The following is a 72,089-nucleotide window of genomic DNA, read 5'->3' on the forward strand; positions in this document are numbered from 1 at the left end:
AGTGGGCATCTCGGAAGTGGTCTGGGAGGGAGTGCAGGCGCGGGGTCTGGATAACAGGCTCAAGGACCTGAATTGGTTGAGCCTTCATATGTTTGCCGGTACGTTCCATCTTGTACCGGTATAATTTGGTGCAATCCCCACCTGTCTAAGATCCTCTTGTGGCAGGGAGGAGACTGTGCGCCATGTCTTTTGGGACTGTGCCTTTGCCGGAGTAGTATGGGCTAGGGCACGGGTGTTGTTAGGTTTGGTAAAGGGGGATTTTGTATTGACGTGGGCCAGGTTAGAGAGGGGTGTAGGGAGAGCGAGAGGGACGGATAGGGACAGGTTTCTGCTCTGGCTTCTCATGAGTCTCTTTAAACGGGGCTGTGGGAAGCAAGGCAGAACATGGTGAAGACAGGGAAAGATTGGGGGTGGAAGGGATAGTGAGGAGGGTGGAAGGAGATTTGAGGGGAGGATGAAGAGGGAGGAGAGGAAGTGGGGCAGCATGCTGCTCGGGAGAGGTGGAAGGGGGGTTTAGGGCTGGGTGTCATTTAGATTTGTAAGAGGATAGATTAGGGACGGGGAGATAGGGAGAGGTATTTTGTAGGGTAACGGGGAGGGAAGATGCTCCCCTGAGGTTTTGTTTGTGGTTTATGTTTTAGTTTAATTAGTTTATTTAAAATACCATTATTTGTGTATGTATGTAAATTATGAGTTGTAAAGAATGAATGGTATTGAAGATAATAAACTATTTTTATTTAAAAAAAAAAAAAGATAGGCTGTATTTAGGTTTCACGTTCTGTTTGTTGTTTTCATAGTATGAGTTATTTCATGTACCACGTTTTCTTTCATTAAAGTAACATGAGTAACCAACACGCTGCATTTCGGTCTGACTCTCTTTCCACAAACGAAGAACGCCGTTACAGAAACACCCACCACTCACGGACCGAGCAGCGTGTAAACTGGCAACGACGTAGACAGCTTCAGGAGCGAAAGGAGGACGTTATGGACGGTAGAGGCATGGAGTATACGACGTGGGAAGAAATCGACAGGTGGGCGGCCGACCCAGAGAGAGTGCAGGAGCCCGCCTGGGATTCGCTTCAGCAGTGCGAAGGGGGCTACAGGCTAATGGAGTCAAAGAGGAAAACACGGCGACGCAGAGCGAAAACCGAAAGTAACGGGGGAAAGCGCAGAGAGAGAATAGCTGAGTCAGGAGTCAGACCTGAGCATACTCTCCCTGTTAATCGTGAAGAACAGTTGCAGTGGGAGAGGCTGCACCACTTGGAGATTTGGACATGGGAGGAGGAATTAGACGGTAAAGGACCCTGGGCTCAACCTGGAGAATATCGCCGTCCCAAGGAAGAAATAGAAGCAGCTAAAGCGGAGAGGCGCAGGTATGAGGAGGCAAAGCACCCAAAAAGAAGAAGAAGGGAGTATGTTTATGCCAGGTAGGAGACCTGCGCAAACTCCCTGTGCTCACCGTTGGGCTAGAGAGACCGGGCAGGCACCGTGTTATGCTATGGAGCGCACAGTGTTTCCAGTGCGGGTGCAGAGCCAGGTGCAGCACATACCAGCCCTTCCTATTGGCCGGGCTAGAGTGGGCATCGAGCCAGGTAAGCTTGGGCAGGCTCGGTGCTCAAGAGCTCCAGTGCGCCTGCACGGTCCGGTCTATCCAGAGCCACCTCCACACACCAGTCCTCCGGTAGCAGCTCCCCGCACCAGGCTTCCTGTGCGTGTCCTCGATCCAATACCACCAGTTCCAGCACCACGCACCAGGCCTTCAGTGCGCCTCGCCTGTTCTACACAGCCAGAGCCTTCCTTCCCTTCTACGCTGTCGGAGTCTCCCACCTGTTCAGCGTAGCCAGAGCCTGTATCCTCTCCTGCGCTGCCGGAGCCTCCTGCCTGTTCGGAGCAGCCTGAGCTGTCAGTCTGCAGAGAGCTGTCAGTCTGCCAAGTGCTGTCAGTCTGCATGAAGCAGCCAGAGCTGTCAGTCTGCCCAGCGCCGCCAGTGCTCCCCGTCTGCCCAGCGCCGCCAGTGCTCCCCGTCTGCCCAGCGCCGCCAGTGCTCCCCGTCTGCCCAGCGCCGCCAGTGCTCCCAGTCTGCCCAGCGCCGCCAGTGCTCCCAGTCTGCCCAGCGTCGCCAGTCTGCCCAGCGTCGCCAGTCTGCCCAGCGTCGCCAGTCTGCCAGGATCCGCCAGACAACCAGTCTCTTCCAGATCTGCCAGACAACCAGTCTCTTCCAGATCTGCCAGACAACCAGTCTCTTCCAGATCTGCCAGACAACCAGTCTCTTCCAGATCTGCCAGACAACCAGTCTCTTCCAGATCTGCCAGACAACCAGTCTCTTCCAGATCTGCCAGACAACCAGAATCTTCCAGTTCCGCCAGCCAGCCAGGATTTACCGGAGCCTACTACCTGTCTGAGCTTCATCTCAGTACTGAGCTTCCTCTCAGTACTGGGATTCCTCTCAGTCCCGGGCTTCCCCTCAGTCCCGGGCTTCCCCGGTCCCGGGCTTCCCCTCGGTCCCGGGCATCCCCTCGGTCCCGGGCTTCCCCTCGGTCCCGGGCTTCCCCTCGGTCCCGGGCTTCCCCTCAGTTCCGAGCTGCCCCTCTGTCCCGAGATGCCCCTCTGTCCCGAGATGCCCCTCTGTCCCGAGATGCCCCTCTGTCCCGAGATGCCCCTCTGTCCCGAGATGCCCCTCTGTCCCGAGATGCCCCTCTGTCCCGAGATGCCCCTCTGTCCCGAGATGCCCCTCAGTCACGAGCTGCTCCTCAGTTATGTGGGGATCTGGGTGAGGACTATTAGGCCATGGTCGGCGGAGAGGGTGGATTATCCCAGGACGCGAAGGGGAGGGACAAGGACATTAATGGAGTGGGGTCCACGTCCCGATCCGGAGCCGCCACCATGGACAGACACCCACCCGGACCCTCCCTATGCTCTTGAGGTGCGTCCGGGAGTCCGCACCTTAGGGGGGAGGTTCTGTCACGCCTTGGTCATTGTATTTTGTGTTTTTTTCATATGTTTGGGTAGGCCAGGGTGTGACATGGGTTTATATGTTATGTTTCGTATTGGGGTTTGTATTATTTGGGATTGCGGCTGATTAGGGGTGTGGTATAGGCTTGGCTGCCTGAGGCGATTCTCAATTAGAGTCAGGTGCTTTCGTTGTCTCTGATTGGGAACCGTATTTAGGCAGCCTGAGTTTCGCTTGGTATTTCGTGGGTGTTTGTTCCTGTCTCTGTGTAGTTCACCAGATAGGCTGTATTTAGGTTTCACGTTCTGTTTGTTGTTTTCATAGTATGAGTTATTTCATGTACCACGTTTTCTTTCATTAAAGTAACATGAGTAACCAACACGCTGTATTTCGGTCCGACTCTCTTTCCACAAACGAAGAACGCCGTTACAGTCAACATACACTTAAAGAGATTGAACAAGATCTTAACCACAACAAATGTGTAACACGTTGTACGAATTGGTTTAGTAACAAACCATTTGATTGTGAAAAAAATAAACAACCTGTTTTGGCTCAAAACCCAAGACTTTATGACACATCTTTTACATTGCCATTGTGAGTTGGATTGAATTCCAGCCTTGCAGCAATGGCGTAGAACTAAATCATGAGTGTTGAGCACACTATATCCTGTAGATGGAGATGTTACTCTTTCAACAAGTGCTACAATATCAGAGTTGGGGTAAAAAAAAACATTCACTCATATTGTAATGAATTATTCATAGAAATCTGGAAACACTGGACAGCTACTTTAAAATCATCTGCTTCATACGGTGATTCATTATATTATTATACATAAGATAATAGGCTTTTATTACAGGCATTTCACACTATGATAATAGCCCTGCTTTTGATTAGTCATCATAAAACATGTGTTCTTTATATTTGATATTGTCGGTAAGCTAGTGTAAATAAAGACCTCTCTCACGGTGTGATCTCACTAGGGAGGTGTGAAAAAGGTATGTAAATAAGCATGTATATTAACAGTATAACATGTTCTGACATGGTGCTAACATTGGAACCACTTCTGGGTTCACTTATACTGTGCGAACATAGACAGGAGTAGCACTAAATTTAAGTCAATTCAATTGAATACTTTTCTTAAGTTGGACTTTATGTGTAAAAAAAAACATGCCTTGTATTTCATTTGAATCTGTTCATCGGGTATAGCTACTGTTATAGGTCATATTGTAGACACGGAACATCAAACAGTTTGTGTAGTTTTCATTTTTACTAAAAATTATTTGCAGCTTATGAAAATAGCGGAACAAAATATGATACATCCAGTCATATCTAATGTGTCTGAATAATACATACAGTAAGTACAAATACATGTCATAATATACTGTGATATTAAATTAGCATAGTGGTACAACATTCTTCAAGAGGATAGAAAGGAACAGCAGCTTAAGGGAGATAGAAAAGAGAGAATTTGGATTGAGGCCCTGACACAACCTGTCTTAGTGGGTTAAAGACAACCACAAGCTAATGCCCGGGATCTCCAACCCTGTTCCTGGAGAGCTACCATCCTGTATGTTTTCCTTCCAACCCCAAGCACACCTGATTCTAATAATTAGCTGGTTGATAAGCTGAATTGGGTTAACTGGGGTTAGAGAGCCATTCTCTACACTGGAAAAACTAGTGTTAGATCTATATAGAAGGGGATGGGCTGTCCATTGAGGGGTAGAGCTAGGAGGATAGAAGGGGATGGGCTGTCCATTGAGGGGTAGAGCTAGGAGGATAGAAGGGGATGGGCTGTCCATTGAGGGGTAGGGCTAGGGGGATAGAAGGGGATGGGCTGTCCATTGAGGGGTAGGGCTAGGGGGATAGAAGGCGATGGGCTGTCCATTGAGGGGTAGAGCTAGGAGGATAGAAGGGGATGGGCTGTCCATTGAGGGGTAGGGCTAGGGGATAGAAGGGGATGGGCTGTCCATTGAGGGGTAGGGCTAGGGGATAGAAGGCGATGGGCTGTCCATTGAGGGGTAGAGCTAGGAGGATAGAAGGGGATGGGCTGTCCATTGAGGGGTAGGGCTAGGGGGATAGAAGGGGATGGGCTGTCCATTGAGGGGTAGGGCTAGGGGATAGAAGGCGATGGGCTGTCCATTGAGGGGTAGAGCTAGGAGGATAGAAGGGGATGGGCTGTCCATTGAGGGGTAGAGCTAGGGGGATAGGGGATGGGCTGTCCATTGAGGGGTAGAGCTAGGGGGATAGAAGGGGATGGACTGTCCATTGAGGGGTAGGGCTGTCCATTGAGGGATAGAGCTAGGGGGATAGAAGGGGATGGGCTGTCCATTGAGGGGTAGAGCTAGGGGGATAGAAGGGGATGGGCTGTCCATTGGGGGGGTGGGACAGGGGTGGAAGTAGGGTAAGGCTGGGGGCCAGTCTGTTAGAGTGAGTTGGTCGTGATGAAGACATAGATCCGGGCCAGAAACGTAGTGAAGGTGCCCTGTCTCCACAGCTTCATCTCCACGTCAATCAGGAAGTCCCGTGGCTCATGCACCTGCCTGTGCATGTACACCGCGCCAGTGTAGGCGTTCAGCTTCCGCGTGCTAAAGTAGTTCTCCAAGTTGCCCTGGGTGATGCTGATGATGACGTTGTCCCCGGAGTAGGCGGGGGAAGGGCCGATGCGGAAGATCTGGGCAGGGATGACGATGTTGGTCTGGAAGCTCAAGTGGTAGTAGGTGATCCTGAGAGGAGAGTTCTGACAGTCCAGCAAGTTGGGGCAGCTCTGTCGTTCACAGCGCCTAGAGGACCAGCCAATGAGAGAGCCAGAATTTCAAAACTATATTAATCAGAGTGAAAAGAATGAAAAAGACAGACTCACAGAATGAGAACAGTCAAAACATGAGCCAGATAGTCAGTCAGTCAGTCAGTCATGGAATCAACACATCATAAATAATAACAGTCAAATGGGCAGAATCATATAGGCAAAACTTGACTGTTTTTCCAGGTCATTTCAGAATAAGATAGAGGAGAAATAAAGCCAATCCCAGACAGCTCTTCTGAATCCTAGCTGATCTATCATGGCCTCTGTGTCCACTGTGGCCTTTCTGTTTCACAGCTTTGATTACCCAGACTGACACATTCCCCTCAAGGGAAACATTGTTCCTTCCCGCGTACACTCCACTAGTTGGAGAAAAACCTCTAAAGAACTTTGAACTTTGAGAAAATCAAGAGAGCACAGTTTTCCAGCCCCAGAGGACAACATGAAAATACCTCTGAAAATGTCCATTCATTGTTGTTTGAACTTTTCCAACAACACAAAAGATTACAAGTCTTCAATTCAACTGTAGTTCCTCTCTTTTCCAAGGAGTCCTGGGATATCGGATTAGTAGAGATACAGTCACTTACATGTCAGAGGATTTGCGGTAGTTCTGTGGACAATTGAAGGACAGACAACGAAAGCCTCCCTGGATGTTGTAGCAGGTCTCAGCCAAGGAACAGTTATGGGCCCCGATGGTACACTCGTCTATGTCTGTAACCCAAACCATAGTCAGCTCAGAGTTAATGTGTGTGTGTGTGTGTGTGTGTGTGTGTGTGTGTGTGTGTGTGTGTGTGTGTGTGTGTGTGTGTATGTAATGTGTGTATCAGTGTCTCCTCACCTCTGCAGGAGCGTCCGTTGGGAGACATGGTGTAACCGTACTCGGGACAGGCACACTGGTAGCTCCCTGGGACGTTGACACACTTAAAGGAACACAGGTGGCCAATGCTCTGGGCACACTCATCAATGTCTTCACAGGTGTGTCCATCCTCCCGTAGGTAGGAGCCCTGTCTGCAGTAACACTGGTAGGAGCCATAGATGTTGGCACACTCCTGACTGCAGGGGTTGGTTAGACACTCATTCACATCTGTAAGACATTCAAAGATGGAAAAAGACTCCTAAAACAATGCCATGACGTCCATGACACCACAGAATGCAACATATGTCTGTGTCTCTGTCTCTCCACCAACATCCACTACTGTCCTATCAGTCAAATCTTACAGTCCTCTAGAGGTGTGACGGGGGAACAAAAGCCTTCTCTGTCCTGCTGGGGGTGTTGCAGGACACACACACAGACACACACACACACACACACACAGACACACACACAGACAGACACACACACACAGACACACACACACACACACACACACACACACACACACACACACACACACACACAGACACACACACAGACAGACACACACAGACACACACACAGACAGACACACACACACACACACACACACACACACACACACACACAGACACACACACAGACACACACACAGACACACACACAGACACACACACAGACAGACACACAGACACACAGACACACACACAGACACACACACAGACAGACACACAGACACACAGACAGACAGACAGACAGACAGACAGACAGACAGACAGACAGACAGACAGACAGACAGACAGACAGACAGACAGACAGACAGACAGACAGACAGACAGACAGACAGACCTTCACAGTTCTTGCCATCCCTGGATAAGCTGAACCCAGCGGTGCAGGAACACTGATAGGATCCCGGGGTGTTCTCACAGGTCTGGGCACAAAGGCGGCCAGGGTAGCGCCAACACTCATTCACATCTAAAGAGAGTGGGGGGAGAGAGTGTGTGTGTGTGTGTGTGTGTGTGTGTGTGTGTGTGTGTGTGTGTGTGTGTGTGTGTGTGTGAGAGAGAGAGAGAGAGAGAGAGAGATAATATGTGTGTGTGTGTGTGTGAGAGAGAGAGAGAGAGAGAGAGAGAGAGAGAGAGAGAGAGAGAGAGAGAGAGAGAATGTGTGTATACAAAACATATGCATGTATGTGTGTGCACATCCTTAGTGTATGTGTGTGAATAGGGGTTGGAAGTGGAAGGGCCAGCTGCCTGCTGATAAGTCAAAACACTCCACTGGAGTTCATTATTATTAAAGTCACATACCAGTGAATCAGCACACAGTCCTCTGAAGTGGCTGGCTGGCTGGCTGACTGACTGACTGACTGACTGCAACCCAGAGGAGCAGAGCAGCAGGAGTTAAGACTGCAGCAGGAGAGAGCTGCCTGGGAGACTAACTGCAGCAGGAGAGAGCTGCATGGGAGACTAACTGCAGCAGGAGAGAGCTGCATGGGAGACTAACTGCAGCAGGAGAGAGCTGCATGGGAGACTAATTGCAGCAGGAAAGAGCTGCCTGGGAGACTAACTGCAGCTGGAGAGAGCTGCCTGGGAGACTAACTGCAGCAGGAGAGAGCTGCATGGGAGACTAACTGCAGCAGGAGAGAGCTGCATGGGAGACTAACTGCAGCAGGAGAGAACTGCCTGGGAGACTAACTGCAGCAGGAGAGAGCTACCTGGGAGACTAACTGCAGCAGGAGAGAGCTACCTGGGAGACTAACTGCAGCAGGAGAGAGATGCATGGGAGACTAACTGCAGCAGGAGAGAGCTACCTGGGAGACTAACTGCAGCAGGAGAGAGCTGCATGGGAGACTAACTGCAGCAGGAGAGAGCTACCTGGGAGACTAACTGCAGCAGGAGAGAGCTGCATGGGAGACTAACTGCAGCAGGAGAGAACTGCAGCAGGAGACTTACTGTAGCAGGAGAGAGCTGCCTAAGAGACTTACTGCAGCAGGAGAGAGCTGCAGCAGGAGAGAGCTGCCGCAGGAGACTTACTGCAGCAGGAGACTTACTACTAGCCTACCAAAACCACCCAGAACTACTCTGACAGAGATTTGTATTTAAATAAAAAAGTTAAAGGGAGAGCTTCTTCTCTTGAGGTCAGTAGACCACACAGTACCTACCCACACAAGTCTTCCTGAACATGTCGTACTGGTAGCCCGTCTGGCAGTCACAGCGGTAGGAGCCGGGCAGGTTGTGGCAGATCTGTCCCTCCCCACAGCGGTGAAGAGCGCTCTGACACTCATCCACATCTGGACACAGGAAGGTAGAGAGGAAAGATACAGAGTGGGTACTGTGGCTCAATGTCAACCATCTCTATTAAAGACTTGTTGATGGTATTAACCATGGAAATGAAAACTCCACAGATCTGTATACCTCTCCTCCTCTTACCTATGCATCTGGCTCCGTCTGGGCTGGCATGGTAACCCCGGCTACACATTATGATCTTCCTCTGGCAGCTGTAGGATCCCACAGTGTTGATACAGTTAAAGCCTGGACTGCAGGGCTGGCCCACGACACCACATTCATCTATGTCTGATGGATGGAGAGGGCGATGGAGGGAGGAGAGAGGGCGGATAGACACAAGGTTGGAGACAGCAGGAGGGAGGTAGGGAGGTAGGAGAGAGGAAGGATGTACACCGAGGGAAGAGAGAGGGTTGGAGACAAGAGGGAGGGAGGGACAGTTTGAGAAGGGAAGATAGAAAAGGAAGAACAGAGGACCACAGGAGGACAGAGTCCGAGAGAGATGTCAGCCAGTTAGTCACACTGTGTTACTCAGAGGCAGACATACATCATACACTCCCATTCCCTGGGATCATTTTGGTGTGTGTTTCCCTCTATTTTCTCATCTTCTAACCCTGCCTTTGACTGTTTTTCAGTGGTTCAGAACTGCCTCGACATGCCCCAGTTCCTGTCCCCCAGGCTCATTCCTCAGTATCAGAATGTACTGACTGGAGGAAGGTTGGCTTTCATCCACCCCACTGCTGCCCACTCTGCTCCCCTCTGACCCCCCTCCTGTGTGGCATTCAACCCCTCTATACCGGGTCTGGGTATACCTTTACATTTATATTGACACACTGTTATAGTTATATTCATAATGTTACATTCATACTATTACTCTTGTTAACAGTGGCCCAGGTCTGCCCAGCCCAGTTAGTCCCGACAGCCCCTCTTACCAATGCAGTTTCCATGTGTGTCCTGTGTGAAGCCCATGGAGCAGCGAGGTTTGGCATTACACCTGAACGAGCCCTCACTGTTCACACACTCAAAGCCTGGCCCACAGTTATGAGTCCCCTGAAAACACTCATCAACATCTGCAAACAGAGACAGGAATAAGCAGGATGCATATTAGAAATTAAATCTAATGTATGACAAATTATGTAAAAACATGTTTGGTTGGTGATCTATTGTCAGTTTGTAATCAATCTATTGTAATCCCATTAAGTTGCTTAGAGAAGTAACACTCATATGTTGCAAGCCTGTTAGAGTGTAATGTCTACTGTAACCACTGGGTGTCACTGTGTTACTGTGGCTTTGAGACAGCAGCTAGAGCACCCCTAAATTAGCAGATAAATCATTTCACATAGATCTATTTATACACTCTCCTTCCCCTTTAAAGAAAACAATCAACAGTAAAAAGGTTAATTCTCCAACTTCAGAGAGGATCCTAGGAATGTTTCCCCCACCAATCCTCCTCATTACATTAGCACAACAACAGATACAGCTTCTTATTTCTCCATGATGAATCACCTCCAATGAGCCAGCCTGTCAGACCATAGTTATGTGCATTAGTCTTCCTATTCTCTGGTGCTTGTATCTGTGACAGTAGAGAGCAGTGAGTTCACCCAGAGCAGAGCTCCTTACAGCTCTTTCACCTGTCTACACTGGGATTCCCCTGATGTCAATCATCCTGACACATCTGCTGTTGTACACAGCCTTGTCACTGCAGAGAAATCACATCTGTCATAAACAGGGCTTAGAGAGTGAACTTCTCTGTGTGTGTGTGTGTGTGTGTGTGTGTGTGTGTGTGCATGCAGAAAACAAGTGTGTGTGTGTGTCTTCCTCTGTGCATGAAGCCACATGTACTGTACGTCTGTGAGGCTCTATGATCCCTGTAGGGACATCATACGCTATGTACCATGTTAAAGCCTCAGCTTGGCCCCTGGGAAGGGCAGGGCTTCAACTAGCACATTAAGACAATCCTGGTCTTGGCACGGCTGGCACAGGACTGAGTGAAGCTCTGACAGACCCAGACATACTGAGACAGAGAGAGACCGCGGTCAGGGACAGGAATAAACGTGTGAGAGATTGGCAGGGTGCTCAGTCGCAGTCAAAGCAATACTATAGGAAGGTAATTGGCTCATGACAAATCAAGGAGGGAGCTGGCTCGACAACCTCACAGAGGCGAGGGAGTTCACTCTACCCAAGCAAGGACAGCAATTATTGGATAAGAAATTGGGGAAGACAATCAACTCATGGAGTAAGCAGTGAGGAGAGAATTTGCTTTGTAAGATGTAGGAGGGGAGGGGACTTCAGTCGATGAGAGGGGAGTTTAATTGATGTGAAGTAATTGGGCAGGGAATTGAAAGAGGAGTAGAAACATAACAACACAGTCTCCATCCCACACTCCAACCAGCCGACAGAAGTGGCAGCAGTTATGAGCACCGTGTTTAAATACTCATTTGGTTGACTCACTGCTGTGCGAGTTTCATTTCCGTTGAAGCCCAGAGCAGCTGTAGTCCCTACTCTAACACCCTCTAACAGAGCAGCTGTAGTCCCTACTCTAACACCTTCTACCAGAGCAGCTGTAGTCCCTACTCTAACACCTTCTACCAGAGCAGCTGTAGTCCCTACTCTAACACCCTCTAACAGAGCAGCTGTAGTCCCTACTCTAACACCCTCTACCAGAGCAGCTGTAGTCCCTACTCTAACATCCTCTACCAGAGCAGCTGTAGTCCCTACTCTAACACCCTCTACCAGAGCAGCTGTAGTCCCTACTCTAACACCCTCTACCAGAGCAGCTGTAGTCCCTACTCTAACACCCTCTACCAGAGCAGCTGTAGTCCCTACTCTAACACCCTCTACCAGAGCAGCTGTAGTCCCTACTCTAACACCCTCTAACAGAGCAGCTGTAGTCCCTACTCTAACACCCTCTACCAGAGCAGCTGTAGTCCCTACTCTAACACCCTCTACCAGAGCAGCTGTAGTCCCTACTCTAACACCCTCTACCAGAGCAGCTGTAGTCCCTACTCTAACACCCTCTACCAGAGCAGCTGTAGTCCCTACTCTAACACCCTCTATCAGAGCAGCTGTAGTCCCTACTCTAACACCCTCTAACAGAGCAGCTGTAGTCCCTACTCTAACATCCTCTACCAGAGCAGCTGTAGTCCCTACTCTAACACCCTCTACCAGAGTAGCTGTAGTCCCTACTCTAACACCCTCTACCAGAGCAGCTGTAGTCCCTACTCTAACACCCTCTACCAGAGCAGCTGTAGTCCCTACTCTAACACCCTCTACCAGAGCAGCTGTAGTCCCTACTCTAACACCCTCTACCAGAGCAGCTGTAGTCCCTACTCTAACACCCTCTACCAGAGCAGCTGTAGTCCCTACTCTAACACCCTCTACCAGAGCAGCTGTAGTCCCTACTCTAACACCCTCTACCAGAGCAGCTGTAGTCCCTACTCTAACACCCTCTACCAGAGCAGCTGTAGTCCCTACTCTAACACCCTCTACCAGAGCAGCTGTAGTCCCTTCTCTAACACCCTCTACCAGAGCAGCTGTAGTCCCTACTCTAACACCCTCTACCAGAGCAGCTGTAGTCCCTACTCTAACACCCTCTACCAGAGCAGCTGTAGTCCCTACTCTAACACCCTCTACCAGAGCAGCTGTAGTCCCTACTCTAACACCCTCTACCAGAGCAGCTGTAGTCCCTACTCTAACACCCTCTACCAGAGCAGCTGTAGTCCCTACTCTAACACCCTCTACCAGAGCAGCTGTAGTCCCTACTCTAACACCCTCTACCAGAGCAGCTGTAGTCCCTACTCTAACACCCTCTACCAGAGCAGCTGTAGTCCCTACTCTAACACCCTCTACCAGAGCAGCTGTAGTCCCTACTCTAACACCCTCTACCAGAGCAGCTGTAGTCCCTACTCTAACACCCTCTACCAGAGCAGCTGTAGTCCCTACTCTAACACCCTCTACCAGAGCAGCCGTAGTCCCTACTCTAACACCCTCTACCAGAGCAGCTGTAGTCCCTACTCTAACACCCTCTACCAGAGCAGCTGTAGTCCCTACTCTAACACCCTCTACCAGAGCAGCTGAGACCCATCTCTCTCTCGATTTCCTTCCAGTAGTCAACAACAGGACTTTAACAACTTGCTCATCTCATAGCTCTATCTCAGAGCACACTGGCTGTGGATAAGAGCCCACAGTTAGCGTATTCTGCCAAGTGTGGGCAATGGAAATAATGATGAAGGCTGTGAGGTTTCTTTTTGGGTTGGAGCATTGTACATTCTCCACCGACATAAACACAAGTCAAGTGAGATTTTCATAGCAGGCAAAACCTAATGCTAATATCTTGTTTATAATCATATTCAGCATCAAATAGACTTGTTCGTGTGGCCAGTTAAAAAATGGTGTCATTACTGTACTGTAGCTTACATGAAGCATGGTTCAAGATCTAATCGGCAGCTCCCAATCTCTGACTCGTAGTCACTCCCATGGGTGGCAACTGTGATTGTTTAGTTTTACAATGTGCTTTCCTCACATTGTGAAAGGTCAAATTAATACACACCAGTTGTTGTGTTGCTACTAGTTACAACTATACATGGGTCTACTGGAGAGTGAATGATTTGGGTGTTGTACAGTTTGCAGCTACTGTTCTGTCTCCATACCTTCACAGACGTCGTTGTTGATCTGGTAACCCAGAGAACAGGTGATCTGACACAGAAAACTACCAGCCGTGTTCACACATCTCTCATTCATCTGACAGGTATGAGTGGACATCAAACACTCATTGATATCTGTGTGAAAGGAGAGAGAGGTGGAGAGAAACCAAGAGAGACAACGAGAGAGACACCAAGAGAGACACCGAGAGAGAAACCAAGAGTGAAACCAAGGGTGAAACCGAGAGACACCGAGAGAGACACAGAGAGAGAAACCAAGACAGACACCGAGAGAGAAACCAAGAAACCAAGACAGACACCGAGAGAGAAACCAAGGGTGAAACCGAGAGAGACACAGAGAGAGACACAGAGAGAGACACCGAGAGAGACACCAAGAGACACCGAGAAAGACACCAAGGGTGAAACCGAGAGAGACACCAAGAGACACCGAGAAAGACACCAAGGGTGAAACCGAGAGAGACACCAAGAGTGAAACCAAGGGTGAAACCGAGAGAGACACCGAGAGAGACACCAAGACAGACACCGAGAGAGAAACCAAGACAGACACCGAGAGAGACACCAAGAGAGACACCAAGGGTGAAAACAAGGGTGAAACCGAGAGAGACACAGAGAGAGATACCAAGGGAGACACCGAGAAAGAAACCAATACAGACACCGAGAGAGACACCGATATAGATACCAAGGGAGACACCAAGACAGACATCGAGAGAGAAACCAAGAGTGTAGGAGGGGAGATACAAAAGCAAAAAGGGAGAATGAAAGCATGAGACAAGATGGAGAGAGAGGGGAATGGGATGGAAAGGGTACATCAGAGTAAGTGAGAAATAGAGGGGAACGTAAACACATTGGAATACCCTAGTCGCCCCTAGTCCTGTTAAATTCATGGTGTAACACAGGGGCAGTCCCAAATAGATTAAGCAGCCTGGCCTCCACAGAGGGAAGGGATTGGGGGCACAGCCACAGGGTGTAAGTCTCACACAATGAGAGATCTGTCAAAACACTGCACCACCATGTCACAACAGAACAATCCACTGCCACCAAGCAGGAAGTCTCAGTCTGCTAGAAGCGATGGCTTATCCCTTCAATATGGAATCCGAGCAATCTCTAACAAGGGTGGCGTAACATATGCTTTCTACGAGATGACTTAAACAGATACAGTAGCTCACTAATCAGCTTCATGGTAACAACCATGCAATCCCATATTGTGTCAACTAGTAGACGTGTGTGGCGTGTAGTACTGTAGGGACAGTGTGAGATCACAAAGATAGAAACACATTTAATCACATAGTGGAGCCTGCCTCCAAGTATAAGGCTCTGTTAGTCTGCAGCCTGGTGTCTTCGCCTCCAATGTCACTGTGAGAAAGGGAATTAGTCCTCTGGTCAGCAATGTGCATGAATGCTCTGCCCACCTGAGGACCTTTCCATGTCCTGTGTTTGAGGAGTGTAAAATCCACTTGTCACTTAAATCTGGATTGATTGCTTTCATTTTACTCTGGTGACTCTTTCCAACTCTTGCTTGTTTCATTAGTGTGTTCCCGTTAATGTAATGACCTGTTAGTGTGTTCCCGTTAATGTAATGACCTGTTAGTATGTTCCCGTTAATATAATGACCTGTTAGTGTGTTTCCGTTAATATAATGACCTGTTAGTGTGTTCCCGTTAATATAATGACCTGTTAGTGTGTTCCCGTTAATGTAATGACCTGTTAGTGTGTTCCCGTTAATGTAATGACCTGTTAGTGTGTTCCCGTTAATGTAATGACCTGTTAGTGTGTTCCCGTTAATGTAATGACCTGTTAGTGTGTTCCCGTTAATGTAATGACCAGGGAAACCTTTGTAATGACCTGCCAAACACGCTCTGGTAATGGCTGAAATGGGCTCAATGGAATACATAGGCATTCTGTTGCCTCTATAAAAACACAAACGTTTCGTCTGGGATTTAACGCATCGTCTCAGCAGTTACCTCACAAGAAAGAGAAGAAAGATAACTTTATTTTTCTGGGTGTTGATGTTTGTGCAATTGAAAAAAAGGTATGTTTTAATAAAGTTTAAATGTTTACAAATTAGATGCGCTGAAATAAAAGCATCTTTCCAAACAGGAAAACTGGGATGATAGTGATATTATGTCTGATCTCACATCACAGTTTACTGGTCACATACACATGGTTAGCAGATGTTATTGGTCACATACACATGGTTAGCAGATGTTATTGGTCACACACATGGTTAACAGATGTTATTGGTCACATACACATGGTTAGCAGATGTTATTGGTCACATACACATGGTTAGCAGATGTTATTGGTCACATACACATGGTTAGCAGATGTTATTGGTCACATACACATGGTTAGCAGATGTTATTGGTCACATACACATGGTTAGCAGATGTTATTGGTCACATACACATGGTTAGCAGATGTTATTGGTCACATACACATGGTTAGCAGATGTTATTGGTCACATACACATGGTTAGCAGATGTTATTGGTCACATACACATGGTTAGCAGATGTTATTGGTCACATACACATGGTTAGCAGATGTTATTGGTCACATACACATGGTTAGCAGATGTTATTGGTCACATACACATGGTTAGCAGATGTTATTGGTCACATACACATGGTTAGCAGATTTTATTGGTCACATACACATGGTTAGCAGATGTTATTGGTCACATACACATGGTTAGCAGATGTTATTGGTCACACACATGGTTAACAGATGTTATTGGTCACATACACATGGTTAGCAGATGTTATTGGTCACATACACATGGTTAGCAGATGTTATTGGTCACATACACATGGTTAGCAGATGTTATTGGTCACATACACATGGTTAGCATATGTTATTGGTCACATACACATGGTTAGCAGATGTTATTGGTCACATACACATGGTTAGCAGATGTTATTGGTCACATACACATGGTTAGCAGATGTTATTGGTCACATACACATGGTTAGCATATGTTATTGGTCACATACACATGGTTAGCAGATGTTATTGGTCACATACACATGGTTAGCAGATGTTATTGGTCACACACATGATTAACAGATGTTATTGGTCACATACACATGGTTAGCAGATGTTATTGGTCACATACACATGGTTAGCAGATGTTATTGGTCACATACACATGGTTAGCAGATGTTATTGGTCACATACACATGGTTAGCAGATGTTATTGGTCACATACACATGGTTAGCAGATGTTATTGGTCACATACACATGGTTAGCAGATTTTATTGGTCACATACACATGGTTAGCAGATGTTATTGGTCACATACACATGGTTAGCATATGTTATTGGTCACATACACATGGTTAGCAGATGTTATTGGTCACACACATGGTTAGCAGATGTTATTGGTCACATTCACATGATTAGCACATGTTATTGGTCACATACACATGGTTAGCAGATGTTATTGGTCACACACATGATTAACAGATGTTATTGGTCACATTCACATCGTTAGCAGATGTTATTGGTCACATACACATGGTTAGCAGATGTTATTGGTCACATACACATGGTTAGCAGATGTTATTGGTCACACACATGGTTAGCATATGTTATTGGTCACATTCACATGGTTAGCAGATTTTATTGGTCACATACACATGGTTAGCAGACGTTATTGCGAGTGTCACGAAATGCTTGTGCTTCTAGTTCCGACAGTGTAGTAATATCTAACATGTAATCTAACAATTCCACAAAAACGACCTAATATACACAAATCTAAGTAAAGGGATGAAATAAGAATGTATACATATAAATATATGGATGAGTAATGACCGAGCAGCATAGGCAAGATGCAATAGATGGTATATATAAGATACAGTATATACATATGTGATGAGAAAGGCAATATATGTAAATATTATTAAAGTGACTAGTGATCCATTTATTAAAGTGGCCAATGATTTCAAGTCAGTATGTAGGCAGCAGCCTCTCTGTGTTAGTAATGGCTCTATAGCAGTCTGATTGCCTTGAGATAGAAGCTGTTTTTCAGTCTCTCGGTACCAGCTTTAATGCATCTTCTGGATGATAGCAGGGTGAACAGGCAGTGGCTGTTGTCCTTGATGATATTTTTGGCCTTCCTGTGACATCTGGTGCTGTAGGTGTCCTGGAAGACAGGTAGTTTGCCCCCGGTGATGTGTTAGGCAGACCTCACTACCCTCTGGAGAGCCTTACGGTTATGGGCGGTGCAGTTGCCATACCAGGCGGTGATACTGCCCGACAGGATGCTCTCGATAATGCATCTGTAAAAGTTTGTGAGGTTTTAGGTGACAAAACAAATTTCCTCAGCCTCCTGAGGTTGAAGAGGCGCTGTTGCGCCTTCTTCACCACGCTGTCTCTGTGGGTGGACCATTTCAGTTTCTCTGTGATGTGTATGCCGAGGAACTTAAAACTTTCCACCTTCTCCACTACTGTCCCGTCGATGTGGATAGGGGGGTGCTCCCTCTGCTGTTTCCTGAAGTCCACGATCATCTCCTTTGTTTTGTTGACGTTGAGTGAGAGGTTGTTTTCCTGACACCACACTCCAAGGGCCCTCACCTCCTCCCTGTAGGCCGTCTCGTCGTTGTTGGTAATCAAGCCTACTACTGTCGTGTAGTCCGCAAACCTGATGATTAAGTTGGAGGCGTGCATGGCCACACAGTCATGGATGAACAGGGAGTACAGGAGTTTGCTATGTACGCACCCTTGTGGGGCACTAGTGTTGAGGATCAGCGAAGTGGGGATGTTGTTCCCTACCTTCATCACCTGGGGGCGTCCGGTCAGGATGTCCAGGACCCAGTTGCACAGGGAGGGGTACTAAAGCTTAATGATGAGCTTGGAGGGTACTATGGTGTTGAATGCTGAGCTGTAGTCAATGAACAATATTCTTACATAGGTGTAATCTAGAGGCAAGAGTTGTGATTTTAAATTACATGGGTATCCTTCTTGACACACTTGTTGAATCAGGCAAGAGAACATGATAACAATGGTAATTAATAATTAGCGAGGCAGTAGAGCGCAGGTAGGCCTAGAGACACGTTTTTGGTGGTTGCAGCCCACTCCTTTATATTCATGTATTATTGTATACAAATACACCCAGTGTATATGCAAATAAGGCACATTTCATTTTAAAGTCACATGAGGTTGGTGGCACCTAATTGGGGAGGATGGGTTTATGGTAATGGCTGGAGCAGGATGAGTAGAATGGTATCAAATACATCAAACACAAACATAATTTGTTTTCCAACAGGACAATGACTCAACACAACTCCAGGCTGTGTAAGGGCTATTTGACCAAGAAGGAGAGTGATGGAGTGCTGCATCAGATGATTTGGCCTCCACAATCACCCGACCTCAAACCAATTGAGATGGTTTGGGATGAGTTGGACCGCAGAGTGAAAGAAAAGCACCCAACAAGTGCTCAGAACTCCTTCAAGACTGTTGGAAAAGCATTCCTCATGAAGCTGGTTGAGAGAATGCCAAGAGTGAGCAAAGCTGTCATCAAGGCAAAGGGTGGCTTATTTTAAGAATCTCAAATATGAAATATATTTTGATTTGTTTAACACTTTTTTGGTTACTACATGATTCCATATGTGTTATTTCATAGTTTTAATATCTTCACTATTACTCTACAATGTAGAAAATACTCAAAATAAATAAAAACCCTGGAATGAGTAGATGTGTCCAAAGTTGTGACTGGTAAGGTATATATGAGTGCATTATAAGAAAAAAAGTGACATTTGACAAAACATTTAACACCGGAATTCCATTCATTATGTCCGTGCCAATTCAATGTTTTTTTGAGCTATAATTCAGTCAATATCTTCATTCATTGTCCAACTGTTGCATTTATTAGAATAGCTTTAAACAATTACGATGGCCGTGTCTAATCTGGTACACAGAGAGCAGCTCTACTCTGCTCCAGGGGCACTGGGGGGAGACTGAGGAGAGACTGGAGTCAGTGACAGCCATTCAGAGACTCTGCACGACTGGAACTGCTGAAATACTGAGCTGGTGTGTGTGTGCGTGCGTGTGTGTGTGTGTGTGCGTGTGTTTGTTTTTTCTTACCTTCACAGGATTGTCCGTCAGCCATCAGAGAGAATCCAGGGAAACATGAGCAGCCAGGTCTACCAGCCACTGAGGAGCACTGTTGCATACAGAGGCCATTTCCTGCTCAGAGGGTCACAACACAGCTCAACATCACACCAAAACACACCACAACACAACAGTAGTCAAGGTGACATACGTCACAGGGGGCCAGCCCTGTGTGTGTGTTATATAACCTCTGTGTGATTTACTGTATCCCTGTGTACTCATTTCCTGTTTCCACTTTGACCCCTGACCTGTTCGGATTGTATTTCCTCCTGCGTCCCAATGGAACGGGATCCCCACCCTGGAATTATGGAGCCAAACACACACACCCTGAGGAGACCCCCACTAACATACTATGCTGGACTACATGGGGATGGCTGGATACTTCGCAATACACACAGGAGCTTTGTGGCCTTTGATGCAATCTTAAAACTTGTATGTGACATTTAGAAGTACAATGGGTCAAACATAACTAAAATGGACAAAGGCGGTTCAAGTATTTAACTGAAGGAGGAAACATCTGTCATGTGAAGGAATGTGACATGAATTATACTAGAAGGGTGCTCTTAGGGTACTAATGGGTGTCTTCATTTACCTTTCTATTCCGTACCAAATATTCTGTTCCACTATGGTTCCTCTAATGCTGTCGCGCCATCATAATGGGACTCCTTCCACACACTGATTCCAGACATGCATTTGGGTTCTTCTATCAAGACTAATGACTGATTTTAAGGTATGAAAACACAGTTCATGTGGTCTGCCAGGTCTACAGTAGATAGGCACCACTCTGGCCTACTGTCAGGTTCTACCCACCCTCACAGGGGTTAACAGAGGTTGGAGTGGTGGAGGGTGCGGTGGAGGTAACCTCAACCTCTGGCCTGTCATCCTCTCTCAACTTGTTCTCTTCATCTACCGTCTCTGTGAAAACAGAAATAAACTCATCACGGAAAGTACTAATTAAACAGTATAACCAACAAACCGCCCAGTCATCCTGTCTTGGTGGTTAAAGAGAGAGCTGTGAAATGCCTTCAATTTATCCACAGATATGAGGCTAGGCGGCAACAGGGCACAGATGAAAGTTCCCTTAGAGAGTTGAGGCACGACAGGAAAAGGCTTGGCCTGCAGACAAACCTGTGTTTTTATCAGCCTGCAGACTCACTGCACCTTTCTGTAAAGTAGGTCTCACATTAGATTCCTGTTGAGACAGGCTTGTGCTGGTGAAAGCCCCATTCGATAAATGTATGGCACACTTACAGTAGCCTAGAGTAGGTTGGAAATACCTGAACATACTGTATTTACTAGTCTAAATGTATGAAGGCTACTGAAGGCTACTGAACTGTGAAGAAAGGCTTTATCAAAACAGTATGAGATCTGGGGGCCTCCCGGGTGGCGCAGCGGTCTATGGCACTGATCAGTGCTAGAGGTGTCACTACAGATCCGGGTTCGATCCCAGGCTGTGTCGCAGCCGGCCGCGACCAGGAGACATATGAGGAGGCGCACAATTGGCCCAGCGTCGTCCGGGTTAGGGAGGGTTTGGCCAGCTGGGATGTCCTTGTCCCATCACGCTCTAGCGACTCCTTGTGGCGGCCGGGCGCATGCACGCTGGCCCCGGTCGCCAGCTGCACAGGGTTTCCTCTGACACATTGGTGCGGCTGGCTTCCGGGTTAAGCGAGCAGGGTGTCAAGAAGCAGTGCAGCTTGGCGGGGTCGTGTTTCGGAGGACACATGGCTCTTGACCTTCACTTCTCCTAAGTCCGCACGGGAGTCGCAGCGATAGGACAAGACTGTAACTACCCATTGGGGATAAAAAGGGGTAAAAAGTACACAAAGAAATTACAATAAAAAATGTAGAAATGAGATCTGAATAACAATTATCAGTCTGAATCAGAGACAGGAAGCAAGGAAAATCATATGCTGTCAGAAGTGTGGACAAATATGGACAGATAGAGTCTGGCAGGAGTCTGAAAACACAGAAGGCTGTTAATCATACTGTTGAGAGAGTGGCTGTGAAGAATGGTTTGGCACAAAGGTACTACACTCTGGAATCAGTCATCCTTCACTGGTTTTATGTAGTTAAACATAACTGTTCTATACTTTAGTTATTAGCCTGGGAGCCAATCTGTTTTTATCCAACTTGTCATCGTATTGCCAATTAAGGCTACTGTGTGCCGTTATTCAAGGCCCAAACAGACAGGCAACCAGGCTAATAGCTATGTGGTCTTGCACATACAGTATTGTGGAGTAGTGTACAGTGCATGGTCTGACATACTCTAACAACCTAAGAGTAGTTTTCCTTTACCTGGCACACAGCTGACCGCGTCCTTCTGCAGTACATAGCCAGGGTAGCAGGCACACCTGAAGGAGCCAGGGGTGTTGATACATCTGTGGTGGCATAGTGTTCCCTGGTAAACCTGGCACTCATCTACATCCTCCATCTCAGGAGGGCCCTCCACCGTGTTCTCCCTCTCCTGCTCCTCCTCCTCCCCGATGGAGAAGGCCTCTTTAGGGAACGGACTGTCTGACACTACAGGAAAAGGAGAGAGAGCTGTCACTAATAGCCTAACCTTTATGTTATACAGTATAATAGAGTCAAGTAAAGCAGAAGGTAACCAAGGCAGTACAAGAGAACACATATCTGGAACTGTATCTTATTTCTTAAAACTGCATTGTTGGTTAAGGGATGGTAAGTAAGCTTTTCATTGCAAGGTCTACACCTGGTCTACACCGGCGCATGTGACAAATACAATTTGATTTGATTTGTATCTCTCATAGAGGGGTCTATAGCAGTTCCCATCCTCACTCTGGCAGGGCAGTGAGGTGCACAAAGTGGGGAGATTCCACTTCAAAGCCTCTCTTTTGTTTAACTCTGTGCCTTTCTTTGACAGGACACTGGTGTGTGTAGTGTGTTGGCAGGACAGTGGTGTGTGTAGTATGTCGGCAGAACAGCGGTATATGTATTGTGTTGGCAGGGCAGTGGTGTGTGTTGTTAGGACAGTGGTGTGTGTAGTGTGTTGGCAGGGCAGTGGTGTGTGTAGTGTGTTGGCAGGGCAGTGGTGTGTGTAGTGTGTTGGCAGGACAGTGGTGTGTGTAGTGTGTTGGCAGGACAGTGGTGTGTGTAGTGTGTTGGCAGGACAGTGGTGTGTGTAGTGTGTTGGCAGGACAGTGGTGTGTGTAGTGTGTTGGCAGGACAGTGGTGTGTGTTGTTAGGACAGTGGTGTGTGTAGTGTGTTGGCAGGACAGTGGTGTGTGTAGTGTGTTGGTTGGCAGAACAGTGTTGTGTGTAGTGTGTTGGCAGGACAGTGGTGTGTGTAGTGTGTTGGCAGGACAGTGGTGTGTGTAGTGTGTTGGCAGGACAGTGGTGTGTGTAGTGTGTTGGCAGGACAGTGGTGTGTGTAGTGTGTTGGCAGGACAGTGGTGTATGTAGTGTGTTGGCAGGACAGCAGTGTATGTATTGTGTTGGCAAGACAGTGGTTTGTGTTGGCAGGACAGTGGTGTGTGTAGTGTATTGGCAGGACAGTGGTTTGTGTAGTGTGTTGGCAGGATAGTGGTATGTGTATTGTGTTGGCAGGACAGTGGTGTGTGTAGTGTGTTGGCAGGACAGGTGTGTGTGTAGTGTGTTGGCAGGACAGTGGTTTGTGTAGTGTGTTGGCAGGATAGTGGTATGTGTATTGTGTTGGCAGGACAGTGGTATGTGTATTGTGTTGGCAGGATAGTGGTATGTGTATTGTGTTGGCAGGACAGTGGTGTGGGTTGGCAGGACAGTGGTTTGTGTTGGCAGGACAGCGGTGTATGTATTGTGTTGGCAGGACAGTGGTGTGTGTAGTGTGTTGGCAGGACAGTGGTATGTGTATTGTGTTGTCAGGGCAGTGGTGTGTGTAGTGTGTTGGCAGGACAGTGGTGTGTGTGTGTGTGTGTGTGTGTGTGTGTGTGTGTGTGTGTGTGTGTGTGTGTGCTCAGGTATGTGACACTACCTCTCTTTGGCACTGCGGTCGGGTCAAGCACAGGCCTCTCTCTGAGGGTGTGCAAGCCATCTCCCTCCCCCTCCTCTCTCGCCACCTCCTCCTCTCCCTCACAGCAGGTGAGGAAGACATGGCTGCAGGGGTAGCCCAGGTACTGGTGGGCCTCACAGCGGTGGCCCTCCCTACGGAACCTCAGCCCCAGAGAGCAGCAGCTACAACACTCCTGTTGGGTGGACAGATTCAACATCAGACTGCTATATCTACCATATCAAGTGTCTTTCTTCTCTTTCTCTGTCTTAGTGCGCAGCAGGATGTTGTTCAGGCTACATGGAGGAGAAACATAACACTGAAATCGTGACCACTGTGATATAGTGTGGCTGTACAGAAGTATTTTATGACTTAAGTTATGTAGGGCCCATGGTGGGGTGGTGAAAGACAATATTTAACATTAGACCAAGGCCTTGAGTATATAATGCCCCCCTACTGTTCTGGGCGCTCTGGGTACTTCCTGGAAGACAGGTCTGATGGCAGATGAATGGCTCTGGAAATCTGGGCTAATACACTACATCTCCACACTACATCAGAATGATTTGACTCTCACTGACATCAATAACAGACCTTGAGCTACATAGCAAAATGTTTCCAGAAATATCAAATATCACTGCTTTCAAAATACCAGTGTCCAAGCTATTGATCTTGGCAGGATGGTGAAAATAGCCTGAGACATATCCTGCAGTACTGCAGCCTCGTTTCATGAGCGTGAAGCTCATAAATCTGTGGGAACCTTGACCACAAACATGGTCCTCCCTCTCTGAGTTGTCTAAATTGAATAAGAGGTAATTGAGTCACTGAAGGACTCTAAACGGTCCTCCTGATTGGTGTGGTCTTCACTGGCAATGACTAGGGCCAGTGGAAATCTGAAGGGAGGTTTTCTTTTAACTGCTTTTACGTTTAATGTGGCTATTCATGTCTTGTAGATGCATTTGGTTTGATTTAAATTAATTCTAGGTAGGCTATGTTTGACCTTAAATCATTTCTGGGGACTCCCCCAGCAAATTGTGTTGGCTCTGTCAACAGATCAGAGAATGAGGTAACATAAAATATCTGGCCATTTAACAAACACTTTCATTCCAAATCCAAGCATACCCTGTATATTCAGTGTTAGAAAAGAGGTAGGAGTTGGTTATATACTGTATATTCAGTGTTAGAAAAGAGGTAGGAGTTGGTTATATACTGTATATTCAGTGTTAGAAAAGAGGTAGGAGTTGGTTATATACTGTATATTCAGTGTTAGAAAAGAGGTAGGAGTTGGTTATATACTGTATATTCAATGTTAGAAAAGAGGTAGGAGTTGGTTATATACTGTATATTCAGTGTTAGAAAAGAGGTAGGAGTTGGTTATATACTGTATATTCAGTGTTAGAAAGGTAGGAGGTAGGAGTTGGTTATATACTGTATATTCAGTGTTAGAAAAGAGGTAGGAGTTGGTTATATACTGTATATTCAGTGTTAGAAAAGAGGTAGGAATTGGTTATATACTGTATATTCAGTGTTAGAAAAGAGGTAGGAGTTGGTTATATACTGTACATTCAGTGTTAGAAAGGTAGGAGGTAGGAGTTGGTTATATACTGTATATTCAATGTTAGAAAAGAGGTAGGAGTTGGTTATATACTGTATATTCAGTGTTAGAAAAGAGGTAGGAATTGGTTATATACTGTATATTCAGTGTTAGAAAAGAGGTAGGAGTTGGTTATATACTGTATATTCAGTGTTAGAAAGGTAGGAGGTAGGAGTTGGTTATATACTGTATATCCAATGTTAGAAAAGAGGTAGGAGTTGGTTATATACTGTATATTCAGTGTTAGAAAAGAGGTAGGAGTTGGTTATATACTGTATATTCAGTGTTAGAAAGGTAGGAGGTAGGAGTTGGTTATATACTGTATATTCCGTGTTAGAAAAGAGGTAGGAGTTGGTTATATACTGTATATTCAGTGTTAGAAAAGAGGTAGGAGTTGGTTATATACTGTATATTCAGTGTTAGAAAGGTAGGAGGTAGGAGTTGGTTATATACTGTATATTCATTGTTAGAAAAGAGGTAGGAATTGGTTATATACTGTATATTCAGTGTTAGAAAAGAGGTAGGAGTTGGTTATATACTGTATATTCAGTGTTAGAAAGGTAGGAGGTAGGAGTTGGTTATATACTGTATATTCATTGTTAGAAAAGAGGTAGGAGTTGGTTATATACTGTATATTCAGTGTTAGAAAAGAGGTAGGAGTTGGTTATATACTGTATATTCAGTGTTAGAAAAGAGGTAGGAATTGGTTATATACTGTATATTCAGTGTTAGAAAGGTAGGAGGTAGGAGTTGGTTAAATACTGTATATCCAATGTTAGAAAAGAGGTAGGAGTTGGTTATATACTGTATATTCAGTGTTAGAAAAGAGGTAGGAGTTGGTTATATACTGTATATTCAGTGTTAGAGAGGTAGGAGGTAGGAGTTGGTTATATACTGTATATTCAGTGTTAGAAAAGAGGTAGGAGTTGGTTATATACTGTATATTCAGTGTTAGAAAAGAGGTAGGAATTGGTTATATACCTTATATTCAGTGTTAGAAAAGAGGTAGGAGTTGGTTATATACTGTATATTCAGTGTTAGAAAGGTAGGAGGTAGGAGTTGGTTATATACTGTATATTCATTGTTAGAAAAGAGGTAGGAGTTGGTTATATACTGTATATTCAGTGTTAGAAAAGAGGTAGGAATTGGTTATATACTGTATATTCAGTGTTAGAAAGGTAGGAGGTAGGAGTTGGTTATATACTGTAAATTCAGTGTTAGAAAAGAGGTAGGAGTTGGTTATATACTGTATATTCAGTGTTAGAAAAGAGGTAGGAATTGGTTATATACTGCATATTCAGTGTTAGAAAAGAGGTAGGAGTTGGTTATATACTGTATATTCAATGTTAGAAAAGAGGTAGGAGTTGGTTATATACTGTATATTCAGTGTTAGAAAAGAGGTAGGAGTTGGTTATATACTGTATATTCAGTGTCAGGATTTGGCCAGGGTTGTTCCGGTTTTTGGTCACTAGATGCCCCCATTGTGCTTTTTGACCTTTTGTTTTCCCTTGATCCCCATTATTATTTGCACCTGTGCCTCGTTTCCCTTGATTGTATTTAAACCCTTAGTTTTCCTCAGTTCTTTGCTCTGTGTTTGTATGTTAGCACCCAGCCCTAGTATTCTGTGAACTCTTGTTGATCCCGGTGGACTCTCTTGTGGAATTCTGTTTTTGTTCTTGTTTATTTATTTTTGAGTATCTTTTGAGGCTTTTTATGCTATACCTACCACCTTGTGGATTTACCTTTTTGTCTTGGAGGATTACCTTTGTTCTTGTGGAATTCCTTTTGAGGTTGTGGAGTTACATGTTTTCCTGAAGGACTTCACTTTTTACTTCATTAAATACACCGTCTCAAGTACTGCTGTGTCTGCCTCATCTTCTGGGTTCTGCCGACTATTCGTGGCTCAGTTGGTTAAGTGACTGTTTCTCACTCCGGAGACCCGGGTTCGTAACCGGGTCCTGACAGAAACACAGAGCCAAAAATGAACCCAGAGGCAGCCAGTTCCCAGGACCTTGTTGCCATACTGTCCCACCACCAGGAGACTGTCCAACGCCACGAAGCCGCCCTGGTTCAGCAAGAGGCCTTAATGGCTAGACATTCTCATCTTCTGTCGGAGATGCTGACTTCCATAAAGCAGATATCTGATCGACTTACCCCGGCAACAGTTCCCGTCCCAGTACCTCAGATTCACGTATCCATGGCAGTTAACCCCCTGGCGGAACCTCGTCTTCCACCTCCCCAACGGTTCTCAGGTGATCCAAGTGCTTGTAAAGGGTTTCTCACCCAATGTTCTCTCTCCTTCGAGCTGCAACCCTCGTCGTTCCCCACCGACCGGTCTAAGATCGCATATATTGCTGTGTGGGATGCCCATAGTTCCTGCTGTGCCAGCTACTCTGCCTTTGCTGAGGAATTCAAACAAGTTTTTCAAGGCCCAAGCAGTGGTCCTGACTCAGCCAAACAGCTCCTGACTCTCCACCAAGGTCGGCGCAGCATGACGGACTATGCCATCCAGTTCCGCACGGTGGCAGCAGCGAGTGGCTGGAACAACGAGGCGCTCACGGTGTGCTTTCTGAAAGGCCTTTCCGACACTATCCAAGATGAACTGGCCACTCGGGAACCACCGGACAATCTCAAGTCCCTGATCAAGTTGGCCTCACGCATTGACCAGCGTCTGAGAGAGAGAGAACTCAACCGTAGACCTCTAGCCCCTATCAGTCCCAGCTCCGAGTCCCCACCTTTATCCCCGCTGGCTCCACCGGAACCCATGCAGATTGGACGCATCTCCCAGGCTGAGAGAGACCGCCGGATGAGGGAGCGACGCTGTCTATATTGCGGCAAACCGGGCCATTTCCGTTCCACGTGTTCCGGGCTCCAGGGAAACGCTCTGTCCCGTACAGACCGGGGGGAACTGTAACGGGAAACATAACCTCCTCCCATCCGTCCAACTCCCGTCTGCTCATTCCAGTCACCCTTTCCTGGGACAACCACAAGCTTCACCTTCAATCCTTGGTAGACTCTGGAGCCGCAGGTAACTTCATGGATGGTGTCTGGGCGAAGGAGAATGGCGTTCCCTCTGAACCTCTAAGTGACCCCATGAGGGTTACTACATTGGATGGAAGCCCTTTGGGATCTGGACTTGTCACTCATGTCACTACCTCCTTGCGACTTTCAGTTTCACAACACAAGGAATTGATGAACTTTCATTTGATCTCCTGTTCCGAGTTCCCTCTCGTCCTTGGATACCCCTGGCTTCACAGCCATAACCCTCACATCGACTGGTCTGTGGGCACTATCAAGCAGTGGGGTCCTACGTGCCAAGCTACTTGTATTTTCCAGAATTCCCAGAGTTCTACTCCCGAGTCTTTAGAATCCATCGACCTGACCCGAGTTCCCGAGTGTTACCATGACCTCAAACTGGTATTTAGCAAACAGAGGGCCACCATGCTACCACCCCATAGACCTTATGATTGCCCATCGAACTGTTTCCGGGCACTTGCCCCCCCCAGGGGTCGGATCTTTTCCCTATCTCCACCCGAACGAGCTGCTATGGATACCTACATCAAGGACGCTCTGGAAGCAGGCCTCATGCGTCCATCCACCTCCCCCGCGGGAGCAGGGTTTTTCTTTGTGGCCAAGAAAGACGGTGGATTACGTCCTTGCATCGACTACCGGGGACTCAATGCCATAACCGTCCGTAACCGTTACCCGCTACCCCTTATGGCCACAGCCTTCGAGCTGCTCCAGGAAGCAGTTGTTTTCACTAAGCTTGACCTGCGGAACGCATACCATCTTGTGCGGATCAGACCTGGTGACGAGTGGAAGACCGCTTTCAACACGCCTACTGGTCACTATGAATACTTGGTGATGCCCTTCGGCCTGACCAACGCCCCAGCGGTGTTCCAAGCGCTCATAAACGATGTGCTTAGGGATATGCTTAACATATTTGTGTTTGTTTACTTGGATGACATCCTCATCTTTTCGAGCTCTCTTCAAGAACACACAAAGCATGTCAGACAAGTACTCAAACGCCTCCTAGACAGCCATCTGTACGTTAAGCCGGAAAATGTGAATTCCATTCATCCCGAGTACAATTCCTGGGATTTGTAGTGGAACCCGGTCGAGTCCAAATGGACCCCAGGAAGGTAGGGGCGGTAGCGGATTGGCCCACCCCCAAATCCGTTAAGGAAGTTCAGCGTTTCCTGGGCTTCACAAACTTTTACCGCAAGTTCATCAAGAACTTCAGCTTGGTGGCAGCCCCTCTCTCAGCTTTAACCAAGGGTGGCAATGCAAGGTTTTTGTGGGGAAGAGAAGCTGAGACTGCCTTCCAAGGACTCAAGCAGCGCGTCCTCTCTGCTCCCGTCCTGATACTACCGACTACGGATGAACCGTTTGTGGTGGAGGTAGACGCCTCAGAGGTTGGTGTTGGAGCTGTCCTGTCTCAGAGGGGTGAAGACAAGAAGCTTCATCCGTGCGCTTTCTTCTCACACCGGCTTACCCCGGCTGAGAGGAACTACGATGTGGGGGATCGTGAACTCCTAGTGGTTAAGATGGCATTGAAGGAATGGAGACACTGGCTCGAGGGGGCTTCTCACCCGTTTCAAGTGCTTACGGACCACAAAAATCTGGAGTATATCCAGCAGGCGAAGCGGTTGAACTCTAGACAAGCTAGATGGTCTCTTTTCTTCAATCGATTCCAGTTTATCCTCACCTATCTGCCCGGGTCGAAGAATCTCAAACCGGATGCCCTGTCCCGAGTCTACGCTCCTGCCATTCGAGATGACACGGACATGCCTGTCCTTCCTGCTGCTAAGATAGTGGCTCCGATCTCGTGGCAAGTTGAGGATACCGTGAGACGAGCTCAAGCTATCGAACCGGACCCGAAAGGGGTTCCTGCAAATCGGTTGTTTGTCCCCAAGGCAGTGAGGACTCAGGTCCTTCTGTGGGGGCACTCCTCTCGCCTCACCTGTCACCCGGGCGTAGGTCGCACCTTGGAGTTCATCCAGCGTAAGTTCTGGTGGCCTACCATAAGAGAAGACGTTGCCACATTCGTCAATGCCTGCCCCGTGTGCTGCCAGGGCAAATCTTCTCACCTCCGCCCTCAAGGACTCCTTCACCCTTTACCTATTCCCCACAGACCCTGGTCCCATATCTCGTTGGACTTTTATTACTGGCCTTCCTCCATCCCATGGCAATACTACTATCCTAGTCATAATCGACAGGTTTTCAAAGGCGGCCAGGTTCGTCCCTCTGACTAAGTTACCTTCTGCCAAGGAAACGGCTGAGTTGGTAATTAATCATGTGTTCCGAGTCTTCGGCATTCCTCAAGATATGGTTTCTGACAGAGGTCCCCAGTTCGCCTCAAGGTTTTGGAAGGCCTTCTGCCAACTCATGGGGGCTTCTGCCAGTCTATCTTCAGGGTACCATCCGGAGTCCAACGGCCAAACAGAGAGGATGAATCAAGAGCTGGAAGCCACCCTCCGATGTATGACTCGTAACAACCCGTCCACATGGTCGTCCTTCATTGTTTGGGCCGAATACGCGCACAACACCTTGCGCTCCTCCTCCACTGGTATGTCCCCGCACGAGTGTCAGTTTGGCTATGCCCCTCCATTGTTCCTGGGCCAGGAGGCAGAAGTCAGAGTGCCTTCAGCCTTGAAGTTCGTCAGACGCTGTCGGCTTATGTGGAGGAAGACCCGTCTTAATCTTATGCGTTCCTCACAGGTACCAACAACAAGCCAACAGACGTCGCCGTCCCGGGCCTACCCTGCGCCCCGGCCAGAGATTCTGGCTCTCCACAAGAGACTTACCACTACGGGTGGAGTCTCGCAAGCTGTCCCAAAGATACATCGGTCCCTTTAAGGTTGCCAGGAGAGTTAACCCAGTTTCTTATCGCCTACACTTACCCAGATCCCTTAAGATTAATCCCACGTTTCACATTTCCTTATTAAAACCTGTTGTCTTTTCTCCCCTTGTCCCGGCAGACAGACCTCCCCCTCCGCCTCGTGTCATTGGAGGCCAGCCGGCTTATACCGTCCATCGGATACTGGATTCCCGCCGGGTGCAGCGGTCCTGGCAGTATCTGGTGGACTGGGAAGGCTAAGGTCCCGAGGAGCGCTCCTGGGTTCCTGCCAAAGACATACTGGACCCTGACCTCATTCGTCAGTTCAGGGCCCTCCACCCCGAGAGAGCTGGTAGGAACGTCAGGAGCCGTTCCTAGGGGGGTTCTGTCAGGATTTGGCCAGGGTTGTTCCGGTTTTTGGTCACTAGATGCCCCCATTGTGCTTTTTGACCTTTTGTTTTCCCTTGATCCCCATTATTATTTGCACCTGTGCCTCGTTTCCCCTGATTGTATTTAAACCCTTAGTTTTCCTCAGTTCTTTGCTCTGTGTTTGTATGTTAGCACCCAGCCCTAGTATTCTGTGAACTCTTGTTGATCCCGGTGGACTCTCTTGTGGAATTCTGTTTTTGTTCTTGTTTATTTATTTTTGAGTATCTTTTGAGGCTTTTTATGCTATACCTACCACCTTGTGGATTTACCTTTTTGTCTTGGAGGATTACCTTTGTTCTTGTGGAATTCCTTTTGAGGTTGTGGAGTTACATGTTTTCCTGAAGGACTTCACTTTACTTCATTAAATACACCGTCTCAAGTACTGCTGTGTCTGCCTCATCTTCTGGGTTCTGCCGACTATTCGTGGCTCAGTTGGTTAAGTGACTGTTTCTCACTCCGGAGACCCGGGTTCGTAACCGGGTCCTGACATTCAGTGTTAGAAAAGAGGTAGGAGTTGGTTATATACTGTATATTCAGTGTTAGAAAGGTAAGAGGTAGGAGTTGGTTGTGGCAAGAACAACAGAACATTACTCACTGTATGGAATGTGGCCTATGTGTGAATCAAACCCATAACTCTGGGGCTACAGCTAGCACCACCAAACCAACCAACCAACTCATGGGAACCACATTTACCTTGAAGGAGTCGACTCCACACTGGTCATTGTTGTCCACCTCACACACAACTCCCTCTCTGGCTGCATTCATACCAGAGAAACAGCGACTCTCCTTCAGAGAGCCCAGACAGCACTGTCTCTGAGCCGTCCTGGCAGAGAGAGACACACCCAGGAGAGATGTTAGAATTTGAGTCAGTGTTTTGACTGTACCTAGACCTAACTGTGGTCCTACACTAGCAGTGTGTTGGCTAGCTATGCCTCCCTCTGGCCAAAACCAGCATCATCTGGAAATGTTATGGAATCAAATTGGAAGTCTATTAGGGCAAAAATTCACACTAGTACGCTGTGCAATGTAATGTGCGAGGGCCTGTAAAATGTATAGTTTTCATATTGGCACAAATTCTTTATAGATTGTGATCTCATTCACTTCATATTTAACACATCAACCACAAATACAACTTTCATGGAATCATGTCATACAATAATGACATGGGCCCATGAAGCGAAGTCACGTAAGATGCCATTTATAAGATTATCATATTTTACAAGTAGGCTAAAAACTAAACTAATGCATAGTTGGCTTGCCGTCAAAAACAAGTTGGCTGAAGCAGAAACAAACTTGGCAGCCGACCATCCCTCACTGGCATAGTGAAAGCAGCAAAGCTGACATTTATAACACACTCTATAACTAAGTAGGACAAACTCTGGTCCCTACCAATGAGTAATTCCTACAGAAAAATGGGGCTTCCTAAAACTTGTGTTTAGTGTGTCTCCATGGGCGTACCGACAGATGGAGTGTCTGTCCTCTCTGGGGAGCTCCATGTTGCTGCAGTGGCCATGGGCTGAGGCCCACTTCTCCCCTGTCTCACAGCAGGTCTCCACCAACTCCTTGGAAGAAACTACAGAAACACACACACACACACACACACAAAACAAACACACCAACAGACAGATGGGGTTTAAGTTCAATTTCTTTGAGGGAACACATGAAATTCTAACTAAATAGAATGAAGGAGAGATCACCATTGGAGAGGACAATCTCAAACTCTCTGACTATCATTCACGCAATACATCTCACCCAGTCCTTCATGGAAGTAAGGATTTAATGTGTAACATTGTAGTCTATGCAATATCCAAAGATACATAAATCTGAGGCAGTTTACTGAGAGTGTGTCTGCATCCCAACTTGGCTGTTACTGCTCCACGTGTCTGCTAGAGTGATTGACTTTGCGCTGAATGTGCTTTGGTGAATAGACTGAATTCACATTCAGCAGCATGAGGAACAAATTATTTTATTATTTTCCACCTCCATCTCCCTCTCTCTGTTTCCCTGGCAGGGAGCACTGTGAAACCTTAGACTCTATAAAGTACACTCCAGAGCCAATGTATACAAAATCTTAGCTTGAAGGCTAATCAGTGTTCAGGCAACACAATATCACCCCATCCAGCACTAGGAACAGACAGAGGGAAAAAAGAATAATCTCATTTAGAGCCTGCCCAGTGATCATGACTATGATGACTCCAGATCAGTGCATTCCAATGTTGATTGGTGTTTCCTGTACTGTACTGTAGTTCTTTGTGTAACAGGGCTTAGTTTGCTGCTAACAGTTTAGCTTCCTCCATTGTCCGACTGCCCCATTCTGGGCTCGAACCATTGACCTTCTGCTTTGCAACACGTGACTGCCATCCTTGACAACATTCCAAAGGTTTGGGCCACCGAAAAGGTTGTGCACCGAAAATTGGACGGTGCAATCTGAGCCATTTCAAGCTAGCTATGGAATGGTTCGTTCTTAACTCCGTTACATCTGGACAGACTGAACCTAACCCTCTAGGTCAAAGATATGTTTCCCAGTGTAGCCATTCCAGCTGAAAAGGTAGGCCTGTAGCCTACAATACTGTATTTCTCTGGTTGGTATAATTAGGTCAATCTATAATGTGCCTCTTTCCGGCCATTTTTCCCACATGAACTCCTCGTTTGCTACTATTTTTGTTGCTAATGTAATATTTTGCTTACCAAGGCCTATGCTATCGTAAGTCCCATCAATACATTGTTTTTTTGCATAGGGCTGTCAAATGATAAATATTTTTTAGGATTTGATGTGATCACGATTAATCTCAAAATCAGAATTTGCTCAAATTGAGCTGTAATTTAAGATAGTTTTATTCAAAATACATTGCATGATGACGTCTTGATTGTGTCCAAACTAACAGTTAGCAAAATCAGGTAAATTGATTAAGCACACTTTCTTTAACCTCAAAGTCAACTTGTTGTGACATAGCATTGTTGATTTCAGCTGTATATATGATGTATTTTGAATGTTTTCCTGTTATTTGAAACACTTTCAGACAATGCGATTAATCACACAATAACAAAAAGGTGCACAAAATTTACAAAAGTTAACTCGAGTTAAAATATTCACTCTGACAGCCCTAGTTTTGCATAATAAAAGAATGCCAGATACAGATAATCATGTAATTTATTAAGAAATGTTTGGTCGTGTTCCCCTTCTCAGGTGTTGCATTGCATCAACCAATGGTTGCATGCCACGTAGTCGACTCTGCATTCAGGCACCAGATTGCTATAACATAGGTAAAATACCTATCCTGGCATTGTAAGATCTTTCATGCGTCAGCAATATAGTCGGGCAGGACTTTCTGATTGACATTGTTCTATCGCCAACCTGCTCTAATCTACTCACCACCTCTGTGAATTGTCTCTGTGAGGTGCGCACGCCAGTCAAATTCACCTTTTAGCCACAGGTTGTGTGCTGGCGCTTCTCCTTATTTGGTTTATCCCCTTTCAGTAATCATTTTGAATGTTTGTAATATTAATGCAAATGATGTCTTTATATATTTTCAGCGTTAAGTACAGGCCATTCATATTTGTGGTGTGCAATGTTATTGCCTGTGAAATGTATTACCACTGCTGCCTATTGATAGGTGTTCATTTATGACTGTTCGTTCTGTTACTACTCCTTCCCAACTAGGCTGCTAAGTCCTCTGCTACAACCATCTTGGACCATGTCTCTCTTATGAGATAGTTTATATTATCATGGGACAACCAGGGTTGGCTAGTAAATTAGGACCAGGGATGACCTAATCAGATTACTGTCACGCCCTGACCTTAGTTATGTATGTTTTCTGTATTATTTTGGTCAGGTCAGGGGTGTGACGAGGGTGGGTATATGTGTTTTTGTCCTGTCTAGGGTTTTTGTATGTTTATGGGTTTTTTCTAGTCTAGGGGTTTATATGTCTATGGTTGCCTAGATTGGTTCTCAATCAGATGCAGCTGTTGATCGTTGTTTCTGATTGGGGACCATATTTAGGTAGCCATATTCATTGTGTATTTTGTGGGTTATTGTCTATGTGTAGTCGCATGTCAGTACTTGTTGTTTATAGCGGCACGTTGGTTTTGTATAGTTTGTTAAGTGTTCTTTGTTCATTAAAAGAAGCTTGTATTCTAATCACGCTGCGCTTTGCTCTCCTCTATACAACGAACAATTACAAAAATAAAGTATCTGTAACCTGACCGCATTACTTAAAAATTACAGTTATATTCTTAAAAACATCTGATTACATTTTAGATGTTTTTTTCTAATATCAAGATGTGGGCTGCAAATGGTTGCCTTATACACATACTATTTTGGAACCTATTTTAAAGCTTGCTGAGCCACACTGTTTTCAGTGGGAATTAAAGCTTTCCCTTCTGTTGTAATCTGTTTGGAATCTCCAAAACGGCCTCATTTTTTCTTGTTGGTGGCTTTCCACAGAAACTTTTTTTTTACGTCAGGATTTGTAAAAAAAAAACATCATGATCTTTGTGTCAACACAGCTCCACCCTGTTCACTTCCCAAGCACTGGGATAACAAATCATCTGATTTCTCTTAGATCCATTACATCTGTCTATTGACATCTTTATCATACCAACCTGTTATGGTATTATTTCATTTTTTTATTTGTACCTTTATTTAACTAGGCAAGTCAGTTAAGAACACATTCTTATTTACAATGACATTTTACCCCGGACGATGCTGGGCCAATTGTACGCCGCCCTATGGGACTCCAATCATGGCCGGTTGTGATACAGCCTGGAATCTAACCAGGTCTGTAGTGATGCCTCTAGCACTGAGATGCAGTACCGTAGACTGCTGCGCCACTCGGGAGCCCAAGGTAAGGGTGGGTCAGACACTCAAATGACCATTTCCTCTTTTACTGGCCACAATCTGCTTGGTGGCTTGGGGTAATATGCCTATAATTTCACAATCAAAGAATTACGGTTGGGAAAGCTTTCCCTGGAACTTGATAGTGAAGCTGACCTTTTAGCAGTGATGGCATGTCATCACGAAGATGCAGCAGGAATTTGAGCCAGCACTTGCCTAAGGATGCTGGGGGGTTGGGTGGACAGAGTTAGAGAGAGAACTGATCGTTATGCAGAATCAATTGAGGAGGCAGATGCCGTCTAACCAAGGAAGTAATCATCATTATCATTATTCATTTTGAGTAATTCAATGGATTTTGTTACTAATCATGTTTATTGTCATGTAATCTGCAATAAATTAAAATGTTCAAGTAATCCGTACCACCCTGGGGACAACATTGGTCAAATGACTCTTTTGTGCATTACAATGGTTTTGACAAATGACATTTCATAAAACGACATAACATCTTAAGACTGTTACGATATTATTGAAGGGTTTACCCTTGTGAAACACAACTGGGACTTTGTTCTAAAACTGTGTTATGTTTGTGGGCCTTCTAGCTGCACTGTTTCTAAATCAGCAGACTGTAAAAACTCATTTGTATACCTTTTTATAACTTTAATTTGTCAATTATTATGTAGACTGATTCAAATGTAGCACTTGATTTAATAGAAGAGCAGCTGGAGGCGGTACAGAGAAAAGTGCTAAGTGGAGATCTTTACCCAATACAATGCAATGATTAAACTCCACAGTCTACAAAATCAACTAAAGCATGAGTCCAATTAAAGAAACAGCCAGAAAGGATAAATAATGTCACATTAGCATAGTATAACACAAAAGCAAAAGTATTTGTTTGAAGGAGCTTATGTTAACTGGTCATTAATTCTCTGGTCATTAATTAACTTCCCCAACTTTTCTTAGTGATTCACTTTCCTTTGTTTTGGTCCTGATGGCCCACTCTCCTTGACATGCCTTTTCATGTGAGCACCAAGCTGTTTACTTCCAGTGGAGAATGTGCTGCACAGCAGTGAATCATTTATAGGTTTAGAAATGAAAAGATAGGGAACCTCAGAGAAGGCAAGGCCTCTTTGATGCATAAATATCTGTCCCCATTCGTGCTCTCTGACAATGTTCTTTGAACCTGCGTGAATTTGTTATTATTATAAGACAGAGCTTCATCAGTCATCTTTTTCATTTGCATCCTACCCATTTTTATATCCAGCTGGAATCAGTATAGCAATCATACCACGTAGTACAGAACAGTCCCATGTGCTCAATAAAAAGGCAAGATATTATTTGCTGTTTGACTGGAATTCAGTTGAACATGCCAAAGCAATATTTGTGCAAGGTCTTAGTTGACAAATGTCTGCCCAGAAACACATACTTCTTATTATGAAATCTGTGAGTTTTTACAGAACCCAAGACCATTTTAAGTTAGTTTTTTTTTAAATGGGGAAAAGAGCTACTTTGAAAATACCACAATGCAGGTTTGATTGAATTGAGGCCTTTGAGTTAACGACATCAAAAAGGCTCTGAAACGAGACCCTGCAGATAAAGGTCAAACATTTAGACTGAAACAGCCACTTGACAGCCTTGAAACAATTACCTGGAGTAGCGGAACCATGTCAAAGCTCAGCCCATGAATATGCTGCATCTCTCTAATTAGGAGACTAAAGCAAATATGTTCCATTCAGGTGTGTAATCACCCCCATGGCTGATTTATCATGTGAGGAGGAAAGTTGTGGAGGTGGCCTTGATAGGTGGTTCTAGGTACATCTCTCTTTTCTTGGCCTGTCATTACATCTGTCTGCCAGCCTGTTAAGTTGCAGTAATATCACGCTCACACAGCACTGTAGCCCACCACCACCATCCATTGAGAGTATTGAAAACAAGAGGGGAGCAGCTCCCATCCCGACATGTCTCCATCCTTGTGCCATAAATTGGTGGCCGGCGCTGCTGTACAGTTTATAATTTGTTTTTATTTGACCCTTATTTTATCAGGTACATTGACTGAGAACACATTTTCATTTACAGCAACGACCTGGAGAATAGTTACAGGGGAGATGAGTGGGAAGTAATTAGCCATTGAGTCAAAAGTTCATATTTTATCATGTAGTGAAATAAAACATTTTTTTAACAAGTTACAATACCCAAAAGGTACTCAATTGGTGGAACGCCCCAGCTGTCTATGACTTAACAGGGAGGGTGTTTCCCCCATCAGCATGACTTCCTTTCCATGGCCGGCTGAAGCATGTTGAAGAAGATAGCGTATCGACAGCTATTTATCCTGATCACCCTGATAGTGACTGAGTCTGATAGTAGTGATCGTAGAACAGATGGACGTGTGTGATCCATCACTCTCTCTGGAGTCTGAACTCTTGACTGGGCTGTGGTTTGTGGTTGGGAGCCCTGAGGGCCATCCAGACCCCACTGTCTTTGATGGTTTCCCTCTCTAACCTCTGATCCTATTACATGTCCATGTGGTGTTGGATGGATGACCAGACCAGTACGAGGCACAGACACACACTGAAATGTCCCATCGCCTCGTCCCGACTCCTGATTGGCTACGGTGATCTGAATGGTCACCATCATTGACAGGATTGCAATCAATGTTACAGTATACAGTATAAATAGTTAGTTTAGGTCTGGCTGTTTGTTCCTTTCCACTGTTTTGCTAAGCATTCTGTAAAATATGTCTGTGAAAAATGCAAATAAATACAACTCATTTGATTTTGATTGACATTGAAACAGACTAGAATCAATCTGCATTTCAAGGATAGAGAATGTGATTATTTCCCTACATGTAGAGTTATGGTTAGACGCAACACACCCTCGCCAGACCTCTCATTTACTCCAACGTGTGGAGCCATTTCCTGTTGGTGTTCTATGGGTAATATATCACAGCCTGTTTTCACAACCCAAAGGACAGGATATTGTTTAATTCCATGCCTTGGCACATCCATCCAAATCCAGATTTTGCATTTTGTAACATCAGATACCACGGGGGGGAATTGCCCAATTGCTCAGCATGGTTGGATTTGCAAGCTGCAGTTAAAACAGTCTCATTTATATGCAGCCATTCAGATGGGAACATTACTGTAAAGAAAGAACAGTTGTTATTTCCGAAAGGTGTTAGCTTTTCCTTTTAATAGTGATGAGTAAGTATTCAAAAACCTAATCAAATAGAGTTATATGGCAATAACCTCACCAAATATAAACACACACACTGTTGGTTAAGGGCTTAAGTCTGCATTTCACTGTTGTATTCAGCGCATGTGACAAATAACGATTTGATTTGTGGTCACACAGGTGAACCTCTCTAATCTTATTTGGCCCATTGCAAATGTTTGACTGCCAGGTCAAATCACATCAATGAAGAATAATAAAGCATATCATCTAATCTTTAACCATGAGAACAGATTTATAATTTGCTGAAAATAGCTGCAAGCCGTTGGCATTACGTAACCATAATTGCAATTACATTCATGCAGATGGATACAAGTGGCAGAGCTGTTATTCAGTTGTATTTATCACCAATCTCATGCTATTTCTAGGTCTTGTTGCCGATCTGGTTTCCTGCATATGGCTTTGTCGGGTTCATATTTTCAATTCTGAGTGGTTTTGTGGATAAGTTTGCCCTTTTATGGTAAAGACATGCAATAAGATAAGCCTTCCTGGAAATGTCCTGGAAACCCCCCTACAGTAGATTGGCTAGAGGATCAACCACCTCCAAGCGCTACCCTCAAAGTAGCGGTAAAGATGAACCCTGATGTGGCCAGGTCTGGAATTCACACTCCTTTTCATCAGCACTAAAATTACATATCTGCTTAGTTCACTCCCAGATGCTACCAGGGACAGATTAATGCATGAGTTTACCGGGGCTGAAGCCACTGGGCCCAGGCCCATTGGGGCCCCAAGAGGCAGCATTTTCTTTATTTTTTATGGAGAAAAGAAATACATATAGTATATATTATATATGTAATATATATTTAAAAACTGTTTTTACTGCAACCACCAACCACAGGAGGATTCAGGAGCCCTCAATGAATGTAGACAGCCTGCTGCTGCTTACTGCCGCTAAGCTAATCGTCAGATTGGGGGAGGAGAAGAGGTAGGGGGCACATGTGGGTAATTGGGGGGCCCTGCCTTGATTGGGTAACTGCGTAATAAATAAATGTGACTGGTCAATTGTGTGAGACAGGGGCCGGACCCAAGTCCATAGGGGGCCCAAGAGACAAAGCAAATCAAATAAAATAAATCTGTCATTGTAATATTATTTTATCCAACCACAATAACCCACTCTCAATGTTCAAAATACACCAGAGAGCATAATTTAGCAACAGAGGATCCATAGTTTAAAAAAAAATTACTGTGGATACAATTTTATGACAAGCATACACAGGTAACTGCCGAAATAAAGGAAACATAGTGTCTTAAAAGGGTGTTTGGCCACTACGAGCTGCCAGAACAGCTTTAATGATCCTTGTCAAAGATTCTACAAGTGAACCTAAACCATGACAGGAAAAATGCACCCCACACCATGACATATTATTTGTATCCTTCATTTACTCAAGTGTTTCCTTTATTTTGGCAGTTACCAGTTGCCTGTAGTCGGAAAGGCTGCTATTGGCCAGCATGCTAGCCAAATATACAACTTGTTGTGCTGTGGCCATAGACATATATAATCCGTAGAAGGGTTTTGGAACCTCTTACCCTGGCAATTTGAAGATTAAACTCATAGGTGCAATACCAATGGCTGCTAGTCCTGACTTGAATGGGAACTGCCATCTATGGATTATATTTCTATGGTTGGTTGCAGCTACATGACAAAAAGTATGTGGACACCTGCTCGTCAAACCTGCTCATTCCAAAATCATTCATATGGAGCTGGTCTTTCCACTAGATATTGGAACATTGCTGCGGGGACTTGCTTCCATTCAGCCACAAGAGCATTAGGGCACTGATGTTGGGTGGTTAGGCCTGGCTCGTGGTCGGCGTTCCAATTCATCCCAAAGGTGTTTGATGTGGTTGAGGTCAGGGCTCTGTGCAGGCCAGTCAAGTTCTTCCACACCAATCTTGACAAACCATTTCTGTATGGACCTTGCTTGGTGCACGGGGCATAGTCATGCTGAAACAGGAAAGAGCCTACCCAAACTGTTGCCACAAAGTTGGAAGCACAGAATTGTTTAGAATGTCATTGTATGCTGTAGCGTTCAGATTTCCCTTCACTGAAATTACAGGGCCTAGCCCGAACTATGACAAAAAGCCCCAGACCATTATTCCTCCTCCGCCAAACTTTACAGTTGGCACTATGCATTCGGGCAGGTAGCGTTCTCCTGTCATCTGCCAAACCCAGATTCATCTGTCAGTCTGCCAGATGGTGAAGCGTGATTCATCACTCCAGAGAACGTTTACACTGCTCCAGAGTCCAATGGCGACAAGCTTTACACCACTCCAGCCGATGATTGGCATTGCGCATGGTGATCTTAGGCTAGTGTGCGGCTGCTCAGCCATGGAAACCCATTTCACGAAGCTCCCGATGAACAGTTATTTTTCTGACGTTGCTTTCAGAGGCAGTTTGGAACTCGGTAGTGAGTGTTGCAACCGAGGACAGACCATTTATACGAGCTAGGCACTTCAGCACTCAGCGGTCCCATTCCGTGAGCTTCTGTAGCCTACCACTTTACAGCTGAGCCATTGTTGCTCCTAGACTTTTCCACTTCACAATATCACTTATTGTGCTGTCCTCATTGCCTCTTAATACTGTTCAATCTGTGTGACGCTTCATTGGCCTTGGCTATTGTTTGTTTGAATTCAAGACCTGTTGATCTCAGATTGTTAGAGTAGCCACTCATTTCGGTAATTTGTATGGTATTCAGCTAAAAAGATTCAGCTAATGTGTTCTATCATGTATATTAAGTAGAATTGCTAACATGTTCCCCATGTGTGGAAATCCTAAAAACACCTCTGCTCAACTGTAGGCTATGCAACATTGCAAATGTTATTATGGATTTATTATAAAGCAGCTTTTTCTTCAACAGTAAATTTATCACACATCGAACCGTGCATCTTGGTGCATGGATTTGTTTACAGAAAATGATGGTGTGCCGGGAAGTGGAGATGGGCGGGGCCTATATAAAAAAACAAAATCGCTGGGGCCTATGATTTCTTAATCCAGCCCTGGATGCAACAGTAGGTGTTGTGAGCGGCAATGATACAAATGTCCTCCTTGCTATATCCCTGACACAAATAATGAGGGCAAAAATTACAGCATAGTGGCTACTGAAAATTATTGAGTTTTGGACAAAAGTCCAAAATGACTTGAACTTTTTGTACACGCCTTAGATTTTCCTATGCCTGTTTAACAAATCGATCCCAAAATGGCTTCAGCTTGGTTGAGTAGGCTAAGTAAGTTTCTTGAGCAGGAGAAGAGTGTGAAAGTCTAGCGGAGCTCCAGTGATTAATGGTTGGATTGGGAGGCCCAGTGCCTCATGGGAGAAGCGTAATCACAGTGAGCGTAATCACAGTGAGCGTAATCACAGTGAGCGTAATCCCAGCGGCTCATGAGGGACCAGCGAGTAGCGCCCGGCAATCAGGCCACAACAGAGGTCTCATTCATCACATGTGTATTATGCTCTTTTCAGGTACAACCCCCTGTGAAATCCTACACCAACACGGCCATGACAGCATCGGAGTGCCTAAAAACCCCCACAACTTGTAACTGGTAGAGGGAGGGTAGTAGCCCAGACTCCAGACGGAGCAGGGTAGTTATCGACTCTAAAATATATAGATATTTTTTACTTCAATAGAAACTAGGCCGGTTTATGTGTAGTGAAAAATAGTTGTGTTTTTGTAGTGCATGCTTCTCCTTTCCTCTCCCAAAGACCCTGGCATGCTGCCCTAAAGGGGGTTGATAACAGGCATTATTCAGGGACTTGTCAACTGAGACTCTTCCTGTCCTTAAGGATATCACCATGCTGGAACCTCTTTCCCTTCACCCAGTGACCATGACCTCTGACCCTTACAGTAACAACAGGGCCAGGCAAGCAGGGCTCGTGCTCTGGGGCCCCTGACCTCCATAGGGCCCTAATAATTTTTCTGTGGGGGGGGGGGGGTTGGTGGCACCCTGGTGGTCAAGCATATGAACACATAAGAAATGGCAAAAAGGATAGAATGGCAGTAAATTAGCTTTAAAACGGCAACATTTTCTCTCAGCATCATGGCAAAATGTGTAGAATATCAGCAAATTCTCTTTAAAACTGCAACAAAAAATATGGGTTGGGGGCCCCCTGGAGGTAGGGGCCCCAAATGTGGTAGTCCGGCCCTGCTTAACAATTACAGTTTGACCCAGAGGCTGGACAATAGCCAGACCAGTCATCTCTATGTCGCTGCTCCAGACAGGGCAGAGATACTCAGGTGTGTTGGACAGGCATGGATGTGAATGAACTAAGACTCTCTCAGTCAACCAACCGTGAAGCAACAGTAATCTACCATTTAATTTTTGGATGATATCCTAATATTCTGATATGCAGCGTGAAAAACAGTTGAGGGCATCTGTCAAGACAAATCTATGTGTTGCACTGCAGCCAAGGCAGGCCGGGGGATATTTACTCACAGGCAGGCATAAGGCATACTGTAGAAGTTGACCAGACCTTCGTCTTGTCTTTGTAAACAAATTGTGTGAATTGTAAACGCCAACGCCACTGAGGAAGACAAGAACTGACATAATCTACCCTCTCTGCATGGAATGTATGTGGCAGGTATCTCTTGTGCTAACTCCCAAAGAATCACCCCATATAGCTAATACATATTATACATTCCTATGCTGAAAGCAGAGAAAAATACCAACAGGTCTGAACAGTGATAGTGTAGTAAAGCAGGATGGCTTGCCGAGGCTGGGAAAATCCACAGATGACTGTTTGTTACACGATACCTACTTACAGTATAGTACAAGAGTCTGAACTCCCATAGCTCTGACCTAGTTCGTCATTCAGTAGCTGTACAGTGGCGGTGATGAAATCACATGGAGTTTATTCAGTTCAAATCACTGTATTACTGTAAACATGAAAGGTAAACCCATAAACCCTATAGGAATCTCATGATCTGATTGAGGGATTTTTCTCTCAGGGTGAAACCTGATTTCACGAGAAGACTATCCAACATATTGGAGGCCCCACAGCGGCCATTTAGAGGGCATGCACAATCACAGCTACTACCTATGAATGTGTCACAGGCGAGACGACCTCAAGTTGAAAGCAGAGATAGGTTTTCTCTATGAACACTGTACCCTCTTGACCTATCCTCCAGACATTTAACTAATGTCTTCATCATCTGCTGTCCATCTCAGAAGCTGCTCTTGTACAGTATTTATGCCCTGGGGAGGCCTGCTAGCTCTGAGAGCTTACTGATGATGGTACGTGAGTGACACTGCTACAGAAGTTAAGTGGTGTTCAGGTGGCTCCTGGAACGATGGAAGACACTGCTGTAGACGCCACAAGGAAGATACAGAAATGTCACAATACTGTATCATCTGTCACTTTGGGTTTGAATTAAAGAAAACATCCTTAAATTCTCCAAATGACTCCATTGTAGTCCTTTATTGAGAGGTTATCCTAAGGAATTTCCATTTGATAAGATGCCTAACTAAAATGAGTACCAAAAAAAAGAAAAAAAAGACAAGCATAGTTATCTCCAACCCCTGTCATGAGTAGGATAGTCTAGACTCACTGTCTAGGGACCATTTGCTTTCCATGAACCATAGCTTTTCCTGGACCCAGCGCCAGCTACAGTAGTAGCTACTATAGACTGATTAAGAATTCCTACATGGAACACAGGATGTAAGAGAAAAAGGGCAGTAAATCATCTGAGGCTCTAACACTGGGCTACTGTTGTCACAGGCACAAACCATTTCATTGGATGAATGTAGTTCCTATCTTTCAATGAATTAACAAATTGCATATACAAGAACTGCTGTCATGTATAGTGCCTTTCACTAGGTCTCAAAGGTCATTGTATGTGATTTACTCACGTTAAATAAAGCAATTATAGAAAATGAATAGAAACATATCGGCAGTACCTTACTGTGTTACACTGTGGACTGGTAGAGCTGTTCAATATCAACTATACCAAAACCACAGTGTCCATATTAGTGTTGTCGACTTACCCTCAGTGTTTCCAGGCTGTTCGTTTGGGCCCTGGTAGTTGAAGAGGGTGTGGGGCCGTCTCCTGGCCAGCTGGTCTCCCTCCTCCCTCGTGACAGGAGCTCTGCTGGTCGGGCTGAACTTCTCTGTGGGGAATGAAGACTCCTGGTCAGGTTTACTCTGGGGCGTTCTGGGCTCCTCACGCTGCTCCTCAAGGTGCTCCTCAAGGTGCCTTCCATGACTTTGGGATAAAAGACTGCCATCATGGTGGTGACTGCTGTGGCTGTCTCTTTGTTCGTGGAGGCCAGTGTGTCTCACTCCCTTGTCACTACGGACAGTTGGTGTGACGTCCTCCGAACTGTCACTCTTCATCATTCTGTCACTGTCTCTGTGATGCCTGTTGTCCCGGTCAACAACCTCCTGTTGACGCCTTTGGCTCTCTGAGGTCACTTCCTGTGTAGTTGTTGATGTTGTTGACTCACTTGAGGTGGTCTGATCTATGTGATGTGGATCCTCAGTAATGGCCGCCTCCTCTGTTCGCTCCTGATCGTATGTTCCTAGTCTCTCTCTCAGCTCCTGCCTCAGGTCATTAAAAATCTCATAAGGAGAAGAGCTTGTCTCAGCATAGGATGGGGACACTGTGGTAGATTCTGTTGGCTGGACCAGGTCTTGTGGAGTGGTAGATGTGGGGTCAGGCAGTGTGTAGTCATAATAATCATCTTCATCCAGGACAGATGGCTCCTCTTTGTAAAGAGGTAAGGTGTTAGCGGTGGTGAATGGGTCTAGCGGGCTTGTCTGTTTGTTATCATGCAGTTTGCTGAGGTCTCTCTGAGGGTCGTTGTTCTGTGTGGTTGTTGCTATCATGGGCTTCTTAACGTTACCAGAGTCACAGTCAGGGATAGGGGAACACATCAGGCTCCCGCCATCATTAGGACAGTGACACACCTGACAAGGGTCCATCTGGAAGGAGTGACCTGCCTCGTATTTCTGGTTAATATGGATACAGCCAATGCGCTCACACTGCGGACACCCATCTGCGGGTTCCGCGACAGCGATGCAGTTGGGAGGGATCTCGGGACACGGGATGAAATGGCACCCGATCCTCCCGCCTCCCTGTGGACAAGAACATTCTGTGCTTCCGAAATCCACAAAGTAAGATTCTCCCTCTGGAACTTTACCATTCCGGAATCCTGCATGGATGCAGTCATAGTACTGGTAACCTTCACATGAGCATCCTATTTTAACACAGGTGGCACAGCAAGCGCCCTTCTCCAAAACCTCCTCAATGCAGTTGTCCAACACTGGGCAATCCACGCTTGTACAGTCCCTTTGGCTTAGACAGGTGCCCAGGCACAACAGGAGCACACATTGAAAGAGCATCAGATTATTTTGGTTCATTTTGCATAAAAGTCCCCCAAGAACAAATGTTGAAAATTGAATTTGTTGATAACAATTGTACCCAGTCCTCTGCAGTCGAACAAGAGTGAGAATGATGTTGAAGGTCCGATTTCAAATGGCCTCCTTCAACCTGTGAGAATGAAAGAGACATAACATCTGTTCTGTTATGTTACTGTAGTGACAGAACCATAAGGTAATCACTAAGTTGTCTGTTTCTTCTACTTACTTGTTGTTTTTGATTGACTTTTGATATTATTGGTATCGATAGTTGAACTGCATTGTTGAGGAAGCTGCAGGTAAGCATTTTGCTGCACTGTTTACAGCTGCTGTAACCTGTGTACATGTCAAATCAACTTTTATCTGATTTCCTTTTGAACTGGGTCCCACCAGTGTGTTTAAACTAGCTAACATTACTGTCATTATGCCTAGACTAAAATTGACCATTGAGCTAATGTATGTTTTTCCATGCCCACTCTCTTGGGTCACAGCACAGCTGTGGATGCATGCTGTGGTTTACATTACATTGGCATGAACATTTGGCTACAGGTAACGCCGGATAAGGTTGGGGGGAAATATGGACAACCCTAGACAAACTTTCCACAGTTAGAAAAGCAAGGCTGAAATAACAAAACATTCCGAAACAATACAACACAATTGGAGGCCCACACATAAAAAGTTGACAGTGCTTGGAGCAGAAGATTGTTTATCAGCAACAATATCAACTTAATTTATTATTGCCTTGTAAAAAGCTTTATAAAGTTAAGTTTCTTTAAGATGAAGAGGGTATTGTTGAGGTACAGCAACAAGTTGTTAGGAGCACTAACAGATGAAAGTACTCCACCTACAGTACTGCACCTGACAGAGCATGAACAACTTCAACAAATACAATAATAAACAGAGAGCTACGCTAATCGTCTAATACAGCTATTCCCAAACTGGGGTACCCACAATACCGTCAGGGGTACGCCAAATGAAAATGTGATTCACATGTATTTTTTATTTTTTTACACAAAATAAAATAAAAGATTCTGTCCATTTATATTTTCCAACGGGGCTATACATTTGGGCGAGGTTTTTTTCTCACCTGAGTAACCTCGTTTCACTAACAACACAATGTCAAATACAGGTAGCCTAGTCAAATAATTAACATCCAATCACATTAACCGGTACTCTCTCGCGGGAATTCCACTAACGGTCCGTATGTAGCCAAACGTAGCTGCTGCTCATTCAGTTTGCTCCAAAATGGATAAATGGTTGAAAAAAGTAAGAGACATACCAGCTCTACTGGTAGTACTGCTACTACCAGCAGTACTACACCTGCACCTGTCGACGACACCAGTTGTTCTGCTTCCACAAGCACATCCAATGCTAGCATCAGTAATTCTACATTTGTTGTTAGCCCAGCTAGCATGGACACTGACATTTGTGAATCTGATGCAGCCGAAGAGCTACTGCCCCCTTACCCAGGAAAGCACCGAACAACAAACAGGGACGTTGGACCATCGAAGAAGCACACATATGATGAGAACTTATATTAACTTGTAATATGGGGTTCACTTATATTTGGTGTAGTGCCTTTCCTCAGCCATAGTGTGTTATATATGCAAAAGTACTATCTCACAACTCAATGAAACCTTCACTCTTACGCAGACATTTAGAAACAAAACATGCCAATTTGAAAAATAAGCCACAGGAGTTTTTTGAGCCAGATGTGTTGGTATCTGTACTGATGGCGCAAAAGCCATGACTTGGAGACATATTGGAGTGGTAATGCGTGTGCAGTTGCTCCCGACGTCACTTGGGTACACTGCAGCATCCACCGAGAGGCTCTTGCTGCTAAGAGAATGTCTGACAGCTTGAAAGACGTTTTGGACACTACAGTGAAAATGGTTAACCTTGTTAAAGCAAGGCCCCTGAACTCTTGTGTATTTTCTGCACTATATGGGCAGCGACCATGTAACGCTTTCACATACAGAGGTGTGCTGGTTATAAAGGGACAAAGTATTGACAGATTTTTTTTAATTGAAAGAAGACGAGCTTAAAGTTCTCTTTACTGATCATAATTTCAACTTGTCTGACCGCTTGCATGATGACGAGTTTCTCACACGACTGGCCTATCTGGGTGATGTTTTTTCTTGCCTGAATGATCTGAATCTAGGATTACAGGGACTCTCCGTAAATATATTCAATGTTCGGGACAAAATTGAGGCTATGATTAAGACGTTGGAGCTCTTCTCTGTCTGCATTAACAAGGACAACACACAGGTCTTTCCATCATTGTACGATTTTTTGTGTGCAAATGAACTCAAGCTTACGGACAATTTAAAATGCGATATAGCGAAGCACCTGAGTGAGTTGGGTGTGCAATTACGCAGGTATTTTCCCGAAACGAATGACACAAACAACTGGATTCGCTATCTCTTTCATGCCCTGCCTCCAGTCGACTTACCAATATCTGAACAAGAGAGCCTCATCGAAATTGTAACAAGCGGTTCTGTGAAAATGTAATTTAAATCAGAAACCTCTGCCAGATTTCTGGATTGGGCTGCGCCTTTACAACCACATACCTATGTGAGAGTGGATTCTCCACCCTGAAAATTAAATACAGGCACAGACTGTGTGTGGAAAATGATTTAAGACAACCCAATACAAGCGAACATTGCAGTTGCTGTACATGCATCCTTTCAAGCACACCCTTATCATTAACCTGTGGTGAGTTATTCACAATTTTCGATGAGCAAATAAGGTTTTATATGTAAGATGGTTAAATAAAGAGAAAAATGATTGATTATTATATTATTATTTGTGCCCTGGTCCTATAAGAGCTCTTTGTCACTTCCCACGAGCCAGGTTGGACAAAAACTCACACTCATTCTTACGTTTAATAAATGTATCGTATAGTGTGTGTGTGGCAGGCTTACAATGATGGCAAAAAAACAACATTTAAGAGTGCGCTGACCCTGGTGCTAAAGGGGGTACGCAGCTGGAGGTTGAATGTTTGAAGGGGTATGGGACTATAAAAAGTTTGGGAACCACTGGTCTAGCACAATTCAGTAGTAGGCTTGTAATGTGGTTGATAGTGCCCGATCGCTTCCAAATCTGCAATTCAGAAAGTGGGAAGTGTGTAAGTTCTTGATAAGATGAATTTCTTACACTATTGTACTGAACAATCTTTGCAGTGATCCATATTCAGACTGGTTATTCAGACAATTCTATACTCGTGTGTCATCCAAGTCAGTGATGTGACTTCAAATCAGAGAACATATTATTGAAAATTAAGTGTTTTCTATTTCACTTTTCCTTTTTTCTTCCACTGCTCGTGTGCTTGGTCCAGTTATAAGAGACACTGCGACATTTCAAGCAAAGAAATCTGTTTTATGATTCCACAAGTTATTTTCCAAAATACATTCCTGTTGTAAGTGAAACATTCTGTGTATAAAAAACGATATTCGATCTACTCCTGACATTTTAGTCATCTTTAACACTGAGCTTAACACTCAGTTGAGGAATATTAACAGTGTTAGTTAGACTCAAAAGACACACATAGTGCCCCCTTAGTGCTAAGTAACAGCTTGCTGGTGCATGGATTCCAACATATGGTGGAGCAGTTTGGGAGGGCAAAAATCACCCCGTGTTGACATGGTATATTTTCCTCAATAGACACCCTCCACGCTCGTGTGTACATTGGTTGTATGGAGAAACCTGCACTGACACGTCTTTAAACTCTCAAAGCAACTCATAACTGCATACAGTCAATGTTTTCTATATCAACATATTCTAAAATACTATGCTCCTGACATGTTATATTACTATGTTTAAATATATTTGAATAAGAATGTTGAGTTTATCAACCTATATAGTGTTATGGACTGTAAGTATGCCAAAGTGTGCTGCTCTGTGTTGAGGCATCCTATTATCTAGGAGCAAATTCCTCCTTCATTGCTGATTATATAAGGGACCATGCATGGCCTTCCCTTCAGTGAGGATTCTATCATCATACACTAACACAGCCCCTCAGTGTCAAACTCAACCAAGCGCACAGTTAACAGGTTATAGCAGTCACAGCCAAGTGCAGAGGTTTTCAAAATGAAATATTACAATCTCCTTTTCCAAATTCAAACCTTTTGAGAGCCATCAGACATCCAATTGAAAGTAAAACATTGGTTCTGGCTACCTCTCTCACATCTGGGGCTATGTTTCTCTCTTCGTCATACCAGACCACAGAATGAGAAGGACTGCAGCACAGACTAATGCACCAGACAATCAATGATGGCTTTGCATGCAGCGGGTAAAGAATCATTTCAGGTCTCACAGTCTTGACTGGCATGTGCCCCACTGGTTTGGTGTTTTAGTTGTGTTCAATTCAGCACATTGCATGTGAAGACAATTGGCATGACTGTTCCTATGTCTCCCACATCTTAGAGTGAGATTCAAAAAAGAAATGGAAAGTCTGTCTGGGAAAATAAAAGTGATTGTATGTGTCGCGCACAACCACTATCAGAATCTGTGTTAAGAAGCTGTGAATGGAAGATACATCTGGCCACTGTATCTTTGCTTACATAGATAATACTCATTTGTTTCAATGAAACAAAGTACATTGTACGTTTTTCAATCTGTTAACACAATGTCCAAAGCTTCTGAAAACAATGGTTGCGGGCTTGGCTTGCTCATCCCACTGTCCACCTTTGTCAACCACAGCTCTTGCCAGGACACAGAAAACATTTAACATGATAAAAGTTCTCAATAGTACTGTTTGTGGTTAGTCTTAAGGTTTTGAAATACTGTATTTTCTGACTGTTGTAAAGATTTAAAGATAGATTGAAGTTATCTGGTATACTTTGCATAAGAATGTCTTGAATGTGATTAAGTCAGTAGCCTGAGGGGTGATAAGGTGCACAAATTCACATAAATCCAAATCACTTTTAACAAATATTACTGTTTACACTTTGTCATTACATACACATTGATATAAGCATTAGGGATAACTTCAGGGATAATTGAAGAGAATACTGAATATTTTTATATTGGAAACATGATTTAAACCCATTTTCTCTGTGTTTTAACAAAGAAGTGTGAAATAGGCATAATTTAATATATGATTAAAATGCTGATATCTTAGTTATTTGGAGAAAGGAACGAAAATATAGCCTGACAAATCTGTTCAAGTCAGTGACATGCTGCCATACCAAGCCATGCACACAACTGATGGATAGAAGTTTAGGAAAACACCATACTTCTTACATGTTTTACATCATGGAAAGAATCTCAAGCAGTCTCTTATATAAGGTTAGCACATAAACACATTTTCACAATGATGTGTACAAAGGCAGTGATAGAAAAGTTTATATTTACCTTGCGTCTCAGTTCTGTCACTGTGCGACGGGTAGACTATCCTGTATTATCTACTGGCCAGCGGTTGTGCCCAAAGTTAGTTGTGCGCGTTCTAAAGAGAAGGGGGATGTGCAAACGCTCTCTGCGAAGGGAGAGAGGAAAGGGCGGATCAAACTTTCTTTGCTCTCCTAATACTTTGGAAAATTAGAAGTCTGGAATAATTTCGCGCCTCTATTTTATTACGCTACTGATTCACGCTTGAACGAATTCCAATCCCCTACTCCTTGCATCTCGTTGCTCTTTTACTTTACTGAAATAGGCTGCTTGCTGTCACATTCCTATATTAGCCATTGCACTTGTGTTTACTGCTGAATGCAGTCATTTTCCCTGGCGCAATTGACATTTTAATTATTGAGAAATGTTTGTGTAGATTTTATAACTCCAGCTGAATCAACCAAAAATAGATTGTGCAGCTCAAGACCTATTGTGCCCATATTTTGCCCATTCGATCACCTTGAAAATGACAAAGGACAGGCTAAAAAGGCTACAAGTCACACACAATCATCAAAATCTCCTGCAAATCTTCTCACTCAATAAGAAAATACCACATGATCCATGCAGTGTTTCATGTTTTAGGCCCAGAGATTAAGAAAGCCGTCTGTGTGTATCTGTTTAAAGACAATCAGGTACTGTAATTCAATGGAGTGGGTAAACTGCTCTCCCGCTAAAAGGCAGACACGTGACTGAAGCGTTGATTAGATTTTGCCCAATCTCTGTCTACCTGAGAGGACAGCCTGGTCTCATAGACTAGACCTAATCATGAACATAAATCCGGGACACTCAAAATAGTATACATATTAGACTTGGTATAGTTACATAAAATACAGAATAATACTTAAAGGGATACTTTTGGATTTTGGCAAAAAAGCCCTTAATCTACTTCCCCAAAGTGAGATGAAATTGTGGAGACCATTTCTATCTATCTGTGTGCAGTTTGAAGGAAGTTGCTAACTAGCGTTAGTGTAATTGCTGCACGCTAGTAGATAGCATAGACTTCCACTCTAGGGAAGTATATGGTATCCACAAAAATCCACAAGTTTCCCTTTAAGGCAAAAACTAAAGTAGGGTGGTTGGTCAGGTTGGATGGGTAGGTGCATAACGTGAACGTCTAGCAGCCCAAAGGTTGCGCGTTCAAATATCATCATGGACAACTTTAGCATTTGAGCTATTTAGCAACTTTGCAACTACTTACTACTATTTAGCTACTTTGTTACCGAACCCTTTCCTTAACCTAACTTTAACCCTTTAACCTAACTCCTAACCTTAACACTAACCTTAACCACTAGCCTAGCTAACGTTAGCCACCTAGCTAACAGTAGCATTAGCAATCTAGTCACCTGGCTAACGTTAGTCTAAACAAATTGGAATTCAAATTGGGAACATATCATACTAATCGAAAGTCACGGATTTACTTTTACTATGTTACGTCTAGGTTGCAGCAGAGAGGAAACCCCTGTGATGTTGACTAACCTCTGAAACCTCTGGAGTTTTTCCTAGCCACCGTGCTTCTACATCTGCATTGCTTGCTGTTTGGGGTTTTAGGCTAGATTTCTGTACAGCACTTTGTGACATCTGCAGATGTAAAAAGGACTTTATAAATAAATACATTTTATTGATTGATTTATTGATTGAAATAACCCTCAAGTAGAGGTCAGCAACCACCAACTCCATCACTGTCTGACACACACCTCGAGCCAGTCTGTTTTATCTTATTTAGGGGTCATGGGGGCCATCAGTGAGAATGATCCTAGAGACAAAAGTCCCCTTAGTGAATGGATAGATTGATCAGACAAACACAAGGGGATTTATGGTGCCATTGGTGGCTTTATTTTATGGACACCCCCACTATAAATCAATGACATGGATGAGTCAATGGTTCCAGCATTTGTTTTTGTGTGCACATTGTTGAAAAGGGAAAACAATATGGAGATCATATGTCTTCTTCTGAACTATTGATCTGATGTAGTAGGGAAAGGGAAACGATGTACCTAGTCAGTTGCACAACTGAAGTGTCTTCTTCATTTAACCCGACCCCTCTGAATCAGAGAGGTGCTGCCTTAATCGACGTTATCGGCGCTCGGTAGCAGTTGTTGTGGAGGTTAACTGCCTTGCTCAAGGGCAGAATGGCAGATTGTTCCACCTTGCCGGCTTGGGGATTAAAACAAGCAACCTTTCGGTTATTGTTCCAACGCTCTAATCGCTAAGCTACCTGCCACGAGTATAGTGCTAGTATAGTACTAGTATAGTACAAAGTATAGTATAGTGCTAGTATTGTACAGAAAATCTCAGCAGATTGCCCTTGTATAGAGACACAATGAAGATGGCAAGCTTTATCATTTTGAGAAATCACCTGTCAGTCTTCACTGGTTTAACAAACTGTGTTATAAACAAATTCGTACAAGTGTAATCCATGACCCAAAGTGTTGTTCAGTGCTATCCTGTAATTGGGTAAAACATTTGCCCCATAGTCTATCTTGCCAGCATCCACTGATGTTGTCCAGTACAGGTTAAGTCCATCCACCCACATTGTGTCCAGTTGTATTGTGACTGACTACATACCATTGTCGTGACCGCCCAGGGAACAAACACAGATTTTCTTCTGGTCCAGAGCTCAGAGCTGGACTGTGATCTCAGCCTGGGGTGTGCCTGGCAGCCATGCCGTCTCTGGTGTTTTAATGACCTGAGCCCATGAGCTAACTGGATGTGGAGCTCAGCTCACTAATGCTGGGGGAGCCTGCACGGTGTCACTCTACTCCTTGCTCCAGACCCCTAGCCGCAATTAAAACCAACACCAAATGCCTCTCAACTACCCTGCTACTTCCTAAATAGTGCACTACTTTTGACCAGGGCCCCAAATGTGGCTGTGGTCAAAAGCAGTGCACTACTGTATGGAGAACAGAGTCCGTTGTGATTTGAGACACAACGGGAGGGATTTGAGAAGTAGGAACTGTTTAGCCGCATAATGACACAAATGAAAAGGCACACCAGGGGAGGAAATTGAGTTTAAGTCTGCTTTTGCTCTGGAGCCATGGTACATTCGATACAGATTGTATAACACAAGACCACCTACTATTTGTGTAATGAAGTCTAACTGAACTTTTGTAGTGCGAACAGACTTCAAGCAATATGTAGCCTAACCCCCTAAAGACTTCATGGTTGATCATGTTGTCTTTTCATCATGATTATTAATGCGAGGAGTGTACGTGGACGGAAATGCGATTTTATGAGAAACTCCTTCTCTGCTCGAGCTTCATCGGTCAGATGACGTTTTCAGTGGTGGATCCCTAAATAAATGTGCAAAGTTATAAAAACGAATTGAGATAGTTGTGCAAGACATTTTATAGATAAAAGGATAAGCAGCATATCGTTTTTAAACATGTGCATGCTTTTCTCCTCCGACAATACAACAGCTGATTCAAAGAGGTGTGTCAGATATCAAAACTCTTCCGAGGTAGGATACACTTGTGCTTCCTTGCTAAATGGAGGATATCGAGAAGGACGGAGAAGAGAGGACAAAGGAGAGACTTTTCTCTAAACAAGAAAAGGCCAAATGTCTTTGTTGTAAATGTTTTGTTTTTCTGTGAAAAAAGTCAAAAGTTGGAAGACTTAATTGAAAATAATGCCATTGTTGATTAGACGCTTTTTTCATGAATTAGGCTATTTTCTCTTGAACCATATGGTATATCCAGCAGAAACTCATGGACAAAATGGACACAGATATACAAAATGTATACTATATACTATATATATCACATTTTTTAAAGTTACTTGAGTATAAATAACTAAAGTTACCATAGATCGATTACCTGTTAATTATCAAAATGACTGCAGATTCCGGACGTTTAACCAAATTCTCAAAATAACCTTGACATCATCATAATTCAGATTTATCTAAGCAAGTTTGCGACCTTTGGCACATGTGACTTATGAAAGACGTCATCATGTAACAAGCCTTGGCAAGAGAGGCAGGCTGCTCCACTGTAGTTGACCTTTGAATGCTCGTCTGAGGCTCCCAGTGGGTGACCTGGCTGCAGTAAAGCCTCTCAGCGCAGGGTAACCTGATCTGACACAGGGCTGATTTGGGAAAGGTAATTGCATCCCGCTCTGTTGTTATTACCCAGTCATGCATGTCTGAATGGTGACTTCTGCCAATACTAATTCACCCACCCTACCGCCTTCAGTCCCTGCCTCTTAATAATCCACCTAATTGGGGCAGTTTACTCAGGGATCCCTCCGGAAACTCTCCAGCACTTTCCACCATTACACATTTTCTCAAATAACTTTGGGAGGGGTTTATCACCTGTTTATAACAACTTTCTTCTGACCCGAATTAGGTCATTCTCACCAGGGATGAACTGAGCTGTGTTGTGTAGTATCTGTATATTTACATTATTTTAATTGAAGTAGACATCATTGACTGTGACATCATTGTATGCTAGGGGCCCCCTGAGTGCAGCAGGTGTTAATGTTATCTGCCGTTGCGCGACACAATGTGCTGACCTCTCATCTCTGTTTGAACAGGTGGAGAGGGGATCCTCAGCTGCAAGTCCACAATAGTCACATATACTGTTGGGTTGTAAGATGTCTATTGCCTCATCCTTTTAGTGTTGTCTATTATCACCTGATTGCATGTCTAACGTCACTAGGCCCTATTGAGTGTGCAGAATCTGACTCATGCATACACATTGTTTCCACTGTGCTATTTTTGAAAAATACCCACGAAACAGTACAAATCATGAATATTAACATAAGTAAATGAGATAGGTACATAAAAATCCTAATACCAGAGGGTAACTTTACAGTCCCATTCAGGTCTGGCACATTGCCACACACAGCTGTAGGCTATTGGTCAATAAAATGTCCCTCATTCTGTTCTAACAGCGAGCCCCCTTGCCTTTCAGAGAGAGAGCAGTACTGTAGGTCAATGATGAAGTGAGGGGAGGAAGTCTTCAAAGCAGCCCAGTAAAGACAGCGTAATGTGGCACTGCAGGGGGCTACACAAAGGGAAATTAAGAGTGAATATAATTTACAGGATGTTACAGTTTTACAAAATGTTCAATCTTTTAACTTTGCCCATATTAGTCCATTTATTTCTGTCGAAAGTGACAGAAATATAAAGGGTGATATTTCATCCAGTCTTAATAGTAACAATGAATATATTTTACTGAATGGGATGAACAGAATGAAAACAGAAAGAGGGCAAGATAGAGACATAGGCCTGTATTCTACACCGCATATAATATGAACCACAATAGTTTTCCAGTGTTTACCACTGATACGCCTATGTGAACTCCTATATCGATGAAGATGAAGAAATACATCTCCTGGGTTTTTACATTTGTTAAATAAACAAAAGTCTGAACATATCACACCGGGAACACATGGAAATATTTTTGTGAGATTATCCGCTATTGTCTATGATTAAGAGTGCAAGGAGCTGCAAAATACAAACGCTTTTCAGCTATTTCCACTTAATGCCTGCACCATGGAAATAGCAAGGGAATTCAAAGCACGGAACTAAGTACATGTAAAGGGTTTTAACACCTTGAATGCAGCTATCTAAATCTATTTATACACCTTGAATGTAGCTCTCTAAATCCACCTTTCTGTCCCAGAGAATACAGCTCCACATTACAACAGCGTGTTCACGGTTTTGAGCCTTGCAGTATTTGCTTTGAACGTATATGTGACAATCAATATGTAAACTCTCATTTTGATGGATGTGAAATCATCTTTTATTGGCTAAAATCTATGGCATATCTCAAATCAAATCAAATGTAATTATTCTCGTATTTATTTACTTATTTTTTAAACTTATTTTTCAGATGTTATCGCAGGTGTAGCAAAATGCTTATGTTTCTAGCTCCAACAGTGTAGTAATACCTAACAATACAAACAAATTCCCAAAATAAAACTAAAGAAATGAAGGAATATCAGAACCTCTTGACTCATTGACCATTGCCATTGGTTTATTGGTGATCACCTATGCTACTGTAGTCCCAATTCTTTACCTTGTTTAGCTTTTCTTGGAACACACATAATGTCTCCCTGAGGCAACACCTGATTTCACAGCATTTTAACACCTTTAATGAGGTCAACCTACAGCACACTCTTTATTGTGCCTCACAGTGAGATGACACCAAAACAAGACTCCATAAAACTATTCGTTTTTGCAACCAATCTAAAGCTTTTGGGGGGGGGTTGCGACCAATCTAAAGCCCTCCAGTTTTTTCCGACTTCTCATAACCTGGGAGCTCCTTCTGAAAGTAAACAAAGCATGGTAACCAATGACAACTACCTGTTAACACCAAGAAGGTGGGTGGCCTTTGGTTTGAGGCTGTATTAGAGAACATTTGATTTCTGCGGTGCATGTAATTGAAACAAATCAAAATACTTATCCAAAATATAGACTACCTGTTAACAACAAGAAGTGCAAGGCAGCTGTTGTGATGGGGGACGCATTTCTTTTAATCATCAATTGCACACAAGATCCAACCAAAACTTGACTCTTGTTTTTAACCCAACCCCTCTGAAGAGGAGAGGTGCAGGTGGCTGCCATATTGGGCACCCAGGGGGTTTAACTGCTTTGCTCAAGTGCAGAACAACAGAGTGTTCACATGTAAGCTCAGTGATTCAAACGGGCACCTTTTCCATTACTATCCCAAAGCTCTAACCACTAGGACACCTGCCCTCCCTAGACTAACACTCTCCACAGTGCCCTGTTGATATTTTCTCTCATGGACTGACACAGTCCTATAGGCACTCCAGCTACAAATGCCAGAAGGAGCTAAATAATCATGTAGTTACAGTATCAGAAGGTCCAGTATGGGGGTGGGTGGCCTGTAGTTTGAGGCTGTATTAGAGAACATTTGATTTCTGCGGTGCATGTAATTTAAACAAATCCAAATATTTGTCCAAAATATATTATTTCAATCACAGTGCTCCCAACCAAATCCACATTTGCCTCTGTGACAGACAACCTCTTACAGTTTAAAACCAGCCTACATATATTTTCAGAAACTAGGAACCATGCCATTTGTTGAAGTTATACCCCCAATTCCCCTCCGAAAACATGATCAAAAACACAGGAAACTCATTGCTAAAAAGGTTTTAGTGTTTTTTTCTCCTGCCATTTGAGACCTCACCCTTTTTTTGTCCTTGGATCTTGTTCATGGCAGCTTGGTTGCAAACACTGCCAAGCAGAATGGGACTGAGGAGATCACAGGCCAATCTCTCCAAGGCAAAGAACCAGCCCCACATCACAGGCCAATCTCTCCAAGGCAAAGAACCAGCCCCACATCACAGGCCCTATGAGTTTTTTCACGAGGTCAGTCTGGTGCTCAGCTCTATTGTTGTCTAGACGTGAGGGGCAGTCCCGCTGAGGAATTGCTTACAGATACACTGCATGACTTTTAGATATTGTTTTCCTGTTGCTAAGACGTTACATCACACTGTACCAGACCTCTGCACCAACACTGCTCACACACACCCCTCGGGAATTACATCTTCACAAAGATGCTAAGTCAAACAAGTAAAAGACGTTTCACCATCTTCTAAGGTGTCACCATACCTCTATCAAATCTTGCCATGCTGTCTAGAGACCAATCAAACCCATTCCAACACCAATATGTTTTCCCTTTTCAGTCAGAATATACAAATATTTAGAAGCAATAAAGTCTGGTCATGATCAAAGTTATGTGCCCAAGGATACAGTACCACAACTGTGTTGTAAATTGTTTACAGTAAACACTGTATAGCCTCAAAACATAGTTAAAACTAAAAATGTTATATCTTAGTCAGTTCTTGTATCCATAGCTCAATGAGTTTGAGTGGTTAGATTTCTCCAGCCCCATGCCTCAGCTGTTTACCAAATCAGTGGCGGGGTTACACTTTGATTAAGTCCGAACTGCAGATGGCCCCTTTAAGCATGTATTGGACTGGAGGATTGCAATCTCACCAACCATTTTGACTGGAACGCAACGATGCCAGCAGTCAGCGATGTGATCTCATTGTTAATGTTCTCTGACTAATGCAATATGTCATCTCTGGCACGGCACGGCATTATGTAAAACACATCAAGTCAACTGTTGCTGTTAATCACGCTGTGCATCTGTCAGTGTCCAAGAAACCAGCACACAATCTGGGCTGAACGTTGTGGTAACAGGATGAAAGAGAAAGAGGATACGCTGTGGAATCAGAGGAGACATAGAGAGATGAATTCAGACTGTATGATAAAAATCTGGTATCAGTCCATGAGCGTTAACTCATGAAGTCATAAGCTGCAATGCCAACAAATGAGTTCACATACAATGAACACATGTAGTATTGTGACCTTGTGATTAAGGTTAAAGACAAGAACGGTGGTCTCATCTTGGTGTATTGAGGTAACATCTGGCTCATTGTTTATTCAAGACAGTGTCTAACATGATGTCATTTTACTAAACCAGTTCTGTTTTCATCCACTCTGTCGTACTCAAGGATTAATTGATGTGATAAGATACAGTCCCCTCATTTGAATTGTACCATCATCTCTTCCAGTGTCTTGTCATGTGACTGATATTCCTTGGAGAGAGCACGTGCTGTGCATGTATGATGGACCTTTCTTGTAAAATAACTCTGACTTGAATATAGCTCTCACTGCTTGACTGCAAATTCTTGTCTCCCTCTTTGGCACAGGTGGCAATTAGACACTGTGATCATGTCTCTGTTTTGGGCCGTACCGCATTGCATTATCCACCACTGCTTATCGTTAGTATCGTTAGTATTGTTTCTATTATTTCTCTTTCTTTCTCTCTGCATTGTCGGGAAGGGTCAATAAGTAAGCAATTCACTGTTAGTCTACACCTGTTGTTTACGAAGCATGTGACAAATACATTTTTTATCCCTAGAATTGCTAAACTCTTGCCTCTCCTCCGATGTATAGCCCTTGGCCAGATTTGCATAAAAAATTAGATCCCTTAATTGCAACCCTCTAGTAAAATATAAATAAGTAAACAAACACATAATTACTGCTGCCATACAGATGAATGTTCCCCATGATTAGTGAGTCTGTTTTTCTCCTGAGAATTAGTATTTTCTCCTTTAGGGGCTGTGGAAATGAACTATCTATTAGATATATAGAATAGAATTGAATAGAATATAATTGAATTGAATGGAATAGAATAGAAGAACAACAATGTTTCAAAGCACCCAACTTCAGACAAAATAGTTTATAATATAATGGTGTATCTCTAGATAGTATAGCGACATAAAAATGTTACTCCCAGAGAGTGCTGAATGACCCATTCCTGCACATTTGGAGGCTCTGAAGAACACAATTAAAATAGCTGTCAGTGACATCTAGGGGTGGTAAGGGTTGCACTGCATGTAGTTGAATACATCACCTGGTAAATACATGGCAAGGTTAGTGATAATAGTCTACACAACAGTGGAGGCTGCTGAGGGGAGGACGGCTCATAATAATGGCTGGAATGGAGTTAATGGAATGGCATCAACCACATGGAAACACATCATTCCTGTGCTCCTGAGTGATGCAGTGTTCTAAGGCACTGTATCTTGGTGCTAGAGCCATCACTACAGACCCTGGTTCTGTTCCCTGGGCGCCAATGTGGATGTTGATTATGGCAGCCCCCTGCACCTCTCTGATTCAGAGGGCCATGTGGAAGAACATTTCAGTTGTACAACTGACTAGGTATCCCCCTTTTGTCTGGGTAAGGATTTGGTCAGGGTAGGCTGTCATTGTAAATAAGAATTTGTTCTTGACTGACTTGCCTAGTTAAATAAAGGATAAATTAAAAAATAAACTGACTCCATTCAAGCCATTATTACGAGCCGTCCTCCCCTCAGCAGCCTCCACTGATGTGTAAGCAACTATCCCTAACCTTGCCATGTATCTCACCAGGTGGTGTCCAACTGCATGCAGTGCACACGTTTCCACCCCTAGATGTCACTGACAGCTATTTTAATTGTGTTTAATTCCATTATTATACCCCTCAGCAGCATCCAATGGTACACAAGGTACTTTGACTTGAAACATTTGCTTCACCTTTGCCTAGTAATGAAAGGAAAATGACTTTTTGCAATACCTTTATCCTATAATAATGACCATGCAGAGCCAAAAGTTAATTCAGATAGTTCAAGGACTGTACAAAAGGACATTTTTTGTACTGTGTTTATCAGATCACCTTGTCATGTTGCATTATTAAGAGTGTGGACACATTCTCTTAGTAGAGGATCTAAGAAGATCAAATTTGACTTCCCTATGGGGCCATCAATGGGAATTATCTTTCTTGGCCGTGATTCAGTTAAATCAAATCAAATGTTATTTGTCACATGCTCCGAATACAACAGGTGTAGACATTACAGTGCAGTGCTTTCTTACAAGGCCTTAACCAAAAACGCCATTTTAAGAATAAAAATAAATAAATAGATAAGTTTAAAAAATAATTTAGGTAAAATGTACACTACCGTTCCAAAGTTTGGGGTCACTTAGAAATGTCAATGTTTTTGAAAGAAAAGCACATTTTTTTGTCCATTAAAATAACATCAAATTGATCAGTAATACAGCGTAGACATTGTTATTGTTGTAAATGACTATTGTAGCTGGAAACAGCTGATTTTTTTATGGAATATCAAATCAAATCTTATTAGTCACATGCGCCGGATACAACAGGCAGTGAAATGCTGAATACAACAGGTGTAGTAGACCTTACAGTGAAATGCTTATTTTCCAGCCCCTAACCGACAGCGCAGTTTTAAAGAATACGGATAAGAATAAGAGATAAAAGTAACACGTAATTAAAGAGGAGCACTAAAAAAATAACAATACATACAGGGGGGTGCCGGTACAGAGTCAATGTGCTGGGCCACCGGTTAGTTGAGGTAGTATGTACATGTAGGTGGAGTTCATTAAAGTAATTATGCATAGATGACAACAGAGAGTGGCAGTGGTGTGGAGAGGGGAGGAGGGGGGCAATGTGAATAGTCTGGGTAGCCATTTGACTAGATGTTCAGGAGTCTTATGGCTTGGGTGTAGAAGCTGTTTAGAAGCCTCTGGGACCTAGACTTGGCCCTCCGGTACCGCTTGCCGTGTGGTAGCAGAGAGAACAGTCTTTGACTAGGGTGGCTGGAGTCTTTGACAATTTGCAGGACCTTCCTCTGACACCGCCTGGTCTAGAGGTCCTGGATGTCAGGAATCTTGGCCCCATGTACATGTGATGTTCTGGGCCATTCGCACTACCCTCTGTAGTGCCTTGCAGTCGGAGGCCGAGCAGTTGTCATACCAGGCAGTGATGTAGCCAGTCAGGATTCCTTCGATGGTGCATCTGTAGAACCTTTTGAGGATCTGAGGACCCATGCCAAATCTTTTCATTCTCCTGAGGGGGAATAGGTTTTGTCGTGCTCTCTTCACGACTGTCAAGGTGTGCTTGGACCATGTTAGTTGGTTGGTGATGTGGACACCAAGGAACTTGAAGCTCTCACCCTGCTCCACTGCAGTCCCGTCGATGAGAATGGGGGCATGCTCGGTCCTCTTTTTCCTGTAGTCCACAATCATCTCCTTTGTCTTGATCACGTTGAGAGAGAGGTTGTTGTCCTGGCACCACAAGGCCACGCAACTCCATGCCACGCAACTCGGTCAAGATCTGTTTCTTACCTTGCTCTTAGAAATAAGGCACCATTGAAAGGAGTGATTTCTCAGGTTGCGTTAAGTGTGAAGGTCGAGCAATTGAAATGAACGATTCCTGGTGTTTGTGACTCCCATCGTTTGGTGTGACACAGGCCAGGTGGGGAGTGTGGTGAAACAGAGGTGTCACAGTCTGTCCTTTTAAGTGCTGTATCAGTCTTTACCCAACAAAGTCATGTTAGGATATATCAGTTATCCTGTTAGAGCTTTTGTGCCGAATCTATTGTTGTGTTTTTGGTGCCACGTTTATGGTCATGTCACAGAAGTGTGTTTGGAGGGAGATTCCAAGATGTAGAAAGTGTGCAGTAGGGCATGGGACAGAGGATTGTGTAGTTTCGGTGGGAAAAGTTGTGTGTGTCAACTGTAGGGGTGCCCATGTTGCTGGAGACTGGAAGTATCCGGTGCGAGAGAGGCAGGCTGATGTGGCAAACCAACAGGTAACCGCAGAGCTGCGTTCATTGACAATGATTAACGTATGAATGCAGTGTGGCGGCCAAGGCAAAGTTATCCTTTTCTATTGTTTCTCGTTACCTCCTGACTTAATAGTGCTAATTGAACCTTTATACCTTGATGTTAAGTGATTATTTCCTCTGTTTGTTCCTAAAGGTCAAAAGACTACACTCTCCTTGTATTCTTGCAGACATACCTATTGTGTTACCTCCCACCCATCCTACCCAGACTTTAAGCTATTTTACAAATGTTTAGTGCCCGAACAGCCCAAAAAAACCTTACCGAAGTCCAAAACGAACAAAAACGTCACAAAATGTCATCGTGATATATGCACAAACTCTTCTGAACTGTTTCGGCTGGGAAGCATGCGGACGCCTTCATGAGGTCTGTGTTTGATCTTCCTGAAGTATTTGCTCCAGTGGTGGCTGGTGGCACCTTAATTGTGGAGTATGGGAGTATGGGTTCATAGTAATGGCTGGAACGGTCTCCAGTCCATTCTCTTCCCTCTCCCGTCCTCAACTCAAGCTCCAAATGGATCAAAACTCTGCAGTCCGACTCCTCACCCACACATCACCCCTGTCCTCCGTGAACTCCACTGGCTACCTGTCTTCCAACGCATTGATTACAAGATCCTCCTTTTGACCTACAAAGCTGGCCCCTACCTGTCAGACCTTCTTCTCCCCTACCAATCCACATGCCCACTCTGTTCCACCCCAGCAGGCCACCTTAAATCAGGTTTGTATTCTGAACCCAATCTGCCCCTTATCCTAAACCGGGTTCGTATCCAAACCCTCCCCAAACACCTTCCTTGAGCCCACCCCTCTCTTTATTCGGTCCATTTTGGGTCCTTGAAAAGTGCTATTTTAGTCCTTGTTTTTTAAATGTACCTTTATTTAACTAGGCAAGTCAGTTAAGAACAAATTCTTATTTTCAATTGCAGCCTAGGAACAGTGGGTTAACTGCCTGTTCAGGGGTAGAACAACAGATTTGTCAGCGTCAGCTCAGGGATTTGAACTTGCAACCTTTTACCGGTTACTAGTCCAACGCTCTAACCAGTAGGCTACCCTGCCACCCCAATTAAGGTGCCACCAGCCACCACTGGAGCAAATACTTCAAGAAGATCAAACACAGACCTCTTAAAGGCCTCCGCATGCTTCCCAGCCGAAACAGTTCGTCTTAGGTATTATTATTATTATGAGCCGTCCTCTCTTGCTCCCAGCTAATTTACTTAACTTGTCTAGTCGTAAGTGGTTGGGGCCAGCTATATTATGTTCCCATTTCAGTGTCAACTAAGGCCATGTTTCAGATTGGCACTAATGAATATAAATGGGTGATCCATAGGACATGCATGTACTTAACTCTGCTGGTGGTGACTGGTGAGAAATAGAGGCAGAGAGGCTGGTAGTTAGAGGAAGAATTGGGTTACTGAAAGTCGTTTAGACCTGCGGACCTCATGAACAACATTCACAATGAATGATTCACTACTCACTAACTAATGCTGTACGCTGATCCTCAGAAGTCTGGGGTCAAAGAGAAACAGACATGAGTACAATCTGTGTTCTGAAACCAAACTATAATTGCTTGTATCAGTAGAACTCTATGTATCAGACTACCAGTAGTTGAATATCTTGAGATTGGCTTCACTAGGGATATGGTAACCCATCCCAGTCACACCTGTACATAATAGCCCTGTTGTTATAACACACATCCATAATTCACCTGATGATCAAACGGATTGAGCTCTCCCTCAATAGGTGGCTCAGCTGTATAGTCAAATCCAATTTGATTTGACACTTGCTTCCTGGTTTACAGGTGTAGACTAACAGGACAATGCTTACTTACAGGTCCATTTCCAACAATGCTGAGTTAAAGATAAGGTAAATAATAAAACATGTACTAAAACAATTGTGACACGAGGAATAAATACACAGTGAATAACGAATTAAAAGAACGAGTGAAAATAACATGGCTATATATAGGGAGTAGGAAATTACAAAATATATTAAGTATGTGTCAGTCGTGGTGGTAATGATACATACTGTAGCTCGCTGCATGTTGCTGGTGGGCTAAAAGCTGAGCACTACTGTATCTTTAACAAAGCGTCATCCTCGCATCACATCCACTACTTTACTTTGTAAATGACGTCAACTGACACCCAGCCAGCATGCACGCTGCAGCTCTAATTATTTGTAATGGCGGGTATTTCTATATCATTTTTGTTGAAATTACTTTTTATCCTAAACTTAGATAGTAGGAGAAGGTCTGCTGTATATACTATCCAAGAGATTTGAAGGGTATTTGAATTGAAGGCGTACACTTGTAGGAACCGGCGAAAGTATCAAAGTTATGTGGCTGCCGCTCTCCGTTATTGTCAGAAATTGAAACTAAGGTAACTATCAATGGTTCGAATGTTTGATGAAAGAAATGGCTACAGTAGTCATGTTAGTTCGTTGTAACGATTAGGTTACCCGGTGTTGATCACTGTGTCGGAAACGTTAGGATAATTTAATAAATATTCAATTATTGCACTGTAGGCTAGTTGGCTATAACCTCTAACATATTTTATTTTGTATATTTTTTTATATTGATAATAGCAGTACCTGCAATCTATCTGGCTGTCGGAAATCGCGATTTTTGCGCTGAATACGCTATCAGTGTTTTTGTTAATATCAAGTTCAATTCACACCACAAGTGCCTCGTCAAAGTTGAATATCCCCAAAGTGTTATTACCACATGCCCGAAGCACCAGAATAAACTCCACATTGGAAGCAACTGAAGGCTGTTACAGATGGTAAGTGAATATCTGTAAAAATAAATAAAAATAAAAATAAAGATTATCGCTAGGAAACAGACAACTGTATTGCTTGGTCCACGCAGGTATCGTCTTTCATATCTTACTCATAGGTCGTGTGGGACGCGTTGCAACATGAACTGTTACACTGTGGCGTATAGTCAAGTAAATCTGAAATCAGAAAGATTTTGTTTCATGGAAAGTGAAGTTCTCTATTAACGCTATAACCTGTCCGGTATCCGCTCGAGCAGGGGTTCCCAAACCTTTTCACTCAGGCCCCCCTTCCTACATTGGAGAACACCACTTTTATTTTTTATGGGCACAAGCACTGTACCACTCTTGTTTGGTGAGAGAATTTTGCAGGTGTAAAGCTTATTTCCTGCAATTCTACACATTTTGCCTATGTGGTGCAGAGAACATTTTGCGGGTTAAAGCTCATTTTCTTTCAATTCTATACTTTTTTCCATGTCTAATGTTTATTTGTGTAAAATTTGAGTGACTTAAAGCTGATGGTACAAGAGCTGATGGTACAAGTTTATAAATACTCAATCAACTTTATGCCTTTCATTTTAGAATCTGTGCCTAATCAATCATATACATTTCCTGTCAAAACAGATTTTTATTCTTTCCTATCATTAGATAACAGCTTCCAACATGTCCTTGGGCAAAATCTGATTTATTAGACCGATTTATGCTCACCAGGTTTAGCTGAAGAGGACAGAAAGCAACCAGATGAAGCAAAATGCGTTTGCTTTGAATAAATATAAGTATTTATCTATAAACTTATTTTGTCCCCAGAGTGTCTGAATACAGTACCTTTCGTACCTCCGGGTCTTCCACCAGACCAGAGGTGGCCAGCATCGAGGCTGTAGAGGCTGACCTCAGCAGACAGTATTCCCAGAGAGCTGTTCTCCAGGCCTGCCCCACACATTCCTCCAGACTCACCAGCATCATACTGGCTGAGGATGTCGGTGGGTAGAGCAGGGGTTTCTAACCAGGTGTAGTAGGACCCCTGGGGGTACTTGGCCTATCCACAGGGGATACTTGAAGACTCATGAAACCACAGACTTACTGGTAAAATTCACATGAGGGGGTACATCAGGGGTACTCTGTGCAGAGCAACAACAAAAAAGTTGGGAACCACTGGAGTAGAGTACCTGCTTGGATGAAGAGAGAACATCTGCTTACTTGGTGTCAATGCAAATGTCAGTTTATTGTGGGTAAGCTTTTGGTCAAATAGCCTTTGAAGCAGCATGATATGAGGCTAACATGAAAGGGTGATGTGCTACTACTTGCTCATCAACTAGTTCATGATGGTTGAGATAAGAGCTGTATAGATTCTCTAAACTCTTAATGATAAGGACTTGTTATGCTTCGGTCAATGGAAGTTGTGATTTAGCCTAACAGCTTCAGCAGACAATCTACTCAGTGTAGTGCACAAGTCAGCCCTATTAACTATATGTTGAAACATTTCCCTTGATTAGCTGAATCAGGATTGGTAGTGCTGGGTTAGAACAAAAAAGTACATCCCTGTGGGCCCAGTAAAAGGAATGAAGAACACTGGTTTACAGCATTGTGTAATAGTGTAAATCAGCGGTTTATTCCAATGCTATAGACGGGTTGGGTGTTTAGCAACAAAACAGACACGTACGCAACTATGGGGCAAAACAGACAGGGTTGGCTTAGATTGTTGACAACGTTAATTATATTTAAGCTCCAATGTTTACTGAGAACATTAATACATTTGCTTGTCGAACATCTCACTCCAAAATCATGGGCATTAATATGGAGTTGGTCATCCCTTTGCATTAAATAACAGCCTCCACTTTTCTGGGAAGGCTTTCCACTAGATATTGGAACATTGCTGCGGGGACTTGCTTCCATTCAGCCACCAGCATTTTTTAAATTTTTTTTTATTTCACCTTTATTTAACCAGGTAGGCATTACTGAGGTCTGGCACTTTTGCTCGCAGTCAGTGTTCCAATTCATCCAAAAGGGGTTCGATGGAGTTAAGGTCAGGGCTCTTTTAAGGCCAGTCAAGTTCTTCCACACCAATCTCGATAAACCATTTCTGTATGGACCTCGCGTTGTGCACGGGGGCAATGTAATGCTGAAACAGGAAAGAGCCTTCCCCAAACTGTTGCCACAATGTTGGAAGCACACAATCGTCTAGAATGTCATTGTATGCTGTAGTGTTAAGATTTCCCTTCACTGGAACTAAGGGGCCTAGCCCGAACCATGAAAAATAGCCCCAGACCATTATTCCTCTAACATCAAATGTTACAGTTGGCACTATGCTTTTAGGCAGGTAGCGTTCTTCTGGCATCCTCCAAACACAGATTCTTCTGTCGGACTGCCAGATGGTAAAAAGGGGATTCATCACTCCAGAGAACGAGTTTCTGCTCTAGAGTCCAATGGCGGCAAGCTTTACACCACTCAAGCTGATTCTTTGCATTCCAGATGGTGATCTTAGGCTTGTGTGCGGCTGCTTGGCCATGGAAACTCATTTCATGAAGCTCCTGACAAACTGTTCTTGTGCTGACTTTGCTTTAAGAGGTAGTTTGGAACTTGGTTGTGAGTGTTGTAACAGAGGACAGACTATTTTTACGTGCTACGGGCTTCAGCACTTGGCGGGCCCATCCTGTAAGCTTGTGTGGCCTACCACTTTGCGGTTGAGCCGTTGTTGCTCCTAGACATTTACACTTCACAATAAAAGCACTTACAGTTGACCGGGGCAGCTCTAGCAAGGCAGAGATTTGACAAACTGACTTGTTGGAAAGGTGGCATCCTATGACAGCACCACGTTGAGTCACTGAGCTCTTCAATAAGGTCATTCTACTGCCAATGTTTGTTTGTCTATGGAGATTGCATGGCTTTGTGCTCAATTTTATACAGCTGTCAGCAACAAGTGTGGCTGAAATAGCCAAATACACTAATTTGAAGGGGTGTTCACATACAGTTGTGGCAAAAAGTTTTTAGAATGACACAAATATTAATTTCCACCAAGTTTGCGGCTTCAGTGTCTTTAGATATTTTTGTCAGATGTTACTATGGAATACTGAAGTATAATTACAAGCATTTCATAAGTGTCAAAGTGTTTATTGACAATTACATGAATTTGATGCAAAGAGTCAATATTTGCAGTGTTGACCCTTCTTTTTCAAGACCTCTTCAATCCGCCCTGGCATGCTGTCAATTAACTTCTGGGCCACATCCTGACTGATGGCAGCCCATTCTTGCATCCATTATTCCTTGGGCATCCACCATTCCTTCAATTCTGACAAGTTTCCCAGTCCCTGCCGATGGAAAAACATCCCCACAGCATGATACTACCACCACCGTGCTTCACTGTTGGGATAGGGTTCTTGGGGTGATGAGAGGTGTTGGGTTTGTGCTAGACATAGCGTTTTCCTTGATGGCGAAAAAGCTAAATTTTAGTCTCATCTGACCAGAGTACCTTCTTCCATATGTTTGGGGAGTCTCCCAGATGCCTTTTGGTGAACACCAAATGTGTTTGCTTATTCTACAGCAATGCCTTTTTTTCTGGCCACTCTTTTGTAAAGCCTAGCTCTGTGTAATGTATGGCTTAAAGTGGTTTTATGGACAGATACTCCAATCGCCGCTGTGGAGCAGCGCTGTTCAGAGCTATCTTTGGTGTCTTTGTTGCCTCTCTGATTCATTCCCTCCTTGCCTGGTACGTGAGTTTTGGTGGGCGGCCCTCTCTTGGCCGGTTTGTTGTGGTGCCATATTCTTTCCATTTTTTAATAATGGATTTAATGGTGCTCCGTGGGATGTTCAAAGTTTTGGATATTTTTTAAAACCCAACCCTGATCTGTACTTCTCCACAACTTTGTCCATGACCTGTTTGGAGAGCTCCTTAGTCTTCATGGTGCCGCTTGCTTGGTGCCTCTTGCTTAGTGGTGTTTCAGATTCTGGGTCCTTTCAGAACAGATGTATGTATACTGAGATTATGTGACTGATCATGTGACACTTAGATTGCACACAGGTGGACTTTATTTATCTAATTATGTGACTTCTGAAGGTAATTGGTGGTACCAGATCTTATTTAGGGGCTTCATAGCAAAGGGGGTGAATACATATGCACGCACCAATTCTCCGTTTTTTAAAATTTTGTATACTTCTTTTAAACAAGTAATTATTTTCACTTCACCAATTTGAACTATTTTATGTATGTCTATTACATGAAATCCAAATAAAAATCAATTTAAACTACAGGTTGTAGTAATAAGAATAATGCCAAGGGTGTCACGATTTACTAGGAGTGGTGGGTGGAATCAGGCGCAGAGAGCAGGGTTCAGTAGATTGTCAATTTATTCTCCGGTGCACAAAAACGGTCACGCCAACACACAGGGCGCATACAATTGACCAGCCCAAACACAGGACCAAAATAGTCCAGAGAATAACCACACGAAAACCACCATACAACAGAGTAACAAAAACAATCCCGCACAAAACAAGGGCGGGACAACCTACTATATATAAGGACGATAATTAAACTAAAATACACACAGGTGAAACTAATAAGACAAAACCAACAGACAAACGAAAAAGGGATCGGTAGTGGATAGTAGGACGGTGACGACGACCGCCGAGCACCGCCCGAACAGGGGGCAGGGGAGCCAACTTCGGCGGAAGTCGTGACAAAGGGGGATGAATACTTTTGCAAGGCACTGTATGTACAGCACAGGTTGAATAGGATGGCCTTGACTAGAATACAGTATATACATACGAAATTGGTAAAACATTATTTAAACATTATTAACGTGACTAGTTTTTCATGTCTATTTACAGTTGAAGTCAGAAGTTTACATACACTTTGGTTGAAGTCATTAAAACTTGTTTTTCA

General features: G+C 44.1%; 1 protein-coding gene across 2 annotated transcripts; it reads right to left on the bottom strand.

The window, feature by feature from the left end:
- Window positions 1–3,495: 3,495 nt before the first annotated feature.
- Window positions 3,496–52,365, bottom strand: LOC115102090 (fibulin-2-like). 2 transcript variants are annotated; one of them, XM_029621658.2, is made up of 16 exons: window positions 52,260–52,365; window positions 45,533–47,037; window positions 32,955–33,069; window positions 32,190–32,319; window positions 23,623–23,833; window positions 21,951–22,175; window positions 20,466–20,570; window positions 19,629–19,730; window positions 13,535–13,663; window positions 9,818–9,955; window positions 9,033–9,176; window positions 8,765–8,893; window positions 7,453–7,578; window positions 6,589–6,834; window positions 6,338–6,461; window positions 3,496–5,730 (listed from the first exon to the last, which is right to left on the bottom strand). In XM_029621658.2, exons 2-16 carry the CDS (start codon window positions 46,905–46,907, stop codon window positions 5,373–5,375), a joined length of 3,657 nt encoding a protein of 1,218 aa, XP_029477518.2. In that variant the 5' UTR covers window positions 46,908–47,037; window positions 52,260–52,365; the 3' UTR covers window positions 3,496–5,372. The 2 variants fall into 2 exon arrangements, with proteins under 2 accessions (XP_029477518.2, XP_064861393.1); XM_065005321.1 differs by lacking the exon at window positions 13,535–13,663.
- Window positions 52,366–72,089: the final 19,724 nt, after the last annotated feature.

Source organism: Oncorhynchus nerka, linkage group LG20 (genome assembly GCF_034236695.1).
Source record: "Oncorhynchus nerka isolate Pitt River linkage group LG20, Oner_Uvic_2.0, whole genome shotgun sequence".
NCBI classification, from domain to species: Eukaryota; Metazoa; Chordata; class Actinopteri; order Salmoniformes; family Salmonidae; genus Oncorhynchus; species Oncorhynchus nerka.

Bases quoted from the DNA above. Each gene is read 5' to 3' on its own strand.
- LOC115102090 (XM_029621658.2), bottom strand. From the start codon at position 46,907: ATGAACCAAAATAATCTGATGCTCTTTCAATGTGTGCTCCTGTTGTGC. The intron at 19,731-20,465 runs GTGGGTAGAACC...CCCTCTGAGCAG, and splicing joins CTCTGTTAACCCCTGTGAGG to GAAATGGCCTCTGTATGCAA. The intron at 13,664-19,628 runs GTAAGAAAAAAC...CCTTTCACACAG, and splicing joins TGACGGACAATCCTGTGAAG to ATATCAATGAGTGTTTGATG.